The sequence below is a fragment of the Rhinopithecus roxellana genome, chromosome 14 (genome assembly GCF_007565055.1).
Source record: "Rhinopithecus roxellana isolate Shanxi Qingling chromosome 14, ASM756505v1, whole genome shotgun sequence".
Classification (NCBI taxonomy): Eukaryota; Metazoa; Chordata; class Mammalia; order Primates; family Cercopithecidae; genus Rhinopithecus; species Rhinopithecus roxellana.
Genome location: NC_044562.1, coordinates 76,630,010 through 76,690,957, shown reverse-complemented (window position 1 = coordinate 76,690,957; position 60,948 = coordinate 76,630,010). Strand labels below are relative to the sequence as shown.

Sequence of the window (60,948 nt, the reverse complement as noted above, 5' to 3'; positions counted from 1 at the left end):
AATGGGAAAGCATGTGAGCTCATCCCTTCTGCCTGTGATTTTCTCATACTGCGTCCGTTCCTCCATTCATCATATGTCCTCAGAAGGCATGAACAAAAGGCTAGGGGAACAGTAGTATTAGGTCAGAATATTTTCCCCACTTGTATCTGATCTTGCAAGAAACAGCTGGTTTGCACAAATCATTTAATTGAAGTGAGTTTAATAAATGAACTATTTACAGAGGTGCAACAGCCTTAAGGGAACTCGGCGAAGAGTGGTGAAGACCAGGGACAAGCACAGCAGGAAGCCAGTGCCACTCATAGACGCGTAGAAGCAAGTGGTGATGGTGTTACCTGACCCCTGTGAGAGCCACAGCTGTGGAGGAGGGAACACCTGAAAGTCCCGTGGCAAAGAGGAATGCAGCCACTGCAAAACCATGTCCCAACAAGGAGTCACAGTGGGATAAATAGGCTGACCTGGCTTCCTGCCTTCTAATCCCCGGTCAGCACCAGCCATCAGCCAAACCCAATTGGAAGCCAGAGGACAAGAAGGGTCAGATGACACAGTCTGTAGGCGTCAGCCTCCCAGAGCACAAGCCAAGGCAAAGGGTGGAGAGTGGAGGGGCAAACAGAGAGGAACCAACACACAGTCAACAATCAGAAGTGAAAAATGGTTGGCAAGCAAACCACTGTGTGCAGCTTATTACGACTTACTTTGTGGAAGTTCAACAGACAGATGGCATCTAGAGCACCCGGTACCTCATCTCCTGATGGGTGGGATTTCGGTTTTCTTTCCACAACCCTCACAACATGTCTCCTTACTCTACATTCTACATCTCTGTCAGGGACAAAAAATTCTGCATCAACATGTTTCTAGCCTCTAGGTGTTTTTTTTTTTGGTTTTTTTTTTTTTTTTTTGAGACCGAGTCTCGCTCTGTCACCCAGGCTGGAATGCAGTGGCCAGATCTCGGCTCACTGCAAGCTCCGCCTCCCGGGTTCACACCATTCTCCTGCCTCTGCCTCCCAAGTAGCTGGGACTACAGGCGCCCGCCACTACGCCTGGCCAATTTTTTGTATTTTTAGTAGAGACAGGGTTTCACTGTGTTAGCCAGGATGGTCTCAATCTCCTGACCTTGTGATCCACCTGCCTCGGCCTCCCAAAGTGCTGGGATTACAGGAGTGAGCCACTGCACCCAGCTAGCATCTAGGTTTTTCAGAAAGGCCATCTTCTTCAATGCTGTCCCCTACCTGCTACATCAGGAATCACCCAACAGCATTGCTGACAGGTTATTGAGTCTGATTAGATACTTTGGTGACAAACTGCTTACAATCTCCAGAGGAAAACTTCTATCATTTAACAACTCTGTTTTAAAAAAGTTCACAGGCAGGGGTGGTGGCTCATGCCTATAATGCCAGCACTTTGGGCAGCCAAGGCGGGTGGATCTCCTGAGCTCAGGAGTTCGAGACCAGCCGGAGCAACATGATGAAACCCCCCTCTCTACCAAACATACAAAAATTTGCCAGGCATGGTGGCACATGCCTGTGGTCCCAGCTACTTGGGAGGCTGAGGTAGGAGGATGAGTCCAGGAGGTGGAGGTTGCAGTGAGCCGAGATCATGCCACTGCACTTCAATCTGGGTGATAGAGTGGGATCCTGTCTCAAAAAGAAAAATAATTAATTAAAAGGTTAACAGTAAGCCACAAATATTTATTGAAAATTTTCCCCTTCTCAGCGATAGTTTTATTTAATATCAAAGTTAGATTCTTAAAAGATAATTTAAAAGTTGAAATTCTCTCAGTTTTACATATAACTTCAAGATGACTCAATACCATTGGTACCATTTGGCCATGTTTTCATCCTCCTGAAATGTTTTGTTAAATGGGGTCTAGAATCCCAGAGATTCTCATCTGCTGCTGCTGCTATGAAGCAAAATTAACTCAAGAGTGGAGTGAAGGTGTTAGGAGTAATGTTTCAAAGGGGTGAAAACATTAATTGGGGAAAAAGACTAGATACTTTTAGGGAGAGGGATAGAGATACAATGATGTCGTTATAGAATTACAAGCTAAAGTTCACAAAGGAAAAGAATCAGTGTTAAGATGAAACACGCAATGTTTGCAGCACTCAGGAACAACCACCAAAAAAAAAAAAAAGTCTGAAAAAATAAAACTGGAAGATTCAGGGATAGTTTCCATTTATTCCTAGGGATCTCACTCTTCTCTCCTCTGCTCTGTGCCCTAAGTTGACCTGGGATGGATTATATGAACTGCATCTGATTAGGTTCTGGTTAGCCCCTGGGAGACCCTGGGCAGAAGATCAGAGGGGAGAAGAGTAAGACTGGAATATTTATCTGCTTCCATCTTTCTCCCTATGGGGTCTCTGCAGGCTGGCTGCATCCCTGTACTCAAGGCCTCTATCGGACTTCCCCCTTCACACAATTTTCTCTCTGGATTCCAGTAATTCTCTACCCTTCAGACTTGGGGCACTGCCTAACCCTGAGGATTCCCACACACTGCCCACAACTTCATAAACAGTCTTGTTCATTATTAAATTACTCAATTCCAATATGCTGTGTGTTTTCTGCCAGGACCCTGATTAACACACTCAGTCTTATTAGCCTCCCAACACATGTTTATTGAGTAACCACCACATGTCAAGGAGGAATAAAATGATTAATTGGAGAATCAATGCCTTCAATAGGGCAGTCTGAGACTGGAGACAGCCAGAGAGGCAGATCATTATATTACATCCTGACAGGTGACACAAGGAGGCACTGGATGGGGAGGTCAGTGGGATATAAAAGTCTGGGCAGGGGCAGACTCAGGGAAGGTTTCTCAGTGGAGATGGGGTCAGGGAAATTTAGAGGCAGGGGTGTGGGTAGGAAGTGGTCAGAAGCTGCCAGAGCAGTTTACAGCCAAGGACATCAGAGCCAGTCAGGTTATGGTAAGAGACTAGAGGGGAGGGCTAAGCTGGACCAGATCAAAGCCTTGTGCTGGGGAAAGGTGTCCTACTCTTCCATTTGCTTACTCTCCCCACCAAGGGAAAAATAATGACACAGGTGAGGTCTACAGCCTCTTACTCTGAGCCCTTAATCCTGCCCTACTACCATGGCTTGCCACTCCTATTTCTTTAGTCTGCTCTGAAAATCACCTCCATATACTTCCTGCACATTCTAAGGTCTTTCAAGACAGCAACAAGACAATACAGCAAACTAGTCCTTGGAGATGAGCTACAGAAGAGGGCTAGAAGTGAACGTTCCCAAATGCATTCTGGACGCCCTGGCGGTCAGAACCCTTTTTCTTTGATAGCATTAGATAATGCTGACACTATTTTTGTCCAGTGGAGAAGGGTGAGGATAATGTTGGAAAGAGGGCAGGGAGCGAGCTTCACTTCATCAAGCGGGGGCTTTGGTTCAAATCGGTTTGGGTGGCCTGGCACTTTGAAAATCCATTTATCACACTAAATGGCAAGTCCAGGTCCAGGAGGTTCCTGTCTTCCCTCTCTCAACAGCAAACTGCAAGTAGTTTCATTGTAGGATAAGGCCAAGCCCACTGCTGCCCGTGCTGTTTTTGTTTTGTTTCGAGACAAAGTCTAGCTGTCACCAGGCTGCAGTGCAGTGGTGCGATCAGAGCTCTCTTGAGCTCAAGTGATTCTCTTGCCTCCACCTCCCAAAGCCGTGGGATTACAGCCGTGAGACACCTCATGGGGACCCCGGTTTACTGGTTTTTGTTTGTTTTTTGAAACAGAGTCTCACTTTGTCACTCAAGCTGAAGTGCAGTGGTGCAATCTCAGTTCACTGCAGCCTCGACCTTCTGGGCTCAAGTGATCCTCCTTCCTCAGTCCCCCAAGTAGCTGGGGCTACAGGTGCACACATTCGTATTTTTAGTAGAGACAGGGTTTCATCTTGTTGCCCAGGCTGGTCTCAAACTCCTGGATTCAAGTGATCTGCCCGCCTCAGCCTCCCAAAGTGCTAAGATTACAGGTGTGAGCCACTGCGCCCGCCCTTTACTGTTAACTTAAAACAAAAAATTATAAATTTGAAAAAGGAGGAGACTTTCTTTTAAAAGGTTATAGCCTGCAAGGTGGCCATTCCATTGGCTGATAAACACAGCCTCTGGCCTAAGACCAGAGACAGGCACTTGGAAGGCAGAGGGGTTGGGGTAGAAGCTTTATGCTGAACAGTTTGGCCAAACATACATACTTAACAGGTTACAGGAGGAGCTATGAATATTGATGAAGGCTGTCCTTACACATGCATATTGAACAAACATGCATGTAACATGTTCTCTTTGGGGTGGAGACTTAACATTTAAATGTATTACTTCAAACCTATACTTCAAAAGGTCTTTTTAGGCCGTGAATGCATACAAGTGCACAATCCTGTAAACTGGCCAGAACCAGTCCATGGTCGGTGGTCTTCTTATCAGGAAAAAGTTCCTGAAATCAGTTTCTTGTCCAATGAAAGCTGTAGTTCTGGCTTGTGGAACAGGGGTTCAGCTGGTCAGTGTCTGTGAGCTGATTAAGTTGTAATAGTTTGAACATCGCTTATCTCAAACCAGTGCTTGTTTAGCCTCTAGAGAAAAAGAAAACCTTTGTGGCAGTTAGACCATAGTTTATTCCTTAAGTGTAGGTGTGTGACTTAGGTCCTTTTTATTATTTGATGTCCTATTGCTACAAACAGTCTGTTCCGTCTGCCTTATGATTTCTCTTTTAAACATTAATGCTAGTCAGTTGTTGAATCTAAATTCCAAAAGGGAGAGGGTAGACTTCCTGATTTCCCTTCTGGCTGTGGCTAGAAACTCAGCTTTAAGGTTTTTCTGGGGTCTGCTTGGCCAAGGGGGTCCATTCAGTCAGTGAGGGGCTTAGGATTTTATTTTTTGTTTACACCACCCTACGGGTTCCTCCTTAACACCCTTTGATGTCAGAGACAGCAATTATCCAGCACTGTGGCTAAGGAGGCTTCTTTAGAGTTAAAAGCACACACATAACCTTACCCAACCGATCCCTCTCTTCTCTTAAACAAGAGGGCGTACCACTGCCCTACTCAGCCTCCCCACAAATAAGGACGAGATACGGGAAGGGTTAAAAGCAAGTGGTGGGTATAAAATCTTCGGAATTCTCTCTTTGAGCAACTAACTAGGGCTGTTACTGAAGCCCTCTGCGAGCTTGGATGCTGGGCGAGGGTGAAGCCACCAGGCAGTGAGCGCCCTCGGCGGCCGCGTGATCCCAGGGGTGGGGCCCGTTTCTGAGTTGGGGCTAGCTCCCCACCCCCAAGGGGCCCCACATTCCGGGCCAGCAGCCCAGAAGGTCCCTCCCCGCAGGCGGAGACAGCCCCAACAAGTCGACGCCCCGGTCCCGCCGCTCGGCCACTACCCAGAGGCTGCCGCCGCCTCTCCAAGTTACTGTGGCCCCCGCGGTACGGAGTATGGGGCGCTGATGGCCATGGAGGGCTACTGGCGCTTCCTGGCGCTGCTGGGGTCGGCACTGCTCGTCGGCTTCCTGTCGGTGATCTTCACCCTCGTCTGGGTCCTCCACTACCGAGAGGGGCTTGGCTGGGACGGCAGCGCACTCGAGTTTAACTGGCACCCGGTGCTCGTGGTCACCGGCTTCGTCTTCATCCAGGGCATCGGTACTGGCACCTCCTGGGGGGTGCGGGGAGGAAAGCGGGGAAAGCGACGGGGGGCAGAGGGTCCTCCGTGAAGCGCCTCCCAGCTGAGGAAATATTGGAGTATCGCGGGGCCCAGAGAAGTGCGGTGAGGAGCGCGCGGGAAGCCAAGCTGGCAGGGTGGGAGGGCGGCGCGGGAGGGAGGCTGGCCGGCTCTGGGGGCGAGACGCAGCTGCGGTTCGGGCGGATAGCAGCGAGCGCGGGGCCGGGAGTACGCGGTGGAGACGCGCTGCTGGGGGCGGCGGAGCGGGGCCAGCCCCACTTGGTTAACTCTTTGCGGCGAGTGGCTGGGACGCATTGGAGGCGCCTCCAAGACCCACAAACTTGAGCCCGGGCGCGATGCCGGAGCGCCGCGCAGTTGGGCCGCTGCAGCCCGCTGGCCCCGGAAAGTCGCCCCTGTGGACCGAGCCTGCGCAGTCGGGGGCGCGGAAACACTTTCGCCCCAGCCTGTTGCTGAACTTGCTTCCAGCCTGCAGATGAGGAGGGCAAGGCCCCGGGAAAAGATTGCCGGGGCGAGAATTGGCCCCTATTTGTAACATCCTCGGCCCTGGGTGAAGGGGCTGGCCAAGGGGGGCGAGTGAAGCATCCGCCCTAGGTTCCTCTCCTCTAGAGCGTTAAGCTCAGTCGAGTCCGGGAAGCTGCCAGGACTCCAAAGAATGTTTCGCCGCCCTGCCCAGTCATTGGACAGTCTTGAGCCCGACTTGTTTATGTGGCAGCCGAGGGCGAAAGTTCCCCCGCGGGGCTTCCTATTGGGCACTGGCCCAGCACTCTGGGTGGGAGATACCCGGAGAGGCCCGCGGTTGCCTTGCACCGAGGGATGCCTCTGCTCCGGCTGCCCGCGGCGCGAGCTGCGTCCGTGTTTGGCCCGCGGCGAGCCAGCCCCGGGCCTGCATTCTCTGGGCTGAGGCTGGCGTGGGGGTGGGGCTCAGCAGTCGCTGGCAGTGTTTGTTGTCATTGTGTAGTGCCTCTCACAATGTCCTGACAGCTTCCTTCGGTTTGCCGTGTAGCTGGAGGAACCTTTAGCCTGTGGCGCAAACATAGTTTATTTGTAACCACTTCCCAAAAGGCATGGCCTTGAGAAAGTAGTTAGAGAAAGGCAGCAAGGGATGGACTGGAGTTATGTCGCAGAAAATAATCGAGAGGAGTAGCACGGGTTTGGAAAGATACGCCCACTGGCCGAAATCTCTAGCTTTGCCTCCGGGCAGGCTGCCTTTTCTTCACCAAATATTTAACTCCCCACAAACGAGTGTGCAAAATAGTGCTGCCCTCATTCCTAAAGAAAAGTGATTTTGGTTTTGGTTTTTGTTGATTGTTTTAAACTTGTACTGCAGCTTTCGCAAGTGTGGCCAGCGTTCTCCCACTCTGGAATGTAGTGGAAGGTGTTACTAACCCACAGCATTCAAAGGCTTCCCTGGTGTGAGATCGGCATCAGGGTGTGAGCACCACTGGGCACCTAAGGCATTTCGTTGCGTAACTCTCAGTTATTTTGCCACTACGCTTATAAGAGAAAAACATACTCAGGTTCCAAAGTAACTGTCAGAAGCACTTTTTCCTTCATGGTTGGAACCCTTAAGTTTGGCCCAGAGCTGTCTACACCTTGTTTGCTCAAAGAGTAGAACCAGTCTCCTCTTCTACCCAACTCTTCAGAGCAGCTTCTAATACCAAAAAACTTTCTGGAGGTCTTGGAATATCTTCTCATAATTGAGGGTAAGGGAACAAGTGTTATTATTCGTTGCCTGACTTGCCATAGAGGAGAAGACGTCAGAATGGCTAACAGTGTATTGCATGCTGTATGTCCACTAAGTGCATTATGTCACATGTATGTAAGAGTAAACTGAGACAGAGAAGAGTTATGTAACTTATCCATGAACGTTGTTTTAAGTCTTTTCAGTGACCTTATCGTCAAAGTTTGATTCTCTGCTTTTATGGCAGTATGCTTATTTTCTGCCAAATCTTTTTAGACAGTGAAAACCTTCATCTAAAATATGTTTTGAAACTCTTCATTCATGTTAGAGTCCAATATACAGTTTTCCTAAAAGGTTTTTTAATTTCTCTAAACTTTGTGCTTCTCTTAATCTGTTCATACTTACTCTTGGACAAAAATGTGTAAATTTTGGCAATTTTCATCTGCTGCTCTTATGAAAATCTTGTTTCTTTTTTTCTTTCTTTCTTTTTTTTTTTTTTCTTTTGAGATGGAGTCTTGCTGTGTCGCCCAGGCTGGAGTGCAGTGGTGTGATCTTGGCTCACTGCAACCTCCGCCTCCCAGGTTCAAGCAATTCTCCTGCCCCAGTCTCCCGAGTAGCTGGGATTACAGGTGTGTACCACCACGCCCAGCTAATTTTTATATTTTTAGTAGAGACAGCATTTCACCATGTTGGCCAGGCTGGTCTCGAATTCCTGACCTCAAGTGATCCACCTGTCTTGGCCCCCCAAACTGCTGAGATTACAGGCGTGAGCCACCGCACCTGGCCGATCTTGTTTTCTTTGGGTTCAATTACTGTATTTGTATCAGTGGTCCAGAGTTTGTCCCGTCATTACTCATCCTGTTTCCTGTTTGGATCCTGGATGTGCAAATCACTTTAATCATATAATGCATTTAATTGACATGAGCATAAATGTTTTCATAAATATAGGCACATGCATAGTTCTTCCCAGTTCTTCCATATCTTGGCCCACCCACCCACATTCCTCACCCTAAGTATTAGGAAGGCTCCAGGGGAAGGAGGGGGAGTAATAAATAAACTTTATAGGCTGTGAGGGACCCACACATTACAGACTTGCCATGTTACAGCAGACTTTTTTACTGTGTGTAATTGCTGCAAGGAGGAAAATTTTAGGCTATGAGATTTAGGCTATGAGATCTCTAACAAATAACACGATATAATGGAGTTCTTCTCTTCTGTAATACACAAATATTTGGAGATGAGGAAAGGAAAGCTAAAGTACAGTTATTACTCTAAGTATAAAATGCTTTAGAAATGCAATGTACAAATAGTAAACAATATTTGAAATTAAGAACAAGTATGAGTCCTTTGAAACACCTTTAAGAAGTAAGCTCTGGGCCGGCGCAGTCCAGCTACTTGTGAGGCTGAGGCAGGAGAATCGCTTGAACTCGGGAGGCGGAGGTTGCGATGAGCAGAGATCTCACCATTGCACTCCAGCCTGGGCAACAAGAGCGAAACTCCCATCTCAAAAAAATAAAAAAACCTCTGGCCGGGCATGGTGGCTCACGCCTGTAATCCCAGCACTTTGGGAGGCCGAGGTGAGTGGATCACCTGAGGTCAGGAGTTTGAGACCAGCCTGGCCAACATAGTGAAACCCTGTCTCTACTAAAAATACAAAAATTAGCTGGGTGTGGCGGCACGCACCTGTAATCCCAGCTACTCGGGAGTCTGAGGCAGGAGAATTGCTTGAACCTGGGAGGCGGAGGTTGCAGTGAGCCAAGATTGTGCCACTGCACTCAAGCCTGGGCAATAGAGTAAGACTCTGCCTCAAAAAAAAAAAAAAAAAAAAGCTCCAAAGAAGCAAAGTTAACATAGAAGTTACAAAACAAATATCCCTCTCCTCCTTTATTCCTCTTTCCCTTTCTCGCTAACCCTCTCTCTCCTTGTCCCATTTTCTCCTCCGTGTCCCTCTCTCGCTCTCCCTTCCTTTCCCCTTCTCTCTCCCCACCTCCCACACTCCAAGTATATTTTGGAAAATGTATATATTCTAAATTAAAGTATAGCAGATCATGGGAAATCTAAAACTAAAATAAAATTTTAAACTAGTGGGAAATCTAGCTAACAGTCTCTGACATGAATGAGGAAGAGTTTAGAAGAGGCTTTGTGCTTCTCTGAAAGAAATGTTTCCCATGAAATAAGTATACTACTAGGAAATCAGAGAAATGAACCTTGAAAAGGAGGCCACAGAAAAGACTGAAACAAATAAACGCTCTCAAAGTGGCTGTTGACCTTTTAAAGGTTCAGCAAGGTGGAATGTGTTCTTTAGTGAAAGGTAGAAAATTCAGGTGTCTAAGTTTAGTGAAAAGAAGTCTTGGCAATTCTATACTCCTTCCTTTCCTGTGTAGAACTCCTTTTATTGTATAAACTGAAGGGACAGAAATTAAATAGCTTAATGATCTCAAGTTGATTTTGTGAGAGAATATAACTACCTTTAAGTAACATTTAAAAGACTAACAGAAATTAAGAGCAGTTCTTAAAAAGCAGTTGGGATATCCTATTAATTTATCTAAAAGTGACCAAATTCCATGATTACTTAAATAGACTTGAAAAGCTCTTGGGGTAAAATCCAGCAAATAAGAAAATGCAGAAAGTGCCCCAAATACCTACTCTAAAATAAGCTTCAGGGATACCATTGATAATAAAACCTGTCAATCTTAGCGATACAAGGGTTTTTACAAAGCATAAAGAGATGATTTAAAGAAATTTTGTGACCAAAACCACAAAAAATATCCCCAACATATTTTTTGTTGTAAACAAATACACATAGATTTTAAAATAATGCAACCAATAAAAATGTTTTAGATACGACTGTGGTGCTCAGTTCTATATCCCCAGCACCTAGAATAACACTGAGAACCGGCACATGGTAGACGAGTAAGTGGTTGTTGAATGAATGATTATTTCTGTATCATCATTGAATTGTTAGTAACAAAATGCAATTTACAGCTACTTATTTGTGACTATAATAATAGTGTCTAAAGTAAATACACCCTCGCCTTTCCCTAGTGATTCTCCTGTTTAGCCAGTTTAAAAGCACTGGCTTATCAACCTCCAGGAAGAACGGACATCTATTGCACTGCAGATGCATCTTTATTCTAAGGCCTCTAGCTGATGAGAATATTGCTGCTTAAGTACAATCTGTGCCTCCTTTTCCCTTCATCCCAGTTTTCTCTCCTTTTTCTGCATCAAGTTTCCCCCCAACTGGCTTATTTCCAACATGTTATAATTTCTATCATCTTCGAAAACAAAACAAAATCACTCTTGACCCTGTATGTCCCTCAGCTACTGCCTCAATTCTCTGCTTCCCTTACCACAGAACTTCTTGAAATTTTGTCCATACTTGCAGTTTCTAGTTCCTTTCTTCCTATTCTTTCTTGAGCCCTCTCCAATTAGGTTTTCACCTCCTGCTCCACCAAAATTGTGCTTAACATGGTAGCTAATGACCTCCATGTTGCTAATTGCATTGGTCAATTCTTCGTCCTCATAGTGTTTGAGTGGAAGGCAGCATTTGACAGTAATTGACCCCTCACTCCTTGGGACACTTTCTTTTTTTCTTTTGAGACGGAGTTTCACTCTTGTTGCCCAGGCTGGAGTACAATGGTGCGATTTGGGCTCACCACACGCTCTGCCTCCCGGGTTCAAGTGATTCTCCTGCCTCAGCCTCCTGAGTAGCTGGGATTACAGGCATGCGCCACCGTGCCCAGCTAATTTTGTATTTTTAGTAGAGACAGGGTTTCTCCATGTTGGTTAGGCTGGTCTTGAACTCCCTACTTAAGGTGATCCACCCGTCTTGACTTTGCGAGGTTTTAAATTTTTCTCTTAAAAGGTAGAACATTCTTCCTAAGAAAGATAGAGGGCCAGGCACGGTGGCTCGTGCCTGTAATCCCAGGACTTTGGGAAGCCAAGTAGGCAGACAAGTCTGGGGAACATGGTGAAACTCCATCTCTACAAAAAAAAAATACAAAAATTAGCCAGGCGTGGTGGTGTGTATTGGTAAGTCCCAGCTACTCGGGAGGCTGAGGCTGGAAGATCACTTGAGCCTGGGAGGTTGAGGCTGCAGTGAGCTGTGACCATGCCACTGCACTCCAGCCTGGGAAACAGAGCGAGACCCTGTCTCAAAAAAAAAATAAAAAAAGAAAAAGAAAAAAAAGAACAAAAGAAGGTTAGACTAGAAATCTTTGTTATAACTTTTTTCTTTATATAGAAACTTCCTTAAAAGGTCAAAACAAGCTTTGAAATGTCTGTACAGACTTCAGCTGTACTTTTCTAAGTTTTTGTTGTTGTTGTTCAATTTCTTCATATATTATCCTATCCATTTAATTAACATATTTATTAAATACTTACTGTGTGCCAGACGCTGTAAAACAAGTAAGATACAACTCAGTCTGCAAGCTGTTCCCATTTGATTTGGTTGGACACGAGTTATGGTTTCTTTCTTTTTGCTTGTTTGTTTTCATACAGGGTCTTGCTCTGTCAGCCAGGCTGGAGTGTAGTGGCGAAATCATGACTCACTGCAGCCTTGACCTCCCGGGCTCAAGTGACTCTTCCACCCCTCCCAAAGTGCTGGGATTACAGTTGTGAACCACCTCGCCGTCCCAGCTCAAATTATGATGAGGATTTTTGTTGTTTTGTTTAGAGATATAGGTTATACTGATCCTTAAATATTTAGAGCTGGCTGGGACCTTACGTTCTAACCTTCATTTTAGAGACCAAATGTCTGGCCAGGGTCAGACAACCAGGTAGTACCAGAGCCAGTACTCTTTCTAATCCATCATAATATTGATATGAGGCACAAGAAAATATAGCTGATCTTTCTGAAAACACACAATTTCTGAATATTTTAAAATGTGTATTCAATTAATTGAATTTTTTTCTTTTTATACATGTATTTGGTACGATGTAGCTGCCTTTGCGAGGATTTTAATCACTCAGGGATTTTTTTTTTTTTTTTTTTTTTTTGAGACGGTGTCTCGCTCTGTCGCCCAGGCTGGAGTGCAGTGGCCGGATCTCAGCTCACTGCAAGCTCCGCCTCCCGGGTTTATGCCATTCACATGCCTCAGCCTCCCGAGTAGCTGGGACTACAGGCGCCCGCCACCACGCCCAGCTAGTTTTTTGTATTTTTTTAGTAGAGACGGGGTTTCACCGTGTTAGCCAGGATGGTCTCGATCTCCTGACCTAGTGATCCGCCCGTCTCGGTCTCCCAAAGTGCTGGTATTACAGGCTTGAGCCACCGCGCCCGGCCTCACTCAGAGATGTTTCTAGGCCTAAAAATATCTTCCAAATCATCTGAATCACTTCCTTCATTTTGACTTTCCAGAGATTTTCGGTTTCATGACTTTCATGCTGTGAGACAGTTTGAATGCACAGACATCTTTCAAAGCTCTGATTTTCTTTGACAGCCACTGCAGGAATCTTTTCAAGTTTATTTAAAGCAGATTCTCTGCTTTTTCATTTAAACTTAAGGTCCTTAGGATAGAATCTGGTAAGCTCTTGCGTGCAGAGGGAAATGAGTTATAGAGACTGATAATCCTGTTCTGAGCATTCTGCTAAGGAGAGAGAAATAATACTTTATTCAAAGAGGGAAGGGAAGTGTAATGGGCACACCATGTTTAAGTAGAATTCGTAAGTGTTGTAAAATTCCAGTGTACTTCAAACTCAATAACTTACTCTTATTTTATTTTTGAATTCACTTCAAGTTGTTAAGTGGGTCCAAGTGCAGAATGCTTTTTACTTATTTGAAAGGGCTATTTGGTCTTCTATTAGCTAATACTTGGATCAGCAGTACAATTTTTCTGAGTCTTTTTATTTGTGCATTTTATGGGCCTGGCATGGTAGCCGGCAAAACCCCGTCTCTACAAAAAAATACAAAAATTAGCCGGGCATGGTGGTGTGCCCCTGTAATCCCAGCTACTCGGGAGGCTGAGGCAGGAGAATATCTTGAGCCCAGGAAGCAGAGGTTGTAGTGAGCCAAGATCACGCCACTGCACTCCAGCTTGGGCGACATAGTGAGACTCTTGTCTCAAAAAAAAAAAAAGACTAAAAAATAGATATGTGAGGTGATGGATATGTTAATTAGCTTGATTTAACCATTTCATGATGTCTGTGTGTGTGTGTGTATATATATATATATGGAAACATTATGTTGTATAGCACAAATATATACAATTTTTATTTGTCAACTCTCTTAATTAAAAATAAATTTAAAAAAAAAGTAAAAGAGGATTTGCTCATTTGCTGGGCATACTGAATGAACTACGGTGCTTTATTAGCAATTATTCCTGTGCTTTATTTAGAATTATTTGGTCTGGGCATGGTGGCTCACGCCTGTAATCCCAGCACTTTGGGAGGTGGGATCTGAGGTGGGCAGATCACTTGAGGTCAGGAGTTCGAGACGAACCTGGCCAATATGGTGATACTCCATCTCTACTAAAAATACAAAAATTAGCCGGGCGTGGTAGTGCTTGCCTGTAATCCCAGCTACCCTGGAGGCTGAGGCATGAGAATTGCTTGAACCCAGGAATCGGAGGTTGCAGTGAGCCGAGATCCCGCCACTGCACTCCAGCCTGGGTGACAAAGAGAGAGACTCTGTCTCAGAAAACAAAAACAAAAACATACTTACTGAATTCCTACTATATGCCAAGCTCTATGCTAAATACTGGGATGTGACAGTGAACAAGATAGGCATGTTCCCACCCTCATGAGTCACAAGATTTTAACACAGAAGAACTAGAGTCAAAATGTTTTCCATGTTTGAGGACATTTCTCTCCCTCTAAGCACTCTTCCCCTACCACACACACTTTGACAGATTCTAAATTTGCATTGCCTGCTCTAAGACAAAGTCATATATATAAATAGTTTTGTAATGGTATATGGATGGAAATCTGGTGTCAAACCACAGACATTTTTAAATATCTAAAATGTATACATTTTAGAGAGTATATATTTTCACATATTCCTGAGTTTTGGTTATGCAACAAGGAGCTGAGACATTTTCTTTTCTTTTCTTTCTTTCTTTTTTTATTTTTTATTTTTTTGACAGAGACTCCAGCTCTGTTACCCAGACTGGAGTGTAGTGGGTCACTGCAGCCTCCATCTCCCAGGTTCAAGCAATTCTCCCACCTCAGCCTCCCTAGTAGCTGGGACTATAGGCATACGCCACCATGCCTGGCTAATTTTTGTATTTTTTTGGTAGAGACAGGGTTTCACCACTTTAGTCAGGCTGGTCTTGAAATTCTCACCTTAAGTGATCCACCCATCTTGGCCTCCCAAAGTTCTGGGTTACAGGTGTGAGCCACCGCACCCAGCCGACATTTTCTACTAATTAAACCCAAATTCAAGTTACTGTATTTTTCTCTTCATTGTCTTAAGATAATTATACACAGGTATTAATTTCTTCCTCCCTCCCTCCCTTTCTTTTTAAGTTTATCATGTTAGCATGGTCCACCATCAATATCTTTTCTTTTCAAGGATTTAATGTGTATTTCTCATATATATATGTTTGTATTTCCCCTCCTTTCCTGGGAGAAATGGAATGCCAACTAGAGCCTCTAACAGCAAACCCTTGTTTTGGTCACAAGTAGCTGTTTTATACCATTTCCCCTTCTTGTGCGCTTAGGGGACCTTTTTCTTCCTTCTCACTGAACCTCAGGAATGGTGTCTAGGTAAGTGCCAAGTCAAAGAAGCAAGAAATATTTAAATTCCACTCTCCAGGCAGTTTTTATAACTGTCGAGAATAGATTCTTGTTTAGGAAATATGGCTTGATTTGTTAAGATTGCCCTTTTCTCCCAAAGTCCACCATATTTCAGTTGCTTATACATTTTAAAAAGAATGTAAACAGCTTATGCAAATGCAACATTTTGCATTTATCCTTCATGCTCCAGAGAGCATTTTGAAGCACGTTGAGCTTTGCAGCAGAGCTCTATGTAGCCAGGATAGATGCTGTGAAAACTCCATGTGCTAGAGGTCACATGCCTCACTTGTGGGAGAGCTCCTCAAATCTCCGCAAGACATCTATTGAGTAGGTAAGACTAATTGGCTAGTGGGTTTTCAGGCTTATGAAAATATTGTTTTAACTTTAAAACTGGAATGAGCTGTTTCAACCGTAAGAAAAAACATAATAGATCCCTAAGTACCCACGACCCAGACTTAACAGATGTTAAGCTTTTCAGCAACATAAAATTTTATAAGCTGTTAGCTGGGTATAGTGACACACACCTGTAGTCCCAGTTACTCTGGAGGCTGAGGCGGGAGGATGACTTGAGCCTGGGAGGCAGAAGTTGCAGTGAGCCAAGATCGCGCCACTACACTCCAGCCTGGGCGACAGAGTGAGACCCTGTCTAAAAATAAATGAATGAATAAATAAAAATAAGACATTTTATAAGCTAAAACTTAGAGCCGGTGGGAATCAAGGATGAGACAAAGTGATGGAGGAGAGAGGTTGTAAGTAGGTGCCCTAACCCAAGCTAGAAACAAAACGAGATAGAAAAACTCTTAAAGAGACCCAGGGAGACTCTCAAACCATAATTGTCTGGGCTCATTTGGATCAGAGGTGAGCACCTCTCCTGCTTCAGAAACCCCTAAGGGCTTCCCCTTAGAGTAACAGGATAATAATTGGTGTTTGATGACCCCAAATGATCAATAAAAGATTGAATGTATTCTATTCATTCTACTGCTGGACAGGGAAAGCCAGTGTGCAGCCAGTTTGCGTAAATGTAAAAGGTTTTTAAAAATCAAGTTTTGACACTCAAAGGGGGTGAAGTTCAGTTTTACAGCAATTTGACACATTTGTCTGTGATACTTCATAGTATTAGAAAGAGTAAGAAGTCTTTACTGGGAACACAGTTGTCTTTGAAGTTTTGGCTTTATTTATTTATTTATTTTTGAGACAGAGGCTTGCTCTGTTGCCCAGGCTGGAGTGCAGTGGCTTGATCTCAGCTCACTACAACCTCCCCCTCCTGGGCTCAAGCAATCCTCCTGCCTCAGCCTGCTGAGTAGCTGGGACTATAGGCGCACACCACCAGGTTTGGCTTATTTTTGTATTTTTTTGTAGAGATGGGGTTTCACCATGTTGCCCAAGCTGGTCTTGAACTCCTGGGCTCAAGCAGTCTACCCACTTTGACCTCCCAAAGTGCTGGGATTACAAGCGTGAGCCACTGTGCCTGGCCCCAACATTTTTAAAAAGTAAACTTTTTTTACTGAAGAACAACATACACGCACAAAAGTACCTAAATCAGAAGGGATGTGTTTTTATCACATGAACACCTCTGGGTACCCAGACCAAGAAGCAATATTCTAGGCACATCAGAAACCCCCCAGCAACCCTTGTAACTCCTTTGAGTCATGATATCATGATAGTTCCTCTTTTTTTTTTTTTTTTTTTTGAGACAGAGTCTTGCTGTGTCGCCAGGCAGGGTGGAGTACAATGGTGCGATCTCAGCTCACCTCAACTTCTGCCTCCCGGTTCAAGCGATTCTCCTGCCTCAGCCTCCCAAGTAGCTGGGATTACAGGCACATGCTACCATGCCCTGCTAATTTTTTGTTTTTTTGAGACAGAGCCTGGTTCTGTCACCCAGGCTGGAGTGCAGTGGCATGATCTCTGCTCACTGCAACCTCCGCCTCCCTGGTTCAAGCGATCCTCCTGCCTCAGCCCCCCAAGTAGCTGGGATTACAGATGTGCACCACCATGCCCAGCTGATTTTTGTGTTTTTAGTGGAGATGGGGTTTCACCACATTGGCTAGGCTGGTCTCAAACTCCTGACTTCAAGTGACCCACGCACATTGGCCTCCCAAAGTGCTAAGATTACAGGCATGAGCCACTGCGCCCAGCCTGTATTTTTAGCAGAGACAGAGTTTCACTATGTTGGCCAGGCTGGTCTTGAACTTCTGACCTCAAATGATCTGCCTGCCTCAACCTCCTAAAGTGCTGGGATTACAAGTGTGAGCTACTGCGCCCAGCCTACTCTTGACTTTTAATATCAGAGATTAGTTTTTGTTTTGGGAATTTTTGATATAATATGATCCAGATTGGGGAGAAAATGCTACTATGGTTCATTGTTCATAATTTGCTTTTCGAGTGTTGAAACCCTGAGTATTTTTTTTTTTTTTCTGTATGTAGATATTCAAATTCACTCATCTAGGGCTCCTTACCCAGGGTGGTGTTTGTATAATATGATGGTGATGATGATAACAAAAAAAACAACATTAATTTTAAACCATGAATTGAGGAGGGATAAACTGCTTACCCTCTCTGCCTCAGCTTCCTCTGTACAACAGTAATAATTCTATCTTCACAGAGTTGAGGTGAGAATTATAATGAAACTGGGAAGCACTTAGATGGTACCTACTACCTAGCAAGGACTCAATTTTGTGTGTGTGTGTGTGTGTGTGTGTGTGTGTGTGTGTGTGTGTAATAAATGAGCCCAACCCAGGCAAAGGGGAGATGTGTTATTAGGTCTTCATATATCGCACATTTCTATTTTACTGTTGTCTGATCACACACAGATTGCAGGCTCCACTTTGTAGATGAAAGGTCACTAGGTCATTGGGTAAAGAGGCATTTGCTTTCCCAGAAAACTAGAGAATTATGTACGGTGTGCTTAGAGGAGAAAAAGCATGAGGAGGGGAAGCCACAGTGTTTACATTGACATCAGTTTAGTTTCTAGATTTGATGAGTCTGTAGAAAGTGCTTTGCGCTTGTTTATTTAAACAAAAATTATGGGTCACACATACACACAAGTAACCTAGTGAAATCTGAATAAGGGATGCAGGAGGAGGGAGAGAAAAAAACAAAAAATAAGTAAATAAAAAAAAACCTGAATAAGGTCAGAGGATTATATCAATGTCAATTTCCTGGCTGTGCTATGGTACCATAGTTATATATAAGATGTTAGAGAAAACTGCGTGAAGAGTATATGAGATTTCTCTGTACTGTTTCTTACAACTGCTTGTGAATCTATGATAATCTCAAAATAGTTTAAAAAATAAGTTCTAGTGTTCTATATAACACTGTAGGATGACTAAACAATAATATGCTATATGCTTTCAAGCAGCTAGAAGAGAGGATATTGAATGTTTTCAACAAAAAGAAATGAGTTTGAGGTGATAAATATGCTAATTACCTTGATCTGATCACTATACATTGTATGTTTTGAAACATTACTATGTACCCCATAAATATGTACAATTATCATATGTCAAGTTAAAATTTTAGGCCGGGTGCAGTGGCTCACATCTGTAATCCCAGCACTTTGGGAGGCCAAGGTGGGCGGGTCACCTGAGGTCAGGAGTTCAAGATCAGTGTGGTCAACATGGCAAAACCCCGTCTCTACTAAAATTAGCTGGGCATGTAATCCCGGCTGCTTGGGAGGCTGAGGCAGGAGAATCTCTTGAACCCGGGAGGTGGAGGTTGCAGCGAGCTGAGATTGCACCATTGCACTCCATCCTGGGCAACCAAGAGCGAAACTCCATCTCAAAAAGAAAAAATACAGAGATTTAAAAAATACTTATGGAGGAGCTACATGCTTTGAGTCCAGGGCTGCCTTAGGCTGTGGGAGATACAGTAGAGAAACAGCCAGACACATTAATGCCCTCAGAGAAGATGAAGTAGGGGTGAGAGGGGCCTTGAGCTTGCTTTAAAAGTGTACTTTTTAAGGTATTGCATTAAATCATTTGAAAAGATTCCTTGAATATAGAAATGATTATCCAAAAAGTCTCCACATTCTCAAGGAAGAATAACCAATCAACGTTTACAGGATACCCATATACACACTAAATTTAGTAAGTAGCAATCCTTCAGGGTTGGGATTAAGTAAAATAAATATTGTCCTAATGGTGAGAACTGTTAAGTGTTAGAATGGAACCAAAGAATAGGAAAAATGACATCTTGTGCTGAAAGCTTTAAAGGGGCTGAATTCACATCTGTGTTTGTAGGTTTAGATGTGTTTCTGCCTGAAAAAGGAATAGATAATCCCTCGTATTTTTATAATCCTATGAAGTTCCTGGGTTTTTGTTTATTTGTTTGTTTGTTTTTTGAGACAGAGTCTCATTCTGTTGCCCAGGCTGGAGTGCAGTGGCACGGTCTTGGCTCACTGCAACCTCCGCCTCCCAGGTTCAAGCGATTCTCCTGCCTCAGCCTCCCAAGTAGCTGGGATTACAGGTGCCCACCACCATGCCCGGCTAATTTCTGTATTTTTAGTACAGACTGGGTTTCACTATGTTGGCCAGGCTGGTCTCGAACTCCTGACCTCAGGCGATCCACCCGCCTTGGCCTCCCAAAGTGCTGAAATTACAGGCGTGAGCCACAGCGCCTGGCCTGAAGTTTTATATATTAAAATTATAAAAATTATAAAAGCCTTTGGTGAAGTGAGGCTCCTTTTTGTTTTCTGGAATTAAGAAATGTTCATGAGGCCAGGCACTGTAACTCGTGCCTGTAATCCCAGCACTTTGGGATGCTGAGGCGGGTGGTTCACTTGAGCCCAGGAGTTCAATACCAGCCTGGGCAGCATGATGGAATCCCATCTCTACTAAAAATAGAAAAAATAGCTGGGTGTGGTGGTGTGTGCCTGCAGTCCCAGCTACTCAGGAGACTGAGGTGGGAGGATCACCTGGGCCCAGGAGGTCAAGGCTGCAGCGAGCTGTGATCGCACCACTACATTCCAGCCTGGGTGACAGAGAAAGAAAAGAAAAGAAATATACATGATACCCTGCTGATATAGTGGAATCCATCTTCTGAGGAAGTATTCTATAAACTTTTTCAATCTGCCACACATTTCCATATCTAAATTTTCCCTGACACAGACTGGAGGGATGGATAGGGGCAGGATTTTATCTTCAGAACAAAAATTAACTGCATGTTGGTTAAGGTGGCCATATAATTTACTGTTTAAACCAGAATGCTTTAAGAAAGCACTTTGTAAAAAAAAATTTTTTTTTTTTTGAGATAGAGTCTTGCTCTGTCACCCAGGCTGGAATGCAGTGGCATGATCTCAGTTCACTGCAACCTCTGCCTCCTGGGTTCAAGTGATTCTCCTGCCTCAGCCTCCCAAGTAGCTGAGATTACAGGTATGCACCACCGCACCTGGCTAATTTTTTTGTATTTTTAGTAGAGACAGGGTTTCATCATGTTGGTCAGGCTGGTCTTGAACTTCTGACCTCAAATGATCTGCCCACCTCGGCCTCCCAAAGTGTTGGGATTACAGGCGTGAGCCACTGCACCCGGCCATAAAAAACTTAATTGGAGTTTGTTCTACATGCAGAATGATGAATCTTCTATGACATCTGTGAAACCAGCACCTAGACTGAGAAACAGAATGTTAGTAGAGTCTTCAAAACCCCTTGGGTGTTCCATTGTAGTTGCTGTACGCTTAAGGCAACTACTATTCTGACTTTTCCAATGCAGAGATGAGGTTTGCTGGTTTCTATACTTCATATAAATTGAATTACACTGTATACTTGTTAATATCTGACTTCTTGAGATTGACATTATAGGTTGATCCATATTACTGGGTATAGTTCTAGTTGTAGATAATTTCTTTCCATGGTGTAAATTTATTTATTCCTTCTATTGACGATGGGTATTTGGGGGAGTTTCCAGGTTTTGGTTACTCTAAATAGTATTGCTAATAATATTCTAGTATCTTTTGATGAACATATATACATATTTATTTTTGGCATAAACCTGAGAGTGAAATTGCTGGACAATAAGGTATGCATAACTTTACCTTAAGTAGATACTGCCAGTTTTCCAAAGTTTGTTCTCATTAAAGCTCTCATCGGCAGAGCATTAGAGTTCTGACGGCTGTATATTCATTTAGATATTCAGTGTTTTCCAGGTTTAGCCATTCAGATATGTGGTAGAGGTATTCTCATTTGGTTTAAATTTGTATTTCTCTATTGCATGGTTTAAATTTGCATGTTTTTCTGTTCCTTTCTTTTTCTTATCAAACTAAGACTTTTTTTTTTTTTTTTTTTTTGTCTTGCTCTGTTGCCCAGGCTGGAGTGCAGTGGTGCAATCTCGGCTCACTGCAATCTCCGCCACCCGAGTTCAAGTGATTCTCATACCTCAGCCTCCAGAATAGCTGGGATTACAGGTGCATGCCACCCCATGCCTGGCTAATTTTTGTATTTTTAGTAGAGACAGGGTTTCACCATGTTAGCCAGACTGGTCTTGAACTCCTGACCTCAAGTGATACCCCTGCCTCAGCCTCTCAAAGTGCTGGGATTACAGGCATGAGCCACTAGACCCAGCCAAACTAAGACATTTTTAAGAAGAAAGGAGACAACAGGCATAAATCAGATTGTTAATATTAGGAATTTGGTTTTGGATGTGATAAGTTTGCGATGTCTGGGAAGCAAACACCATATGGAAATACCAAGAAGACACTGGATTATGCAGGTCTGGAGCTTAGAAGACAGTTCTGGGCTGGAGATATAAATTTTGGAGTCCCTGCCATGAGACAGCATTTCAGTGAAAGAGTGAATGAGATCACCGACAGAGGGAGTGCAGAGGGAGAAAAAGCCCTAGGACCGAGCCTGAGAGGCACCAAGGTTCATTCACAAGTTGCGGGTAAAGAAAATGCCAGAAAAGGAGCCCCTCCACCATCCCCTAGAAGGATCTACTGAGAGGCAGGGGTAACATGGGGAAGAGGGGAGAAGCAGAAGCCAAGGGAAAAAGGTTTCAAAAAGGGAGTGTCCAGTGTATCAAACTGTTCGTTTTGTGTTGATTAAAAAACAAAACAAAACACATTCTGTGTCCTTTCGTCTCTCCCTAGCAATCATCGTCTACAGACTGCCATGGACCTGGAAATGCAGCAAGTTCCTGATGAAATCCATCCATGCAGGGTTAAATGCAGTTGCTGCCATTCTTGTAATTATCGCTCTGGTGGCCGTGTTTGAGAACCACAATGTTAACAATATACCCAATATGTACAGTCTGCACAGCTGGGTTGGACTGATAGCTGTCATATGGTATTTGTTACAGGTCAGTATTTCAGTGTATTTACAAGCAAGTTATAAAAACAATTCAGAGACTGTAATTTTTTTTTTTTTTTTTTTGAGACAGAGTCTCGCTTAGCCGCCCAGGCTAGAGTGCAATGCCTCGATCTCGGCTCACTGCAGTCAGTGTCTCCAGGGTTCAAGTGATTCTCCTGTTTCAGCCTCCCGAGTAGCTGGGATTACAGGCACCCACCATCATGCCTGGCTAATTTTTGTATTTTAGTAGAGACAGGGTTTCACCATGTTGGCCAGGCTAGTCTTGAACTCCTGACCTCAGTTGATCCGCAAGCCTCGGCCTCCCAAAATGCTAGGATTATAGGTGTGAGCCACCACGCCTGGCGACTGCAAGTGTTTTCTAAACATTCTTTACATTTGTTTCTATTATAACTGTTTTCCCCTAAGGAGGCACCAGAATTGCAGAATTCGCAGAATAAAATAATAAGAAAGCAAGATTTCCTATACTGGATATGACTTTTAATCTGGATTCTCTAAAAACCAACTTATACTCTGCTCTATATCTTAATATGTAAAATCAAGAAATATCAGGCTGGGCACACTGGCTCATGCCTATAATTCGAGCATTTTCGAAGGCCGAGGTGGGAAGATCATTTGAACTCAGAAGTTCAAGACCAGACTTGGCAACATAGGGAGACTCTGTCTCTACAAATAAAAGAAAGAAAGAGAAAGAGAGAGAGAGAGAGAGAGAGAGAGAGAGAGAGAGAGAGAGAGAGAGAGAGAGAGAGAGAGCTCGATCTAACAATTAGCAATAAAGAGAATACCTATTTAAAAATCTGGGTCTTGGCTGGGCATAGTGCACTGCTCACTCCTGTGATCCTAGCACTTTGAAAAGCTGAGACTAGTGGATCGCTTGAGTCCAGGAGTTTGAGATCAGCTTGGGCAACATGGCGGAACCCCATCTCTAAAACAAAAACACAAAAATTAGCTGGGCAGGGTGGTGCACGCCTGTTGTCCTGGCTACTTGGGATGATGAGGTGCACAGATCCCTTGAGACCAGGAGGCAGAGGTTACAGTAAGCTGAAATTATGCCACTCCTGCCTGGACAACAGAGCCAGACCCTGATCTCAAAAAAAAAAAATAAATAAAAATCTCTGGAGTTAATTAAAATGGTTCCCAGAGGAATATAGGCTTAAATGCTTTTATTACATTTTTTGGAAAGAAAACTTAAAATACATAAGCTATTCACTTATACTATAAGGGAATATAGTTAACTATAAGGGAACAGCAAAATACACCAGGAAAAGAGAGAAAACAGAAAGAATCTTAGGAATGAAAATAGGAGAGCAGGAATGCGAAATGTATGTTTCTGTGGGTAAGCCACAGAAAAGATATGATGACTTATGGAGATACATTTGTGCTAAATCCCTGAGCCCCATTTTCTTTTCCTTTCTTTTCTTTTTTCTTTCTTAGACAGGGTCTATCTCTGTCACCCAGGCTGGAGTGCAGTGGCACAATCTCAGCTCACTGCAACCTCCATCTCCAAGACTCAAGCAATCCTCCTGCCTCAGCCTCCACAGTAGCTGGGACCACAGGCATGCACCACCATGCCCAGCTAATTTTTTGTAGAGACGGGGTTTTGCCATGTTACCTGGGCTAGTCTTGAACTCCTGGACTCAAATGATCTTCCCACCTTGGTCTCCCAAAGTGCTGGGATTACAGGCATGAGGCACCGCACTCGGACCCCATTTTCATATAGAAAGCACAACATGGACATCAGGAAGCTTGCTCTTTGATACTAATAGAATCACTGAAGTTCACTGAAGATTTAGGAATATTCTGAACCACCAACAGGGAACCCTCTGAACCATTTCTAATATATTTAGGCATTTTGGGTATTAACTAAATAATAAAATATGCAAACCAACCTATCAAATGCATTTATTACTTTTTTAATGTAAATTACAGAATCTATTGTATTAGGATATACTTCAGAAAACAAAAGTTAATCTTGGCTATTCTTGGCCCTTTGATCTATGTAAATTTTAGAATCAATGCATCAAATTCCACCAAAAAATCTATTAGGATTTTACTTAATCTGTAGATGAATTTGAGAACTGACATCTGTATAATACAAGTCATCCAACTAATTATCATGAGCCTGGTTTTTTTTAGCCTTCTCCAAAATATTGCAAAGCTTTATATTTTCTTTGTAGAGTTGTTGTCTCCAACTTATTGCTAGCTCCTTGCTATTAAAAATGGTATCATTAAAAATTAATTCACCTGTTGCCTCTTTACAAAAAGTGCAACTGATCTCAAGTATAAATTTATACCTAGCAAACTTGATAGACTTATGTTAGTAATTAATCTCAAGATTCTTTGGGATTGTTTTATAATCTTATGTGATTAATAAGTTTTGTTTCTTTTTCTATCATCATATTTCTTTTTCTTGCCTAATTTACTAGCTGAGACTTTCAGAAAAATGCTGAATAGGAATAGGTAATAAGGGATATAAGACAAATCCCTTCTACATCCGAGTCATGTCTTGGAAGAGAGCTAATCTGAAATGCCTATAGAGCATAAGCAGACTGTGTGTGAGCAAGAAATATACTTTTATATGTTAAGCTCTTGAAAATGGAGCCTGTTAGTTCCTATACCATGTTCTGTCCTAATATAATCCAATTAAAATAATTATCTTCTATTCCTAGTTTGTTAAAACATCTCATCTCATACATGACTGTTGAACCCTACCAATGTTTTTCACCATCTGTTCTGATGATTATATGATTTTTCCTCTGCAGTCTGTTAAAGTGACAAATCATACAAATTGTTTTGTTATTAGTTTCCATTTATTACTATTTTGTATTACACATGAGCTGATTCTCAGTGTGAATTAGTGCATTGGACTCCTCCCCCTGCCCCTCTTCTTCTAGTATCTCCCCATTAGTCCTTGGATCTCAATCAAGAAAGTTGACTGAACAGTGATGTTAGTGCTTTCTCCCCGCTCTCCTCTCTTTTCATAATTGTTTTACTAGGATGGTAGATCCTAAATAGGCATCTGAAAAAAAAAGTTCCTTTAAACTCAGTAATTCAGTAGCCACTAAGTCATCTTTATCTTGTTGAAGAGAGGATACTTGATGGGCAAAGGTGTGGGGTGACAAAACCATGAAAACATAACAGACTTCAGTTTATATAGGAAACTTGCTGTCTTCTCTGCAAAGATGTATCCCACTAGCGATTTAATTATCAAGGAAATGAAGAAAACTTTTCTGCAGAATTCATTTCTTTCTCATAAAACAAAGGTCAACTTCTTTCCACATAGCTTTTTAGGTTGAACTCACTAAATTCTGTGTCCTAATGTACTTGGTTTTAGTGATTTAAAAAATCTGTTCCTTCCCTTCCTATTTAGCAACCTTAGGAGATTAGTAAAAACAAACCAGTAAGTACCAGAAAGGTCACTATAGTCGAATTAAACATAGCAAAAACCAAACAGAAACATCCATACAGAGAACTGTATAAATAAATTGTTATAGCCTTAGGATATTAGCCATTAAAAGGAATAAATTAGATAAATGTATAGATATGAAAAAGATTTCCAAGACATGCTGTTAAGGGAAAAAAGCAAGATGCGGAACAATATGTATAGGGATAGTAAATTTTCTGGAAGGATCCATGAGAAGGTGATAAAAGGGGTTACATTTGGTAGTGGAACTGGAGTGAGGAAACTTCACTTTCTACCCTTTGGTTCTATATGAACGGTTTTCTCATATTACACATGTTGCTTTTTAAATAATAATTTAAAATTAGTTTAAAACTTAAAATTAAATGATAACCTTTGCACTTTTTGGTATTTAGCTTCTTTCAGGTTTTTTAGTCTTTCTGCTTCCATGGGCTCCGCTTTCTCTCCGAGCATTTCTCATGCCCATACATGTTTATTCCGGACTTGTCATCTTTGGAACAGTGATTGCAACAGCACTTATGGGAGTGACAGAGAAACTAATTTTTTCCCTGTAAGTTGCATAGTCTTCTTAATTGTAATACTTAAGCCATAAAATGTTAAAGACTTGTTCACTGGGAAAATGTAATGTAAATATAACAAAATTTTTTAGATATTAAAATTAAAAAAATATTTTAAAGAATCTGTTATATCATATAGGCAATATGATATTACTAAAAGTTTAGAAGGACCAAAAAGTCTGACAAATTGTACTACTCTTACAAAACAACTATTGAAATTATACATTCCCTTTCAATCTTGTTGATATGCATGTTTTTATATTAATTGTAATTATAGTGTACATACATTTTTGTTTTATCCTTTTTTAAAATTTTAAGTGATACTGGTGGAGGGTGTCCAGGTTTTTGGCGTTTTGAACAAAGAAGAGGACAAAACACACAAACAAAGCAAGTAAAGAATGAAGCAACAAAAGCAGAGAGTTACTGAAAATGAAAGTACACTCCATAGGGTGTGAGTGGCCTGAGCAGCCACTCAAGGGCCCTGATACAGAATCTTCTTGGGTCCAAATAGCCCCTAGAGGTTTCCCATTGGCCACTTGGTGTTCACCCCATGTAAATGAAGTGGTAGCCCGCAGTGAGTTTCATTGGTTGCAGAAAGCAACCAGTTAGAGGCTGAAGTGAAGTTACAAAGTTACATTCCTAGGCAAACGTCTGATTGTTTGTAGAAAGCAACCAATCAGAGATACTTTCAATTTTCCATCTGCCATGCAGAAAAGCGGGGTTTGCAAAGGGAGTAGCATCCAGTCGTTTTGCTGCTTAGATGTGGAAAGTTGGGGTTTTCCTTTTGGTTTAGTTCTAGGAAGTCCGTGTGAATTGACTCGAGGTTGCCACCTCCAGACCCTACCTGCCTCAAAACAAGTGTTACAGATGCTATGTTATTTTCGTATTTATTATTATTATTAATTTTTTTTTTTTTTGAGATGGAGTCTCGCTCTGTTGCCCAGGCTGGAGTGCAGTGGCCGGATCTCGGCTCACTGCAAGCTCCGCCTCCCGGGTTTACGCCATTCTCCTGCCTCAGCCTCCCGAGTAGCTGAGACTACAGGCGCCCGCCACCTCGCCCGGCTAGTTTTTTGCATTTTTTTTTTAGTAGAGACGGGGTTTCACCGTGTTAGCCAGGATGGTCTCGATCTCCTGACCTCGTGATCCACCCGTCTCGGCCTCCCAAAGTGCTGGGATTACAGGCTTGAGCCACTGCGCCCGGCCTCGTATTTATTATTTTTAAAACAATTTCATTATATATTCCTGAGTGAATTGTAGCATAATTTATATTTCTCTTTAATAGCAAGCTTTGAGAGTTTACACTGAAACTGTACTAGTGTGCATTTGAGCAGATAAATTCAAGACTGTTTTGCATGTTGCTGTATCATCCTGTTTGTAATTGGATACATCTCTTATTTCATAGGAGAAATCCTGCATACAGTACCTTCCCACCAGAAGGTGTTTTCGTAAATACGCTTGGCCTTCTGATCCTGGTGTTCGGGGCCCTCATTTTTTGGATAGTCACCAGACCGCAATGGAAACGTCCTAAGGAGCCAATTCTACCATTCTTCAGCCAGATGGAGGCACTGAACAGGGAGCAAGAGGTTCCATGCCAGCCTACTCTGGCAACAACATGGACAAATCAGATTCAGAGTTAAACAATGAAGTAGCAGCAAGGAAAAGAAACTTAGCCCTGGATGAGGCTGGGCAGAGATCTACCATGTAAAATGCTGTAGAGATAGAGCCATGTAATTTCACGTTTCAAAACTAGCTCTACAGTTTAGCTTCTCCTATTAGCCATATGATTATTGGGCTATGTAGTATCAATATTTACTTTAATCACAAAGGATGATTTCTTGAAATAATTTGTATTGATTGAGGCCTGTGAACTGACCTGAACTGGAAAGGATGTGATTAATATAAATAATAGCAGATACAAATTGTGGTTACATTACCTTTATCTTGTCGAGGACCACAGCATTAGCACCGTGCCTTGTGCAGAATAGATGCTCAATATGTGTCTACTAGTGGGTAACTGGATAAACTGGCAGCCTCCCTGGCCTGTTGTCATGCAGTCATTTCCTGTTAATTCTGGGAGCCAATGATTTCACAACTCAAGGAAAGCAGTCCCAAAGGTTTAAAATCAGATCATGAATATCTGGGACAGGGTTTAGATCATGACGCTACACAGATACCATGATGGGAGTATATAAAAAAAATTTAGGAAAGCACCTGGTTCCTTTCTCCCCATGCCTGCCTTCTGCTCCCTCCCCAGCTGGTTTGGGCTCAAATTGTTCCTGGAGACTAGGGTTTATGTTAGGGTATTGATAGATTAGAGCAGGTGGTTGAAGAGATCTTCTCTGGTCAGACTTGGAAGAATTTCCAAAACTGAGCTTAGCCCCAAGACTTCCCTAGGGTTGGTGTACTTTATGATCCAGATGCTAAACCTCTTAGAATGAAAATATGCTTCAGCACTTAAGTAGCATACACTGCCCTACAAATCTCAAAGAGCACTTTTTCCCAAGTTCTTATTTTTATTTTTGAAAGTACTCACACGGCACTTACTATGCTCCAAACACTCCTCTAAGCACTTTACAAATATTAACTCATTCAGTCCCTAGACAGACAGGATGAAGTAGGTATTGTTACCATTCCCATTTTACAGGTGAGAGATTTGAAGTCTGGGGAGGCTAGTAACTCACCCCAAGGTCACACGGCTCATACATGGTGGGACTGAGACTCAAATGCAGGCAGTCTGGCACCTCAGTCTGGATTCTAACCATTTCACTATGCTATTTTTGTCTTGTACTACTTTGACCTACCCCTGAATAAACCTCAATTGCTGGAGTAGGGTGGAGTTAAGGGGATGCTTTTTACCTTTTGCTGTCTGCTGAGGCAGATTCCCCAGATAACCAAGGAAAAGGGGCCACCCATACCTGGAAATAGGCCATAGGGCCCCTGCCGCTGCCAACAAGCCATGGCCTACCTTGATACTTGTTTGATCTTAAAATTGTGTCTTGGTAACACAAAGATTTGGACAAGCACATCTGTGGCTTTCAAGTTAATTAATTGCAATTTTTTTTCTTCAGGATTTTAGCTGCTGAACAACTTTCAGTTTGGAGCTAAAAGAGACCTGTCTCATGGTCTGCCCTTCCCTGGGGCAATAGCTAGGGTCTTTCCTGATTTTTATGGAATTTTAGGGGATATTTTGAGCTTTGGATCCTCAGTAGTGAATTGAGACTTGGAGGTGGTTTTTCATTCATGGAGTATCATCTCTGTGTGGGCTCTGGGCTGACAAATTAAAGCCTAGAGTAGTGCTTATGCTGAAATGATACTTTTCATTTTTTGGTTGATTTTTTTGCCTTCCCTTCAATTTTAAACTGAAGCATTTTAATGTGGGTAGAAACTCTACACCAAATACACTAAACATTTTGGTGCTTAGTGGATTTCTTTTTAGGTAACTGGTAATTACTTCCAAAGACTAAATACAAGCCACACTCCATGTCCCTTAAACTTCATGAAAAACCATTCAAGATCCCCTTGCTGCAACACTGTTCTCTTCTTCTCTACTAAATTCTATTTCCAAAATTGGTAATAGAGCCAGAAGGATCCCCAGTACCCGGCCATCTGCTTGGCACAAAGTGGTAGCACAATTAAATTCAGTATCGGTAGAGCATGATACAGTCTTGGTGCCATAGAAGGAGTAGTTGCATAGTCACACATCATTTGATAAGTTGGATGTTCCATTACATAGAGGTACCAAAATTCCAGGGTTTTAGGAGGAAGGGATTAGATAGTGACTAAGCTGCCAGAATTGAGGCAGCCATTCCTTTTTACATAGGCTAAGAAACAGGTTATCAGTGAAAAGTTAATGATGGCTTTGACACTAGGATAGCTCTGTTGCAAAGTATTTAAGCACCCCTCATCTCAGCCCTTTATTTTATCTTTCATGTGCGCTAATGTGAGGATAATGTTACAGATGTTACAGGAATTTCTTTTCTTTCTATCTTCATGAAAACAATGCATATGAAATATATCTAGAAAACCTTTCTGTTTGAGACTCTTCTTTAATGGGCTTTTGATTCTAATGATAATTGTACCTTTATCTTTCAAAAGCTGATATTTCCTACCTAAGCATCTCCCCAGAAAAATATCTCATTAAAAATCCCACAAATAATAGGGGAGAAGAAAGCCTTAGGTATCAATTCCAAAACAGTGATGGAAATTTCTCAAAATAATTATGACTTCTGTCATCTCCAGAGATAGTCTGGCTTGGTTTACCCCATAATCTAATTTCAGAAAGGAAAGCTTTATTTTAACACTCATCTGAATCAACATTAAAGCCTTTTCTCTCAAAGCGCTTATTGAGAAACTCAAATGAATATACTTTTTGAATTAATGTCATCAAAAGTGTACGGCTTCCTGTGCTGCTTGTGTCAGATGGAACCTGCCCTCTAAAGCACTTTCTTCCCTTTACTTGCATGGTTTCATGTAAGCTGTGCTGTTTGGAAACAACATCTCAGACTCTACAAATAAATGACAAAGAAGGCAATTGCACTTTTAAAGGGATACTCACAAGCGATTTCTGGGTTCTAAAGGACAAAATACAGAATGTGTGTCATTTTTAATTAGATTCTTTCCCCTGCTGAGTTGGAAATTCCAGTGCAGCACTGATTGACCACAGTTGCCAATCTAAAAGCACAAAGACAGAAGTAAAGCTTTATGCTAATTTTATCCAATATGATAGAAAATTTATCTTGGTATGTCCTTTTTAGATAACTCCAGCAGAAAACTGTAACTGCTATGTCTTCAGGAAAATGTAGAAGAAAGAAAATTATTATTCTTTAATTCCTACGAGGTATTTGAAAACCTTAAGTGGAAAAGATTTCTATCTTTTTATCTTAGTGCATTTATGGAAAAATATTAACTATCCTGAATATTTTATAATTTTGTAGGAAAAATATGCATCTATTTTTTCTTGACTTCTTTTTATATAGTAATAAAAGTTATTTTGGAAGCTCTTTGTGTGCGATCTATTTGTCTGGGGTAGCAGGGGTAGGCATTGTTGTGAAAGTTTCTTTGCCATGGTTTTTGGTCTGTTTGTTTGTTTTTCAGCAGAGGTAGTCTTTTTTCAGTTTCTTGATTATGTTAACTGAAAAACCAGACTCTGTAATATATAATACATATTTTATAATATTATTTAATATTAATATTATATAATTATATATAATATTCAATATTTTATATAGATAAAATTTTTCACAGAAAAGAATTTAATTAATGCAAAGCAGCCAAGCAGAAGGACTGCAGTTATCACTCAAATCACTCTTCCTGAAGGCTCAGAGGTTAGGGTTTTCCAATGATGGTTTGGTGGGCAGAGAACAAGGGAATGGATGCTGCTGATTGGTTGGGGATTCAATCATAGGTGTGTAGAAAACGATCCTCGTGCAGAGTCCCCCTTTGGAGGGAGGCCACAGGACCAATTAAGTCATGAGTCACAAGTCCGGATGGGGTCAGCTCTTCGCTACCTGACCAATCTTAGGTTCTACAATAGTGATGTTATCTATAGGAGCAACTGGGGAAGTCACAAATTTTGTGACCTCTGGCCACCTGATTCCTGAACAGTAAGAGATTAGAGAAACTGATGCAGAGCAGGGGAGCCCCAGTGTGGAGCTTAGCCAGTGTAGGTTTCTGGCTTTGCCCAGGAAAGAATTCAAGGGCAAGCCAGAGGTGGAAGAAAACAGCTTTACTGAAGAGGCAGTGTTACAGCACCATGACTGATCCTTGTAGAGCAGTGCTGTCCCCTAGGCAGAGAGTAGCCTGTAAAATGTTTTAAAGAGGTTTATTCTGAGCCAACACAAGTGACAAGGACCTGGGGAACACAGTCTCAAGAGGTCCTGAGAAAGTGTGCCCCAGCAGTTGGAATTACAGTTTGGTTTTATGTATTTTAGGGAGGCAGAAGTTACAGGGAAAGGCATAAATCAATGCATGGAAGGTACGCATTGGTTTGCCCCATAAAGGTGGGATAACTTGAAACAGAAGCTTAGTTTATAGGTGGATTCACAGACTCTTTAATTTGCAATTGGTTAAAGGAATAGAGCTCTGTCTAAAAATTTGGAGTTGGCTGGGTGCAATGTCTCATGCCTGTAATCCTAGTACTTTGGGAGGCCGAGGTGTGAAGATCACTTGAGCCCAGGAGTTTAAGACCAGCTTGGGAAACAAAGTAAGACCCCATCTCTGGAAAAAAAAAAAAAATTAAGTTATCTAGGTGTGGTGGCATGTGCCTGTTGTTCCAGCTACTCAGGAGGCTGGAGGCTGGGATGGGAGGATCACTTAAGCCCAGGAAGTCAAGGCTGCAGTGAGCCATGATCATGCCACTGCACTCTAGCCTAAGTGACAGAGCAAGACCCTGTCTCAAAAAAAAAAAAAAAAAAAAAAAAAGGAGTCAGCAGAAAGGAATATTTTAAGATAAGGAGCTCCATTAACCAATACACAGAATCGGAGTGAACTGTAAGGGTGTGTGACTTAACCCTTATCTGACATGACCTTAAGTCCTGTATATAATTTGGTATTTTATTGGCATGAAGAGTCCATCTTGTTAGTCGTATGATCTCTATTTTAACATTAATGCTGGTCTGTTGTACCTAAACTCCAAAAGGGAGGGGCTATCATGAAGGGTGTCTGACCTCCCTTCTGATTGTAGCTGGAAATGCAGTTTTTAAGACTTTTTTGGGGTCCTTTTGGCCAAAAGGGAGTGTAGTCAGTGGGGGGTGAGGGGTGGGGTTAAGACTTTATTTTTAGTTTACAATAGAAAATGCTGTCCGATTTTTCATTAAAATGTATATTGGTACCATGCCTTTTACATTGCTACAAGTATCAGAGGATTGTTTGAAAATCATCATGGTGTTCTCTTCCATACAAGATCTGAACTGGAGCCACATTCTGTAGTGTAGAAAAGGTGCCAGAGATGTAGGCAGCCCACACAGATGCAGTTTCAGTTGGAAAATCATGAAAGAAGGGTCTATTAAAACTGTCAGTTATTACAGAACTCTGTGTTTATAGTACATAAATTATAATGGTACATAATTTATAATAGGTGAACTGTTTTTTTTTTCCCAAATAAGAAAGAAGTTTCATTAGCATTCAAGTAGTGCCAAAACTCATCCACTCTTAATATGGTCACTCATTTAGCTCTTTTTCACTTACTTTTTGTTTCCATGGTATTTTATGTCATGTTGCTGTAGTAACACCATACTACTATATGTCCTATTATCCCATACAGCTATAATATTATGTATGCATTGAATTTTTATAAGTTACATCATATTTTGTCACTAACTTATATTAATTTCAGAAGAATTATATTTCATTTCAGATATCTTAATTGGCAAGTACTTTCAACACTTACGACTCTATGGCTCAAGCAGATTACCATACAATTTTACATATATACGTTCATTCAATTTAATTTACAGTTGCACTACATAACTACTACCCTATAGTCTCTTCTTAATAATTTGTTATTTTTGTTTATTCCCATTTCTAGTTATCTATCCATCTCTTTATTCAAATATTTCCTCTTAAAATTTTTTTTTAGATTCTCTTCCTTATCATCTTAAATTTCTGACACATTTCAAAATATTGCAACATCAGTAAATTGGTGTGGCTGGCCATTCTTGGTTTGTTTACTATCATAGAAGGAAAACATTCAATATTTTATCACTAAATATGTCATTATGGCCTTCATCGGGTTGGGGACTTTTAATTTGCTGAGTTTTAAATTTTTAATCATGAATGGGTGTTAAATTGTATAAAATTAGTTTATTTATTTATTTGTTTTTTGAGACAGAATCTCACTCTGTCACCTAGGCTAGAGTGCAGTGGCACGATCTCAGCTCACTGCAACCTCTGCCTCCTGGGTTCAAGCCATTCTCCCACCTCAGCCTCCCAGGTAACTGGGATTACAGGCACATGCCACCACGCCGGGCTAATCTTTGTATTTGTAGTAGAGATGGGTTTCACAATGTTGGCCAGGCTGGTCTTGAACTCCTGAGCTGAACTGATTCACCTGCCTTGGCCTCCCAAAATGCTGGAATTACAGGCCCAGCCTCTTCAGGTAGTTTTTTAAAAAAATGTTTTGCCCAGAATTTTTAGTTGTTATCTGTGGGAAGCTTGTACCAATAGAAGCTAATGCCTCCATTACTGGAAGCCAGAACTTTGTAACACTTTTAATTACTAATATGTAACGTGATTTTCCAAGATAGGGAATATAATATACAGTATTTATAGTTACGATATTTTCCTTACTTGATCAAGGAGTTTTTATTTTTGTCTTTAATGGAACAGCTACAGAATTACTACTTTGCTCTGCTTTGGGAAAAGTTGGTCAAAGAACAGCTTTACTCAAGATGCCCTTCCAACTGTTTGCCAAGTTACAGACTTTGCTTTTTATCCACTTAAATTTAATGTTTGCCTAATTAAGTGCTGTGGAAATCATAGCTGCTTTAAATACCTTGCAATTAAAGGCAAGAGTTTGACCCTCATTGTAAGGTAAGTATGGTGAGAGTATATTAAGTACTTGTGATTTCCACTTAAAAATGTTAAGCATCGAGGTTTGGATTATTGGATGAGAGAAAAATTCTGCATGTAAGATTGTCTTCTGGCAGCTTGACACTTTGAGATGGAAATACGGACAAAACAAATTCATGCAAAAAATAGATATATGAAGCAAAAAGCATCATGTAAAGTCAAAGGCATTTTTTGCATCTACTACTGACCAGTTCAGTCTTTTGTCCCAAGTGAGCAAGCTATTCATTTTTTCCCAACTTTCTATTTTTAAATTTGAAACTGTAGAACAATTGAAAAATAGTATAATAAAGACACATACTGTCTAATATATTTAACAATTATTTACATTTTGCATTTGCTACATTTGATTTCTCTTTCTTTCCATCTCTTCCCTCCCACACAGTTTTTAAGGTAAGTTGCAGACATGATAAGAGATCTTCTAGGAATAAATTAATTGCATTATATCATCTAGTATCCACTTAAGGAAAACACATAGATCTTGTCCCAGATGATGTCCTCTTTAGTACAGAAATTATGTTCCCTTTCAGAAAAGAAGGGTGAAATAGAAGAGGAAAGCTGAGGGGACAAAAGAAGGAAAAGATTATGTGAAGTTAATAATGGTCATTAGTTCATAAAGTACATACAGTACGTGAAGCACTATTGTACAGGATACTATATAGTATTCTAGTACACTATTAATATAGTCTATGGGAATAGCAAATTATTCTAAGTGGTGGTTCTCTGCTAGGCTGAAGATTTCTGCCTTGTAATAGCTACAATATGGTCAGGATCTGGTAAAACATACTCAAATATCCTACCCAACTTTCTCCACCTTGAGAAATTCAGCATCTCCTCTAAAACTCAGATTTTAGAGCTTCTCGGCTCCTGCTTCATCTCCTTTGCCCCTGCTCCCACCACTCCACTGTATGGGTGGAGTGTTTCTCCTCAGAGCATTTAAAGAACTTGGTTCCTGCTTCTAGCCCATCTTATCACATTGTATTTATGGCTCATTGCTTCTTCTCCATTGATTTCTACAAGTACTGGCGAGTTGGGATTTGTGATAGGGCCAGACAGGTATTTGTTGAATGTTTATGGAAGGTTAATCAAAAAGATAAGCAGACTGTCATAGCAAGAGAATTGGAAGTAGGGGGAAAAGAGAGAGTAGCTTTGGACGGTGGAACCAGTGAGAGCTCTGTGGCTGGATGGTAAGAACTGCGGGATTCGCTCTGGGCTGAATTTAATCTCCCTTCCTAGATCACTGACATTTTTTCTTAGTCTCTTCCCTCCTTAGTTTCTCAGTGCCCTAAGCCTACTATTTTTCCCTCATCGAAAGTCATTCATATTAAGGTGTATGGTATGGCAAAATGGGGGCGGGGAGGGCACCTTGATCTCAGGGAAGCTTCCTGGGATTGTTTGGGGAGCTTGACATGTGCCCTAGGAACTTGGGGAGCATCATGAACAAGTGTCTGCCTCTACGTTGAAAATGTAAAGGCTAGGGAGACAGGCTGGTTGCCAATCCAATAACGGAGCAAAGGAGAGGCCACTGCTGCCCTAGGCCTGGGCCTGTTGGGCAGAAAGCACGTTTCTCCAAGGGGCTCACTTCCTCTGTCCTTAGCCAGCGCCTAGACATCTGGTGATACCTACGGCTTTTCTGCTTTAAGACAGTGTTTGCCCTTGTAGGTAGCCTTCTTAGACAAGATCTAGGACAACTCTGTAAAAAGTAAAATAGAGGTTCCTTTTCAAAGACTTTCCTCCCCATCTAATTAGGAATAAATAGTAACTTCTCTTAAAAGCAAAATGTATTCAAAGACCTGTGCTAACATTCTTAAATATCTGCTAGCCGTCATAAAGAAGTCAATGCACTTTATGTTCTTAGCTCCCACAGGTTAGCCTAAGTATTTGCCCTGGTATGTTTATACTGGTCCAAGCAAGCATGAAGTCATAGCCTGTTCCTCTTCCTCTTTAAAAGTGTTTTTACCTTTCTCAGCATTCCACAAGTTACTTCTTCCTTCCTTTGTTCTCCTCTACCTTTGCCTCTTTTAAAAAGTTCTAAGTTGCTAGCCAGTCGGGAAAAATACAGAATGTGAGGTCCTGTTCCAGCCAATGGAAACCGGACACAGCACCAGGGTGAATGCGTCAGGTTATAAATGACCCTGTCTCATTTGTTCAGTGTACTCTCGTGGCAAAACTTCTGGCGAGTGTACCCTTTCTGCAGGAAGTAAAAATGGCCTTACTAAATAAATTAAATTTATGTTCAAGTGCTATTTCTTTACAGCACCTCGGAACAAGCATTTCAAACAACTCCTTACCATTTATTCCTCTGGGTCCACATCTCTTCTTAAAGGAATGTGGACTTTCTTCCATGATTATCGGCTGCATGAAGAAGTGTCTTGGAGCCAAGAGAATACATCTTCATAGGATACTAAGCTTCAGGGAGCTAGAATAGAGGAGTGCGGAGCACAAACTGAAAAGGGTTCCCCTCACTCACCACAGAGGCACAACCCATAAGGCCAGCCATTCTAAGGACAGGCCAATTTGGGTGGGTGAGGATGCTGGACACGGGAGCAGTCCCAGAGCACATGTCTGCCGACCTTTGTTCATGTCAGATGTAGCCCACAGGGCAGTGCTCATTTATATCACCAATCCATAAGAATACATTTTTGTTTTGTCAGAAACACAATATCTGTAGAATTATCTGAAACCTGTTTTTTCAGATCTGACTAGAGTGAGTTAGCTACCATCACTTTCCTTCTGGTAGCAGCTCGAGGGGCATGGTAGGCGAGTGAGGTTTAGAGTGAAAGGAAGAAGGCTTATGAAGGATTTGGCTGGTGAGTGTTCTATTAGGGTGAGAATTTTGGAAGGAGGAGCTTTCTTATTGACTTTCAAACACAGTTGGCAATCTGGTTGGTTTATCTACTGGTACATAACTAGGAAATTTCTAGGCTGAGTGGAATAGTATGAGTTTTTCTGTTTCAACTGGAAGAATATCTGGTTGTCAGACTCAGGGTCAGAACTGTACATAAGCAATCCCTCAGTTTGGTTAATGTTATGGTAGAAATTTAGTCTGAAGTCTAGTCCAAATAAATGTTTTCTATATTCTCATATCTATTTATATGAATCTTATCACATTAAGGCTAGACTGAGACATGTCACAAATTTCTCTCTTGTGGAATGAAGGTGAAAAAGAGAAATATAAGCATTGGGTGAATGTTGAAATGGATAAGTTCTGAGACTCCTCTTAAAGTTTAGATTTTGATGAGATTTCCTGAACAAGTCCCTCTCTTGTGGCTCAGGGGCCAGAGGGACTGTAGAACTCCAGGGGGCCAGGCCCTAGCTCAGCCCTGGCACACACAGGCAGGCAGGTCTCCCTTCCCTAGAGTAGCCAGCTGTGATGAAGGAGGAGGGTGGGAAGCATCTTTGTCCTCCCCAACCCACAACCTGGCTTCCTGTCTGTATCAGCACTCACATGCCCCTTCAAACCTCTAGGTCTTGAGCAGATTCTAGGAGGTTCTGGCCCAGTGAACTCACCTGGAACATGCACATGAAGGAAGTGAAAAGTGAGAGGCAAGAGGAGCAGTGACAGCCTTAATTGTGAGCTAATTCACCCCAAGAACAAGCAAAAGTGCAAATAAAACTCAAGGACGTGGAAGAGTGTGGAGAGATGATTAGGATTCAGGCCTCTCCTTACCTAGCCTTCCTCCATTATTCTCTCTCTCTCAACCTCTCTCTCTCTCTCTCTCTCTCTCTCTCTCTCTCTCTCTCTCTCTGTCTCTCTGTCTCATTTATCAGAGCACTGGATTGCGAATGGAGTGCAAGTAGAGACTGAGAATCACCACTGTAGTGATTGTATGTGTATGGCAAATCATCTTAAAGATTTCTTGTATTTGGAAACAATGTCTAATAAAGAATGGCCAAATACAAAATTATACTATACAAAAACGAAGTCATCAAAAATTATATTGTTCAAGTGAATAATTAGCAATATGAAAATATGTTCATAAAATACTAAGTGAAATAAATGGAATATAAAAGGGTTTGTAAATGTGAATGTGCATACACTCTCAAATAACTGGAAGCATAATATACCAAATAGTTAATTAGTTAATAATGGTTATCTTTGGCCTGGTGTAGTGGCTCATGCCTGTAATCCCAGCACTTTGGGAGGCCAAGGTGGGTGGATCACCTAAGGTCAGAGACCAGCCTGGCCAACATGGTGAAACGCTGTCTCTACTAAAAATACAAAGAAGAAAAAAGACAGATGTGGTGGCATGGGCCTGTAATCTCAGCTACTCGGGAGGCTGAGGCAGGAGAATCGCTTGAACTTGGGAGGTGGTGGTTGCAGTGAGCCAAGGTTGTGCCACTGCACTCCAGCCTGGGTGACAGAGCGAGACTGTCTCAAAAAATAAAGTAAAATAAAATAAAATCATTTTAAAAAATGGTTATCATTGAGACATGGTAGGATAATGGGCATTTTTCATTTTCTTCTTTATGTTTCCTCTGTATTTTCTATAATTAAGTGCTACTTTTATACTAAGAAAAACATGTATTATCAGAACCCCGTCTGCCTCATTGACATCATCCAAATGTTTGCTTAGTCTAATTTATCAAGAAATTGAAGATAACATATTTGTAAGTAAAATAAATGCTTTCCTAACACCAGGAAAGAGGAACTAAAGCGTTTGCCAAGAGCCTAACTTGGTCAGATACCGGAATGACCTGAGGGACTATTTGCTTTGTAGCATCGTTAGTCTCCAGATTGCAGAGACATAAACATTTACAAGTCTTCCAAAGGTAATGCAATCACTGGAAGCTGGGCAGTATATACTTATGAGAACCGGACAAAGCAGAAAGATCTGGATTCTTGTAGGAACTCTATCATGGTCCAGGGGTGTAATCTTGGGCAAGTCGCTTCATCTCTCCATCTGCTACAAAAAACAGGTCCTTTTATATTCACTCACCAGTTAGTGATTGAGGCTTTCCTGTGTGCACTGCTCATAGGCACTGCCTGGGGCTCGTGCTGAATGCTATGAGTCTGTTATTTTATAGATTATTGCAGCCAGTTTAATTCATACACCATTTCCATCCTTCAGCACAGAATTACCTACAATTGTCATAGCTTACAAGTGGAATAAACCTTTGTAATCTAGGTATTGAGGGTTCCAAAAAAGAAAGACAGTAGGCTTTGTGAAAGTGACAAAAGAGGCAAAAATGGGACTGGATGCAGTGGTTCATGAATATAATCCCAGCACTTTAGGAGGCTGAGGTGGGTGGATCACTTGAGGCCAGGAGTTCGAGACCAGCCTGGCCAACATAACAAAACCCAGTCTCTATTAAAAATACAAAAAAATAGCTGGGCGTGGTGGCACACACCTGTAATTTCACCTACTCGGGAAGCTGAGGCAGGAGAATCGCTTAAACCCTGGAGGCGGGAAGCGAAGGTTGCTGTGAGCTGATATGGTGCCACTGCACTTAAGCCTGGGCGACAGAGTGAAACTCTATGTCAAAAAAAAAAAAAAAAAAAAAAAAAAAAAAGAGGCAAAAATGGGGTGAGGAATAGACTGAGTAGAGTTAGACGTGGGTCAGAACAGAATCTGCTTGGTCCAGATTAGCTTGGAGGGCAGGGAGGAGGAATGAAACCCTGAGCAAAAAGCAATGAAAGAAATTACAGATCATGGTGGTAAATTCCCAAACATGGTGGTTTAAATACCTTATTCACCACAATGTACAATTCATTATTCTTTTCTGGCAACAATAATTTGTACCAAATAGTGTTTATGTGTTCGCTACTATTGCAAGAGAAGGAGAGGTTGAGCAAAACACCTTTGAAGATCTAATACTGTACACAATGGTTAAGGTCACAGGTTTTAAGAAATATGGGGACTATGAGCCAAAATCGATAGAGACTGGTTTTGTTTCCATGAAAAAAATGATGCAAACTAAACATAACCGTAAAAAAGACCATGGTGTCCGGAAAAGTTATTTGTATGCCTCTCAGAAGGTATTTCCATACATTGCTAGGTGCAATGGTTTGCTCTATTTTGTTTTTGATATATTATAATTTGATTGTCTTTTGCCATCACACAAAAATTTTGTGCAGTTAATTGTTTTTCCTCATTGTACAAGAAAGTGCTCATTAAGAAAATTTAAAGGTCTGTTAGTAACAAACAACTAGAAAACAAACTAGTTGGAAACATGCTCCCATGAGGATATGCACTCACATTTGAACACATACACACACAGATACCGATAAATGCCATCTAACAAAAAGAAATATGATGTATTCAATTAGCAAAACTGATCACTAACCAGAAATGTAACTATAAAACCAAAAATACCTTTGAGCAAAAGTTGGTGAGGACATTCTCTCTTTGTGAGAGCTCAATGTCATGCAATGTCAAAGAGCTCCCCTCAGCTCAGCTGTCTTAGCCAAAGACAGGGCTAGCAAGGTAAAGGTACGTTGTATGTTAAGTTAGATAGAGGGTTAATAGGAATATAGAACCTAGTTAGATGCTCTGAAATCAGGACAGAAGGCGTTTCCAGCCATTATGATAGATTGATCTGATAAATGAACACTTATGAACAAAATAAACTCATGTTTTATCATACAAAAAATAATAAAGTGTATTGATTCATAACCCATATGCCTGATGGGCTCTCTTCTTTGTGTCAAGAAGCTATGAAAGCTCAATTGAGACAGTAAATAACATGTCATAGCATTACATTGCCTTACAGATTGTACATTATATGTGATGTAATTAAATATGTAAAGTACAGTCACTTTACGGTCCCAAGCCTTATCCCTTACTAATTGCGAGAACTTCAGCAAGTTCTCTGAATTATAGCTTATGCATCTATAAAATGGAGCTAAGGATACATTAACATTGCTGGTTTTAAAATAGGTCCTCAAATTGTCTGACACTCTTTCGCATCAAAAGATGGAACCTTATTCTCCTCTCCTTAAACACAGGCCAGGCTTAGTGACTCACTTATAAAGAATCAAAGGCAAGACTAGTGCAGTTGCTCATGCCTGTAATCCCAGAACTTTGGGAGACCAAATTTGAAGCCAGGAGTTCAAGACCAGATTGGACAACATAGCAAGACCCCATCTCTACAAATAAAATAAAGATTAACCAGGCATGGTGGTACACACCTGTAGTCCCAGCTACTCAGGAGGCTTAGGTGGGAGGATCGCTTGAGCCCAGGAATTCAAGACTGCCCTGAGTTATGATCTGCCACTGCACTCTAGCCTACGCAACAGAGCAAACAGAGCAAGACCCCATCTCTAAACCAACCAACCAACCAAACAAACAAACAAAAAACAAGAAGGCAGCAGCAGACAATACTATGTGACTTCAGGGACAAGGTTTCCTAGCTCTCTTTCTCTCTCTCTCTTGCAAGGCTTGCTCTGGGAACCCAACCACCTTGTCATTTGATGGGGAAACCAAACACTACATGTGTATTAACCCATTTTCACATGCTATAAAGAAATATTTGAGAGTGGGTAATTTATAAAGGAAATAATTTTAATAGACTCACAGTTCACATGGCTGGGGAGGCCTCAGGAAACTTGCAATCATGGTGGAAGGGGAAGCAAATGTGTCCTTCCTCATATGGCAGCAGGAGAGAGAAGTGCCAAGCAAAGGGGAGAAAAGCCCCTTATAAAACCATCAGATCTCATGAGAACTCACTCACTATCACGAGAGCAGCACGGGGGAAACTAACACCATAATCCAATCACCTCCCTCTCTCAACATGTGGGGATGACAGGTCCCTCCCTCCACACATAGGGATTACAATTTGACATGAGATTTGGGTGGGGACACACAGCCAAACCATATCAACATGGAAAAGTCACAAGTCGATATTTGGACAACAGTTCTGCATGAGCTCCCAGCTAACAGCCAACATCAGCCTCTAGACAGTGAGTGAGTGAGTGAGTTTTGAGTTTATTCTAGCCCCCAATCTTTGAACCACCCCAGCTGACACTGAGTAAAGCAGAGATAAACTGTCCCCTTCAAGTTCTTTCCAAATTTTTTTTTTTTTTTTGAGACAGAGTCTTGCTCTGTCACCCAAGCTGGAATGCAGTGGCGCAATCTCACCTCACTGCAACCACTGCCTCCTGGGTTCAATCTTCACTGGGAAGCCATTTCATTTTGCCATATGAAGAAGCCAGAAAGGAGAAACTTTTATTTTCAAACCCAGCAATTCCTGGCTCCTCTATGTTTCACAGTTCCTTTCACTTCTCTCTTTCTCTTGAATTTTACTATACTCAGTGAGAAAGACCAGGCAGCTTCTTCAACACTTTTCCCAAAAATCTCCTTAGATAGATGGTTAAGTTAACTTGGTATATTTTCTATTCTCCATGTTACCACAGGTGACAGTGTTGCTAAACTTTTTGCTGCTGTATGACAGCTCCCAGTAACATTTTCCTCACTTTCCCATAAGCCCTAACCAATAACTTCTACAAGAACCATGAGGTTTCCACTAACAGTCTCTTGAAGACCTTTCCAAATTCTGCCTGCCACCCAGTCCTGAAGCCATTGCCACATGTTAACAGTTTTTGCTGTGCTACCAAACTCTGTTCCAGTTATCTATTGCTGCATAACAAACCACCCCAAAATTTAATAACTTAAAACAGTAACAACATCTATTTCTTCATGAATCTACAATTTGAGGGCCTGGTGGGGTGGCTCATGCCTGTAATCCCAGCACTTTGGGAGGCTGAGGCAGGCATATCACCTGAGGTCAGGAGACCAGCCTGGCCAACATGGAGAAACCCTGTTTCTACTAACAAAAATTAGCTGGGCATGTTGGCATGTGCCTGTAGTCCCAGCTACCAGGGAGGCCGAGGCAGGAGAATCGCTTGAACCCGGGAGGCGGAGTTTGCAGTGAGGGGAGGTTGCACCACCGCACTCCAGCCTACGCGACAGAGGGAGACTCCGTCTCAGAAAAAAAAAAAAAAAAAAGAAAAAGAAAAAGAAAAACATGGTCCAAAAATAAAGTGAGTTTATTTTTGGGTGTGACTATAAAACTCTTTGCTGAGACCTCAGAAAGTCTATAAGGTGTTGTTTCATAGGCCCTTTCAAGCAGACAAAAGGCCTAGCAACTTTTTTGTTTGTTTGTTTTTTCCTTCTTTATTTGTTTTCAACACACCATTGTTGGCTTGAAAGGCCTACAGATCTCAAGGGAGTTATCGGACTGCAGCTTTAAGAGAAGGGAGAGAAGGACTAAAGGAGATTTATTGCTATGGATTTTGCCTAATGGAGTTAGTTATAAATTGATTAACAAGAAGAACATAATTTTTTTAAAAAAAGAATTAGAATTAGCTTGGACTGAAAGGGACATTCAGGCCTTTGGATTCCAGGCTTCCAAGAGCAGGAAGCAGTCTAAAAAGACTGTCACTCAGCTGCAAACATGGGCTACTTTTTTTTTTTTGAGATGGAGTTTTGCTCTTGTCGCCCAGGCTGGAGTGGAATGGCATGATCTTGGCTCACTGCAACCTCCACCTCCCAAGGTCATGAGAGATTCTCCTGCCTCAGCCTCCGGAGTAGCTGGGACTACAGGTGCGCACCACCATGCCTGGCTAATTTTGTATTTTTAGTAAAGATGGGGTTTCTCCATGTTGGTTAGGCTGGTCTCAAACTCCAGACCTCAGGTGATCTACCCGCCTCAGCCTCCCAAAGTGCTGGTATTACAGATGTGAGCCATTGTGCCTGGCCCAACATGGACCACTTTCAATGGAAAAGAAAGAATGGCTCAGAAGGTGGGACTGTGAGCGCAGTGGGTAGAGCCAAAAGCAAGGTGGACAATTTCCAGGTGTAGGACCAAGCCCCATCAAGGAACTGGCAACATACGCTCAGCTGGATTTCAGAATCGCTGTGCGCCAGTGGCTGTTGTATGCCTCCCCTTTCCCTCCTTTTTGAACAGAAGCCTCTACAGCGATTATCCTGTGCTTGCTCCACTATTGTACAATATATTGGGTGCAGCATGCAGAGAGGCAGCTTGTCTTTTGATTCACAAGTCTTCAGGTGGAGAGGAACTGCACTGCAGGAGCTGTACTCCAGGAACAGTGCCCAAGGAGCCTCAGCCACTCCTGCACCTGATTTACATGTTAAGATCATGGACCTTGAGCCCCAGCCTGATGCTACAGGAGATACAATGTTTAAGGGGTTTAGGGCGGGGGATTGAGTCTATTTTGCAAGTAGGGGAAAATGTAGGTAATGTATGTCCAACAGGCAAATTGTGAGGGTTTTAAAATATGTCCACAAATTCTATGATTCTCTTCTCAGCAAAAGGTAGAACCTAATTCCCCTTCCCTTGAATCGTGGCTGGCCTCAGCGGCTTACTTTTAACCAATAGAACATGGCAGAAGTGAATCTGTAATACAGATTTCTCCGAGGAGGTCGCCAAAGGGGACACAGCTTTTGCCTTCTTCTCTTCTCTCTGGGGATGTTCACCTTTGGAACCCAGCCACCACTGTGTGAAAAAGCCAAGGAGCCCCATGGAAAGGTCGTGTGGAGGTGCTGTGGCCATAGGCCCTGCTGAGCTCCCAGCACCAACTGGCTGACCTGTGGGTAAGTGAGATATCGGATGAGTCCAGCCAGCAGCCTCAAGTCACCCCTGCTGATGCCAAGAGAAGCAAAGACAAACTGTCCTTCTCAAGACCTGCCCAAATTACAAATTCACGAGCAAAATAAATGCAGTCGTTGTGTTAAGGAACAAAGTTTAAAGTGATTTGTTATGCAGCAACAGGTAACCAGATATTGATATGCAAATGCCTACTTAGAATATCCACATATCAGTAAGGTACAGTGGCTCATACTTATAATCCCAGCACTTCAGGAAACTGAGATGGGATCGCTTTGAGACCAAGAGTTCAAAACCAGCCTCAGCAACACAGTGAGATCCCATCTCTGTAAAAATTAAAAAATTAGCAGGGTGCAGTGGCACATACCTGTGGTTCCAGCCACTTGGGAGGTTGAGGTGGGAGGATCGCTGAGCCGAGGTGGTTGAGGTTGCAGTCAGCCATGATCATGCTACTGCACTTCAGCCTAGGTAACAGCAAGATCCTGTCTCCAAAGAAAGAAAGAAAAAATCCACATATTGAAATAAAATCTTGCAGCTGTTGCAACATTTTATATATTCTGAATTACAATAGCTTCACGGTCCCCAGCTTATCACTTACTAACTGTGGGACCTTCAGCAAGCCAGGCTCCTGAGCCGTAGTTTCTGTAGCTATAAAGTGAAGATTAGAATACCTGTCATTTTATTTTTCCAGCTTTATTGAGGCATAATTGACATATAAAACTCTTTCTTTTCTTTCTTCTTTCTTTCTCTCTTTCTTTCCTTCCTTCCTTCCTTCCTTCCTTCCTTCCTTCCTTCCTTCCTTCCTTCCTTCCTTCCTTCCTTCTTTCTTTCTTTCTTTCTTTCTTTCTTTCTTTCTTTCTTTCTTTCTTTCTTTCTTTCTTTCTTTCTTTCTGTCGTTTCTCTCTCTCTCTTTCTCTCTTTCTTTCTTTCATTTTTTTTTTTTTGAAACAGGGTCTTGATCTGTTGCCCAGTGGGGAGTGCAGTGGCACAATCATAGCTCGCTACAGCCTTGACCTCCTGGATGCAAACAATCCTCCTGCCTCAGCCTCCCAAAGTGCTGGGGTTACAGGTTTGTGCCACCATGCCTGGCCAAAATTATATATATTTAAAGTGTACAATATGATGACCAATATACTATACATTGTGAAATGATTACCACGATCAAGTTAGTTAACACATTCATCACCTACAAAGCCTACCATTTGTGTGTGTGTTTAGTGGGAACACTTAAGATCTACTCCCTTAGCAAGTTTTAAGTACACAATACCATATCATTAACTGGAGTTGTAGGACTTTCTCCTTAGTTCAGCTGAAAGCCGGGTTCTTCTCACATGGCCATGAGAGATTAGGCTCACAGACAATTTGCAGGATGAGGAAAATGGAATTTATTAGGCAAAAAGTGGGGGCGGGGGTGGGGAACAGGGACTCCCAGCAGAGTGAGAGTCCTGCTAGCTAGTTTTCCAGAATCACAGATTGAATTCCAGGTTCCACCCTGGAACAGGAGAGGCCAGGCTCCTCCCCGCCCGAGAACGGAGAGAAATTCTGGAGACTCCACCCCGGTGGGCACTCCTTGGCTGTCTGAGTCACCATGTTGTATATCAGTATTTGTCTTATTGTAGAAAATCAATCACGAAAGCGATGTAGCAAGAAGAAAAATGGTAATATATTATAGGCTATTGTTCTGTGAAATGGTCACATAGGCAAAGCTGCTCCCAAATGCTGAAGAGCCGAGAAACCAAAGAAGGTAGCCGACAAATCCAGTGTGTCGGTAAAAGCACATTTTATTGGGGAACTTACAGACAGAAGTGTGGTCTTGGGCAGCAGCAAGACAGGTATATCTCTGCACTGTTACTCCCCAGACCTAGGGTTGATGTACCATGGGGAAAAGGTATATGTGCTCCAGCAAGACAATGAAAGGCAACTCTCTAGAACAGGCAAGAAGGCTGTGTATCATATCCTATAATTCGTGTGATAACAGCAAAGTTGACATGTTCTTATACTAAGGACAGCAAATAAAGTAGGAATCAGGAGGCATTCACGGGACTGGGGCTAACCAGAAGTCAACCTGACAGGTTAGCGTCCAAGTGGGAGCCACATTTGACTCCACAGTTATAACGCTAGAATCAAATGATTACAACTCTAAGTGTGCACAGAAGAGAAGATAGAGGGATTAGAGGAGTGGTGGTGGGGGAATGATTTTTTCTTCCATTGCCCAAATTTTCTGTAATATTTTTACTTTAGCAATCCAAATAAATGCATATATTTTTAAATTTTTATTGTGCATTCCCAGTCCAAACCAGGTTAGTTCTTTTTGCTGACCTTCCTTCCTGTCAAATCAGGTAAAGTGGCTTGGAAGAGGGGCAGGGATGAAGCAGCATCCTACTTCTTGGAGCTTAGGGATCAACAGAGAATTAACTCTAGGACTCAGATTGCCTGCCTTCCCAACTGATGCCCAATGCCTTGCCCTGTAACCCCCCAATACTAGTTAGTCCTCACCTAGATAAACTGAGTATTGGATCCAGTGCCACATTAAATGCCCATTATTTGTGTAAGCAGAAATTGCAACTATCTGAGCTTAGAGGCAATGTCACCCAATGGTTGGAGGAGTTGGTCAAAATGCATGGGTTGGACACCTAACTCCACCATGTATTTCCTGGGGGCTTGGCAGATGTAATTAATGACCTGAAGATGAGATCATTCTGGATCAGGTAGGCCCTAAATCCAATGACAAGTGTCCTTCTAAGACAGGAAGACACAACAGAGAGCAGGAGCTATGTGAAGACAGAAACAGAGATTCACAAGCCAAGGAATGCCTGGGGCCACCAGAAGCTGGAAGAAGGAAGGAACACATTCTCCCTTACAGCCCCAGAGGGAGCCCAGCCCAGCCCACCCCTTGATTTGAGTTCTGGCCTCCAGAACTCTGAGAGAATATATTTTCATTTTATTAAGTCACCCAGTTTGTGGTTGTTTGCTATGACAACTCTGGGAAATTAATATGATACATGGGTCTCACAATCCTAATACTGAATGAAAAAATTCCAAGTTACAGAAAACAAGGATGCCATCTCAATAGCATTTCAGAAATGTGAAACCCATACGTTGTACCATTTAGGAATACATATGTATTGACAAAAGCATAATGAAACAAATGGGAATGATGAACACCAAATTTAGAGAAGTGGAAACTGTAAAGGGAAGGAAGAGAATACAGCCGAGGGGGCACAAAGACCTCACCTGTTTGGATAATAATGTGTTTCCCAAGCTGAGCGGCAGAGTCAAGTAGGATCAGTATCACAGGTTTACACCTTTGTGTAGGACTTAACTATTTCCTTATAATAAAATTTAAAAGGGAAGAAATGAGAAAGGATAAAAAGGAAGGTCAATAGCACCTTGAAGGTGGGGGAGCTTCTTTCTTGGATAAACATACAACCATTCAAGGTCAAAGCGGGATGATCTGGTGCATATGTATCTCCTGATACTTAATAACCAGGTGAAATTCACTTTGTTAATATTCAGTGTTCTGATGTTGCTTATAAATAATTCCAAAAGTAACCTTTTCATTGCAAAAACACCTGTACAGTGCCAACTCTGATTACTCCCTGTGGAAATTGCTTAGCTAAAAATTAATATATCACACTTTCTAGAGTGACAGACTGTGGGCTGGAATAAGAGAAAACAGTAGTTTATAAGATGGAGTAATTACTGGAGGATCCAGGTACCATTTACTGACTTTTTCTTTATTCTCAAGCCAACAAAATTATCGCGTCCATATTCTCAGAGTCTTTTATTGGCTTTAATCTTAGGTTGTCTATCAAAAACAATACTTCTGTGGATTAATAAACACCACAAACCCATAATAAACTGCACGGGCCCCTGGTCTACCTAGGTAGTACATGAGCTAAGCTGAAGACCATCAGAGTGGGCTGTCCAGCGCTTGTTACCTCGCCGTGGCTGAGGTCTCCTCGCTGGCTGCACTACCTACAATATACACGAGGTGGCAGCAACGTCACGGCCGCCCGCCCGGGGCCTCCACGGGCGACTGAGGCTGCGCAGTTGACTTCCTCATCACCAACAGGGCGGTCTTGGTTTTAAAACCAGATCTGGTTGTTTCCTTGAGCGGTAGGATTTAGACAAACATTGTGATTATTTTCAATTAAAAATTATTCATGCCAATCATACAACCATAATTCGATATCTAGTATAAGCAGCCTTCTCTTTCCTTTTTTTTTCTTTCTTTTTTGGACACTCGGTGGTGAAATGCTTCATTACTTTAAAAACATGCCCAGGCCAAACCATGAGGACTCTAAAAAGATCAGCGGTTTGCCAGGGGTTGGGGAGGAGGGAGATGAATAGGTGGAGCACGGAGGATTTTTAAGGCAGTGAAAATACTCTGTATTATAGCATGAGTTCTATGTAGTTATATATTTGTCCAAACGCATAGAATGTACACCATAAAGAGTGAACACCTATAATCCCAGCACTTGGGACTAAGGTAAATTGTGGACTTTGGGTGATAAGGTAACAAATGTACCCTCTGGGGAATGTTGATAACGGGGGACGCAGTGCATACGCAGGGCAGGGGTGGGGATATGGGAAATCTCTGTACCTTCTACTCAATTTTGCTGTAAACATAAAACTGCTCTAAAAAATAAAATCTTATAAAAAATGCCTGTTTCCAAAAGTGTGCTAGGTATGTCAACATTTACAAAATAATGACAATTATATAGGAAAGGTACCCTGAAAATCTATATCTACAATATTCGAAGAGAAAGTCTTCCAAATAATTAGCATTTTATAAAGGACAGAATCATTTGACAGCAGGTAAATTACAACTGGATCCATCCATCTCTTCTTGTAGGGCATTATTGCTAAAATTCAGAATCAGCTCAGAAATGGCACATCAAGGCTGTGTCTTTCTGTGCCAGATTTGGAAGCTCTGAACCCTTGACAGCCTGACTTCTGAAGGATGATTAGATGGTGGCCTTCAGAATTTTCTCAGCAGATGCTGCCTAATTTTCTGCCTCGTTTTGTGGAATCTAGGATGTCTCTTCTGTATAACGAACTTAATAATACCACTCCTACCGACCTACAGGTAGCTGTGAGACTCAAATGGAATAATCTAGATTCTCAATAAATGTTGAATAAATGATGATGAGAAGACTTTTATAGACTACCAAAAATACATAGTCATAGAGTTTCGTAACTGTGATATGAGAAATATGTCTTTGTTCTATCTCCAGTTCCTGGCACAGAGCTTCTAAAACCCTTGGAATTTTCCAAGTGATGGGGTGAGAGGAGTGTCTTTTGTTTTTTATAATAAGCATTTCAACCATACCTGAGTCCACCACACCTGAGTCCACTTTAGAAGATGGGGCTGGTTGCCAGAGGAACCCACCATGTGATTAGAGGGTTGGAACTTTCAGTCCCACTCCCAGACCTCTGGGAAGGAAAGAGAGGAGGTGGCCATTGAGTTCAGTCACAGATGGCCAATGATTTAATCAATTATGCCTATGTAATGGAGCCTCCATAACCACTCTAAATGATGGGGTTTGGAGAGCTTCCGGACTGAATATATCCATGTGCCAGGAGGGGTGCTGCACCCCAGACTCTACAGGGACAGAAGCTCCTGTGTTCAGGGTTCTTCCTGACCACCCCCTAGGTACCTCTTCATCTGACTGTTCATTAGTTTTCTTCACTATATCCTTTATAATAATCTGGCAATAGCAAAGTGTTTCCCTATGTTCCGTGTGCTGGCGAGGTGTCAGAGCCCCAGCATCAGAAAGTGGTTGACTCCCAGTTTGGTAGGAAGACTTTACTGACAAGAGATAGGTTTGAAAAAAGAAAGAAGACCAGGTGCGGTGGCTCACACCTGTAATCCCAGAACTTTGGGAGGCTGAAGCGGGCAGATCACCTGAGGTCAGGAGTTCGAGACCAGCCCGACCAATGGAGAAACACCATCTCTACAAAAAATAACAAAAAAATTAGCTGGGCATGGTGGTGCATGCCTGTAATCCCGGCTACTTGGGAGGCTGAGGTAGGAGAATCACTTGAACCCAGGAGGTGGAGGTTGCGGTGAGCTAAGATCGCGCCATTACACTCCAGCCTGGGCAACAAGAGCGAAACTCCGTCTCAAAAAAGAAGAAAGAAAGAAAGAACACTGCAGAAGAGTGCAGTGGGGCAGCTCAGCAAGAGGACTGCGCGCACCACACACTGTTTTTTTTTCTCCTTAGGGGTATTTATGGACCTTAAGGCAGGAGCCGAAGGGTAATTTGGGCCATATTAGCCTTGTAGGTCATGATAAATGATTACATTTGTAGACATTTTGGTGCCTTAATGTCAACAAGGGTTGCACACTGAGTTTCGGCATGGCATTCTGGAGATGTATAGAAATTCTAGTTACTTATACATTTTAAGTTGGAAAAAGGCCTGGAACCAGAAGCTGACTTTAGATACTAGGGAAGTTTAATTACTTCTAAATTCCCCCAGATAAGGAGTTTTGCCTGTTTGATGGTCACCAGGCGTCTTTGCTCCCTTCTAAGTTCCTCAGATAAGGAGTTGTTGTCTCCAGTGCTTGCTCAATGGTCACCAGCTGATTTCACTCTCCTCGCTCTGAGGGGCTAGAGTAAAAGATGGAACCTAAGTGGGACATGGAAGTCTGGTTTGTAGCCAAGTCAGAGAGAAGCATGAGTCACCCAGGGACCCATGACTTGCAACTGGCATCTGAAGTTGTAAGTGGGCAGTTTTGTGGGACTGGGTACTCCACCTGTGGGGTCTGTGTGAACTCCCAGTAGTTAGTGTCAGAACTGAATTAAATGATAAGATACAAAGTTGTTAGAGAGTTGGAAAGTTTGTCAGTATGAGGGGAAAAAAACCCCATGCATTTGGTGTCAGGAGTATCATGAGAAACATTTTTTTTCCTTTAGTAATTAAGACACATATTGTAGGAATGATTCCCTCCCTCCCTCCCCCCCTCCCTTCCTTCCTTCCTTCCTTCCTTCCTTCCTTCCTTCCTTCCTTCCTTCCTTCCTTCCCTCCTTTTTTTCTGACGGAGTTTTGCTCTTGTTGCCCAGGCTGGAGTGCAATGGCGCGATCTCAGTTCACTGCAACCTCCGCCTCCCGGGTTTCAAGCGATTCTCCTGCCTCAGCCTCTCGAGTAGCTGGGATTACAGGCGTGCCCCACCACGCCCGGCTAATTTTGTATTTTTAGTAGAGACGGGGTTTCTACACGTTGGTCAGGCTGGTCTCGAACTCCTGACTTCAGGTGATCTGCCTGCCTCAGCCTCCCAAAGTGCTGGGATTATAGGCTTGAGCCACCGCGCCCGGCAGGAATGATTTTCAAAAATGAATGAACTATGAATATCCTTCCAAACATTACTGAACATCAGTTGTCAACACTGGGAAGGTTTTTAAATGTCCCAGTGCTCACAGGTTTTTTTTTTTTTTTTGCTGGCCAGCAGAAGAGAAGCATCCATCGTTTCAGTGGTGTTTGGTTGGTGGGTTGAAGGTTCCCCTGGCAATGGTAACATGCCGTCAGCATTGACAGGGAAGTTAGTGTCATTGTTGAATATTGGCTGTCATCAAGTCAGTAGAAATGAGTTACTAATTGGAAAAAAACTATGTGGCTAGAAATACAGGGCTGTGTCTTGATTACTTTTCTTTTTATGACTGACTTTATACAAAAGAAATACACACTTAATGCAGAAAGTGTGAAAAGCACAATCAAAACAAAAGTGTTACCTGAAAGGGGTCCCAATCCAGACCTCAAGAGAGGGTTGTCGGACCTTGTGCAAGAAATAATTTGGGGTGAGTTCATAGAGTAGAGTGAGAGCAAGTTTATTAAGAAAGTAAAGAAACAAAAGCGCTGGGTGCAGTGGCTCACACCTGCTGGGAGGCCGGGGCAGGAAGATGGCTTGAGCCCAGGAGTTCAAAACCAGCCTGGGCAACATAGTGAGACCCTAATCCCTAAAAATGAAAATGAAAAAGAAAAGAAAAACAAAAAATGAAACAGAAGAATGACTACTCCGTAGCAGAGCAGTGGTGTGGGCTGCTCAGCTAAGTATACTTACATTAATAGTTACTTCTTGATTATATGCTAAACAAGGGGTAGATTATTAATGAGTTTTCCAGGAAAGGGATGGGCAATTCGCTGCAGTGAGGGTTCCTCCCCGTTTTAGACCATATAGGGTAACTTCCTGACATTGCCATGGCATTTATAAACTGTCATGGGGCGGGTAGGAGTGTCTCTTAGCATGCTAATGCATCATAATTAGCATATAATGAGCAGTGAGGATGACCAGAGGTCACTTTCATCACCCTCTTGGTTTTGGTGGGTTTTAGCCGGCTTCTTTGCCACAACCTGTTTATCAGCAGGGTCTTTTTGAATCTTGTGGTGACTTCCTATCTCATCCTGTTAAGAATGCCTTAACCTCCTAGGAATGCAGCCCAGTAGGTCTCAGCCTCACTTTACTCAGCCCCTATTCAAGATGGAGCCTCTCTGGTTCAAACACAAAAGCACTCCAAATCTGTAGCTGCTGTTAATACTTTGGCGTGTGTCCTTGCAGGGTTTTTTTTCCTTGTGCATAAATATGTATTTCTACAATGAAAATGGAACCCTGCATGTCTTATGGCCGGCGTTGTTCACTCAGGAACACAATGTGGACATTTCCCCATGCCAATACTTTTTCCTATGACACAGTTTTTTAATTAATTTATTTACAGACAGTCTCACTCTGTTGCCCAGGCTGGAGTGCAGTGGTGCGATCTCGGCTCACTGCAACTTCTGCCTCCTGGGCTCAAATGATTCTCCTGCTTCCGTCTCCTGAGGTGCTGGGATTACAGGCACCTGCCATCATGGCTGGCTAATTTTTGTATTTTCAGTATAAATAGGGTTTCACCATGTTGGCCAGGCTGGTCTCAAACTCCTGACCTCAAGTGATCTGCCCACCTCAGCCTCCCAAAGTGCTGGAATTACAGGAGTGAACCACCACGCCGGCCTTATGACACAGTTTTTAATAGATATTTTGCAGCTATTGGATACACAATTTCTTTTTTTTTTTTTTTTTTTTTTTTTTGAGGCGGAGTCTCGCTCTGTCGCCCAGGCTGGAGTGCAGTGGCCGGATCTCAGCTCACTGCAAGCTCCGCCTCCCGGGTTTACGCCATTCTCCCACCTCAGCCTCCCAAGTAGCTGGGACTACAGGCGCCCGCCACCTCGCCCGGCTAGTTTTTGTATTTTTTAGTAGAGACGGGGTTTCACCGTGTTCGCCAGGATGGTCTTGATCTCCTGACCTCGTGATCCGCCCGTCTCGGCCTCCCAAAGTGCTGGGATTACAGGCTTGAGCCACCGCGCCCGGCCACACAATTTCTTTAATCTCTTATTTAATATTAAGTTGTTTTCAATTATTCTGTGATAAAAACATTAGAAGTTCCTTCAATACACTCTTTGCATGCAGTCCTGATAATTTCTTTGAACAATTACTTTTTTTTCTTTTTTCTTTTTTTCTTTTTTTGAGACAGGTTCTCCCTCTCGTAGCCCAGGCTGGAGTGCGGTGACATAATCTCAGCTCACTGCAGCCTCGACTTCCCAAGCTCAGGTGATGCTCCCACCTCAGGCTCCCAAGTAGCTGGGACTACAGGCCCTTGCCACCATGCTAATTTTTTTTTTTTTTTTTTTTTTTTGTATTTTTAGTAGAGACAGGGTTTTGCCATGTTGCCCAGGCTGTTCTGAACTCCTGGGCTCAAGTGATGCACCTGCCTCAGCTGCCAAAAGTGCTAGGATTACAGGCATGAGCCACCATAGCCAGCCATTACCTCACTTTTAGTATTTACTCCTGACCAGTTTGGGCAGAATTCTAGATGAGTCAGCGACAGGAAGCTGAGCTTCTTGAAGGTGCTCATCAATGAACTACCTCCTCATTTCAGCAGTGCCTCCAGAACAGCTGGCTTTCCTAGCCAATACTATCATGCAGGGTGGTTCAAAATTAGCCAAACATTCACTAAACAGGGGTTCTCAAATTTTGATGTGCATACAAATCACTGGTGGATCTGGTCAAAAATGCAGATTCAGCCCCCGCCTCTCCGGAGTGGGGCCTGAGATTCTGCACTGTTTAACCAGCTCCCAGGGCATGCTGAGACGCTGGTCAGTGGACCACACCTGAGGAGCACGGGCCACGGTTCTATCACATTCGGCTGAGTACACCTGTGTTTCATCTTCGAGCTTCCCAACTGTATAAACAAAATGACTTCCACAAATAAAGGGGCAGGATCGAATCGAATATCTATGTTTAATATGTGTTTATTCAAGTCAGTTCATTTGAACCTTGTTTTTGAAAGAAAAAAATTTTCCTTTATTTTTAGTCCTCTCTAATTTCCAGGTGACTACAGGCAGCTTTTCTTTTAACATTAGTAATTATACAAAAGAGAAATTCTAAGATTTTATAGCTGAAATTGATATATCAAAGATTTCAGAAGTGAACATCAAAGCAGAAATATTCTTTCATCCATTCATTATAGGAATTGTTTCACTTTCATGGGTGGCTTATCTGAAGTATAATGAACATGCCTGTAATTGGTGGAATGTTTTGGGAAACACGACTTTTTTTTTTTGGCCAGATTAAAATAAATACTGCTCAGTTTTTAATATTTGGAATATTGACACTTGGCATTTAAATAACTTGGGTTGTTTTTTTAACTTTCATTTTAGATTTGGGGCATGAGTAGCTTTGTTATCTAGGTAAGCTCATGTCACAAGGTCTGTTGTACAGATTATTTCATCACCCAGCTGCTAGGCCTAGTACCCCATAGTTATTTTTTTCTGCTCCTCTCCCTCCTCCCATTTTCAAGTAGGCCCAAGGTCTGCTATTCCCCTCTTTGTGTCCATGAGTTCTCATCATTTAGCTCCCACTTATAAGTGAGAACATGTGGTATTTGGTTTTCTGTTCCTGCGTTAATTTGCTAAGGATAATGGCTTCCAGTTCCATCCATGTTTCTACAAAAGACATGATCTCGTTCTCTTTTTATGGCTGCCTAGTATTCCATGGTGTATATGTACCACATTTTCTTTATCCAATCTGTCATTGATGAGCATTTAGGTTGATTCCATGTCTTTTTTTTTTTATTCCATGTCTTTGCTATTGTGAAGAGTGCTGCAATGAATATTCGTGTGCTGTGTCTTTATGGTAGAATAATTTATATTCCTCTGGGAATATACCCAGTAATGGGATTGCTGGGTTGAATGGCAGTTTTTAGCTCTTCAGGAATTGCCACATTGCTTTCCACAATGGCTGAACTAACACCAACAATATATAAGTGTTCCTTTTCTCTGCAACCTCACCAGCATCTGTTATTTTTTTGGCTTTTTAATAACAGCCTTTCTGACTGGTGTGAGATGGTATTTCATTGTGGTTTTGATCTGCATTTCTTTAATAATCAGTGACGTTGAGTTTTTTTCTTATGCTTGTTGGCCACATGTATGTCTTATTTTGAGAAGTATCTGTTCATGTCTTTTGCCCACTTTTTTATGGGGTTGTTTTTTTCTTGTAAATTTAAGTTTCTTATAGATGCTGGATGCTATTAGACTGTTCTATTAGGCTAGATTCAAACTAGACTGTTGTCAGATTCATAGATTGCAAAAATGTTCTCCCATTCTGTAGGCTGTCTGTTTACTTCGTTTACTCTTTGCTGTGCAGAAGCTCTTAAGTTTAATTAGACCCCATTTGTCAATTTTTGCTTTTGTTGCAATGGCTTTTGGCATCTTCATGATGAAATCTTTGCCAGTTCCTGTGTCTGGAATGGTATTGCTTAGGTTGTCTTCCAAGGTTTTTATAGTTTTGGGTTTTACATTTAAGTCTTTAATACATCTCTTTTTGTGTGTGTGTTTTTGTTTGTTTGGTTGGTTTTTTTTTTTGAGGCGGAGTCTCGCTCTGTCGCCCAGGCTAGAGTGCAGTGGCATAATCTTGGCTCACTGCAAGTTCCGCCTCCTGGGTTTACACCATTCTCCTGCCTCAGCCTCCCGAGTAGCTGGGACTACAGGCGCCTGCCACCATGCCTGGCTAATTTTTTGTATTTTTAGTAGAGATGGAGTTTCACCGTGTTAGCCAGGATGCTCTCGATCTCCTGACCTCATGATCCGCCCACCTTGGCCTCCCAAAGTGCTGGGATTACAAGCGTGAGCCACCGCGCCCAGCCTGTTTGTTTTGTTTTGAGGCAGAGTCTTGCTCTGTCACCGAGGCTGGAGTGCAATGGCTCACTGCAACCTCCACTTCCTGGGTTCAAGCGATTCTCATGCCTCAGCCTCCTAAGTAGCTGGGATTACAGGTTTGTACCACCATGCCCAGCTAATTTTTGGCATTTTTAGTAGAGACAGGGTTTCCCCATGTTGGTCAGGCTGGTCTTGAACTCCTGGCCTCAAGTGATCCACCCGCCTCAGCCTCCCAAAGTGTTGGGATTAGAGGCATGAGCCACTGCACATGTCTGCTTTAATCCGTCTCGACTTGACTTTGTATATGGTGTAAAAAGTGAAACTTTTAAATTCTTAAAAATTTAAATTGATAAAAATTGTGTATATTTATTATGTGTAACCTGTTATTTTTGAAATATGTATACATTGCAGAATCGCTAAATCAAGCAAATTAACATATGTATTACTTCACATATTTTTTGGTGGTAAGAACACTCAAAACCTACTGTCTTAGCAATGTTTAAGAATACAACACATTGGCCGGGCGCAGTGGCTCATGCCTGTAATCCCAGTACATTGGGAGGCAGAGGTGGGCAGATGACCTGAGGTCAGGAGTTCGAGACCAGCCTGGCCAACATGGTGAAACCCCATCTCTACTAAAAATACAAAAATTAGCCAGGCATGGTGGCACACGCCTGTAATCCTAGCTACTCAGGAGACTGAGGCAGGAGAATTGCTTAAGCCCGGGAGGCAGAGGTTGCAGTAAGCCGAGATCGTGCCACTGTACTCTAGCCTGGTGACAGAGTGAGACTCTGTCTCAAAAACAAACAAACAAACAAACAAAAATTTTATTAACTATGGTCACCGGCCGGGCGCGGTGGCTCAAGCCTGTAATCCCAGCACTTTGGGAGGCCGAGACGGGCCGATCACAAGGTCAGGAGATCGAGACCATTGTGGCTAACATGGTGAAACCCCGTCTCTACTAAAAGATACAAAAAACTAGCTGGGCGAGGTGGTGGGCGCCTGTAGTCCCAGCTACTCGGGAGGCTGAGGCAGGAGAATGGAGTAAAAAACCCGGGAGGCGGAGCTTGCAGTGAGCTGAGATCCGGCCACTGCAGTCCAGCCTGGGCCACAGAGCGAGACTCCGTCTCAAAAAACAAACAAACAAACAAACAAACAAAAAACAACTATGGTCACCATGTTGTACAATAGATCTCTTGAACTTATTCCTCCTATCTAACCGATATTTTGTATCCTTTGACCAACATCTCCCCAAATTCCCACTCCTTCCCAGCCTCTGGTAACCACCAACTACTCTCTGCTTCTATGACTTTGACTTTTTAAGAGTCCACTTAGGAGTGAGATTATGCAGTACTTGCCTTTCTGTGCCTAATTTATTTCACTTAACATAATGTCCTCCAGGATCATCAATGTTGTCAAAAATAAACAGATTTCTTTTCTTTTTTTTAAGGCTGAATAGTATAAATATTACCAAAGAAAAATGTTTCAGGCGCGGTGGCTCACGCCTGTAATCCCAGCACTTTGGGAGGCCCAGGCGGGTGGATCACCTGAGGTCAGGAGTTCAAGACCAACCTGGCCAACATGGTGAAATCCCGTCTCTACCAAAAATACAAAAAATTAGCCGGGCATGGTGGCAGGTGCCTGTAGTCTCAGCTGGTCAGGAGGCTGAGGCAGGAGAATTGCTTGAACCTGGGAGGTGGAGGTTACAGTGAGCCAAGATTAGGCCATTGCACTCCAGCCTCGGTGACAGAGCAAGACTAAGGCTAAAAAAAGAAAAAGAAAAAAGAAAAGAAAGAAAAATGCATGTACATTGTAGAAAATTTGGACACATTGAAAAGTAGAAAATAAAGATTACTCCTGTATCTCATTATCCAGATACAATCATTATTAAAAATCTATGACATACACCTCCAGATGCCTCAGCAAAATAGGGAAATTCTCATTTCTTCTGTCTTATAAAATTCTATACGTCATTTCCAGACACAAATCTTGTCCAATTTTACTGCCCCTTATCCTAGGAAGTAGGCCTAGTCAATCTGAGACACTCTTAATAACTACTTCTTTTCTTTTATTTTTCCTCCTCTCCTCTCCTCTCCTCTCTCCTCTCCTTTCCTTTTTCAGACAGAATCTTGATTTGTCACTCAGGCCATAGTGCATCTCAGCTCACTGCAACCTCCACCTTCCAGGTTCAAATGATCCTCCTGCCTAAGCCTCCTGAGTAGCTGGGACTACATGCATGCACCACCATGCCGAGCTAGTTTTTCTATTTTTGGTAGAGATGGGGTTTTGCCATGTCTCCCAGGCTTGCCTCAAACTCCTGGGCTCAGACAATCTGCCCGTCTCATCCTTCCAAAGTGCTGGGATTACAGGCATGAGCCACTATCCCCAGCCAAGAATGATTTCTTCTTTATATCCTTTCTGAATCATATAAAATATGTTTTCCTTGGGGAAAGCTATTAAATCATCTAAAATTTTATATTTATTTTCATAGCAAAATTACTCCACTTGTTTTACAAGTGGAAATTTAATTGTTTGGTAGTTTCAAGCTTTTTTTTCCCCCAGCATCAGTTTAGCAACCCCTCATTAGTAAGATGGCAGCCCACCCTACAACAAGCTAATTAAGCACATTAAACCCTGCTTGTCAACTCACATACTGTGCCCAATCAGCTAAAATACTAGAGGGTACTGCAGAATCATTACCAGAACTAAGATTTGATCAGTGTTTCAGAATTTACATTGTGTCCATATACAGACATTTCACATGTACTTTATTACATTGTCACCATAGCAACTCTGTGAAACACTAGTTTTATCTCTGTTTTATAAGTGAGAAAACTGAGATTCAAATACATTAAGTGATTTTCTAAAAATCTCATGTTCAGGAAGTGGAACAGAAAATGGTACCTATTAAAATTTTCTATTACTGATTAGTTTTTGTTCCTAAACTTTATTTCCTATTAAAATGTTCAGAATTGAAATGCCTTCATTTAAAAATAGAAGATACATATTGGAACTATGTGCACTATCTTTTCAATTTTTCTAAAAATGTAAAACTAAAATAAAAGTTTATTTACATGTAAAATAAGATATATAATCTTACAAAATTATATACACTGTGTTAAAATGTTTTTTATTTAAATAGTTCCTTCCTAACTCCATTTCTGTCTTTACTGCTTTTAAAATCTTGTGATTAGCCAGGAGTAGTGGCATGTGCCTGTAGTCCTAGCTACTCTCAAGGTTGAGGCGGGAGGATCACTTGAGCCCCAGAGTTCAAGGTCAGCCTGGGCAA

The 60,948-nt window shown here is 42.2% G+C and overlaps 1 protein-coding gene across 1 annotated transcript; it reads left to right on the top strand.

The window, feature by feature from the left end:
• The first annotated feature begins 5,110 nt into the window (after nucleotides 1-5,110).
• On the top strand, nucleotides 5,111-31,329 carry LOC104673524 (cytochrome b reductase 1). Its single transcript, XM_010377603.2, is given in 5 exon segments — nucleotides 5,111-5,604; nucleotides 22,135-22,343; nucleotides 26,168-26,322; nucleotides 27,732-27,862; nucleotides 27,865-31,329. Coding segments are annotated over 5 exon segments (858 nt in total). The 5' UTR covers nucleotides 5,111-5,411; the 3' UTR covers nucleotides 28,035-31,329.
• The last annotated feature ends 29,619 nt before the right edge of the window (nucleotides 31,330-60,948 follow it).